At 46.8% G+C, this 71646-nt stretch overlaps 3 protein-coding genes across 5 annotated transcripts; 2 read left to right on the top strand and 1 right to left on the bottom strand.

Annotated features, from left to right (window-relative positions):
• The first annotated feature begins 4696 nt into the window (after window positions 1-4696).
• On the top strand, window positions 4697-49281 carry AASDHPPT (aminoadipate-semialdehyde dehydrogenase-phosphopantetheinyl transferase). 3 transcript variants are annotated; one of them, XM_077298525.1, is made up of 7 exons: window positions 4697-5099; window positions 6522-6747; window positions 11904-12025; window positions 12372-12533; window positions 39039-39116; window positions 46545-46720; window positions 46833-46987. In XM_077298525.1, exons 1-6 carry the CDS (start codon window positions 4938-4940, stop codon window positions 46698-46700), a joined length of 906 nt encoding a protein of 301 aa, XP_077154640.1. In that variant the 5' UTR covers window positions 4697-4937; the 3' UTR covers window positions 46701-46720; window positions 46833-46987. The 3 variants fall into 3 exon arrangements, with proteins under 3 accessions (XP_077154640.1, XP_077154641.1, XP_077154642.1); XM_077298526.1 differs by having other exon boundaries at window positions 46545-49281; XM_077298527.1 differs by lacking the exon at window positions 39039-39116 and having other exon boundaries at window positions 46545-46985.
• Window positions 14148-17112, top strand: LOC143818586 (uncharacterized). Its single transcript, XM_077299848.1, has 2 exons — window positions 14148-15423; window positions 15962-17112. Exons 1-2 carry the CDS (start codon window positions 15221-15223, stop codon window positions 16944-16946), a joined length of 1188 nt encoding a protein of 395 aa, XP_077155963.1. The 5' UTR covers window positions 14148-15220; the 3' UTR covers window positions 16947-17112.
• Window positions 49282-49834: 553 nt separating the features above from the next.
• On the bottom strand, window positions 49835-52583 carry LOC143817786 (uncharacterized). The gene is made up of 2 exons (XM_077299261.1): window positions 50732-52583; window positions 49835-50434 (listed from the first exon to the last, which is right to left on the bottom strand). Exon 1 carries the CDS (start codon window positions 52581-52583, stop codon window positions 50988-50990), a length of 1596 nt encoding a protein of 531 aa, XP_077155376.1. The 3' UTR covers window positions 49835-50434; window positions 50732-50987.
• Window positions 52584-71646: the final 19063 nt, after the last annotated feature.

Below are 71646 nucleotides of genomic sequence, written 5' to 3' on the forward strand. Positions count from 1 at the left end.
ACACTGTGTCCTGTGTATAGAGCCCCTCAGTCCTCTCACTGTGTCCTGTGTATAGAGCCCCTCAGTCCTCTCACACTGCGCCCTGTGTATAGAGCCCCTCAGTCCTCTCACACTGCGTCCTGTGTATAGAGCCCCTCAGTCCTCGCACACTGTGTCCTGTGTATAGAGCCCCTCAGTCCTCGCACACTGTGTCCTGTGTATAGACCCCTCAGTCCTCTCACACTGCGTCCTGTGTATAGAGCCCCTCAGTCCTCTCACACTGCGTCCTGTGTATAGAGCCCCTCAGTCCTCTCACACTGCGTCCTGTGTATAGAGCCCCTCAGTCCTCTCACACTGTGTCCTGTGTATAGTGCCCCTCAGTCCTCTCACACTGTGTCCTGTGTATAGTGCCCCTCAGTCCTCTCACACTGTGCCCTGTGTATAGAGCCCCTCAGTCCTCTCACACTGCGTCCTGTGTATAGAGCCCCTCAGTCCTCTCACACTGTGCCCTGTGTATAGAGCCCCTCAGTCCTCTCACACTGTGCCCTGTGTATAGACCCCTCAGTCCTCTCACACTGTGCCCTGTGTATAGACCCCTCAGTCCTCTCACACTGCGTCCTGTGTATAGAGCCCCTCAGTTCTCTCACACTGTGCCCTGTGTATAGAGCCCCTCAGTCCTCTCACACTGTGTCCTGTGTATAGAGCCCCTCAGTCCTCTCACACTGTGTCCTGTGTATAGAGCCCCTCAGTCCTCACACTGTGTCCTGTGTATAGAGCCCCTCAGTCCTCTCACAGTGTCCTGTGTATAGAGCCCCTCAGTCCTCTCACACTGTGCCCTGTGTATAGAGCCCCTCAGTCCTCTCACACTGAGCCCTGTGTATAGAGCCCCTCAGTCCTCTCACACTGTGCCCTGTGTATAGAGCCCCTCAGTCCTCTCACACTGTGTCCTGTGTATAGAGCCCCTCAGTCCTCTCACACTGTGTCCTGTGTATAGAGCCCCTCAGTCCTCTCACTGTGTCCTGTGTATAGAGCCCCTCAGTCCTCTCACACTGTGTCCTGTGTATAGAGCCCCTCAGTCCTCTCACACTGCGTCCTGTGTATAGAGCCCCTCAGTCCTCTCACACTGTGCCCTGTGTATAGAGCCCCTCAGTCCTCTCACACTGTGTCCTGTGTATAGAGCCCCTCAGTCCTCTCACACTGCGTCCTGTGTATAGTGCCCCTCAGTCCTCTCACACTGAGCCCTGTGTATAAAGCCCCTCAGTCCTCTCACACTGCGTCCTGTGTATAGAGCCCCTCAGTCCTCTCACACTGTGCCCTGTGTATAGAGCCCCTCAGTCCTCTCACACTGAGCCCTGTGTATAGAGCCCCTCAGTCCTCTCACACTGTGCCCTGTGTATAGAGCCCCTCAGTCCTCTCACACTGAGCCCTGTGTATAGAGCCCCTCAGTCCTCTCACACTGTGTCCTGTGTATAGAGCCCCTCAGTCCTCTCACACTGTGTCCTGTGTATAGAGCCCCTCAGTCCTCTCACTGTGTCCTGTGTATAGAGCCCCTCAGTCCTCTCACACTGTGTCCTGTGTATAGAGCCCCTCAGTCCTCTCACACTGCGTCCTGTGTATAGAGCCCCTCAGTCCTCTCACACTGTGCCCTGTGTATAGAGCCCCTCAGTCCTCTCACACTGTGTCCTGTGTATAGAGCCCCTCAGTCCTCTCACACTGCGTCCTGTGTATAGAGCCCCTCAGTCCTCTCACACTGTGCCCTGTGTATAGAGCCCCTCAGTCCTCTCACACTGTGTCCTGTGTATAGAGCCCCTCAGTCCTCTCACACTGCGTCCTGTGTATAGAGCCCCTCAGTCCTCTCACACTGTGCCCTGTGTATAGAGCCCCTCAGTCCTCTCACACTGAGCCCTGTGTATAGAGCCCCTCAGTCCTCTCACACTGTGCCCTGTGTATAGAGCCCCTCAGTCCTCTCACACTGAGCCCTGTGTATAGAGCCCCTCAGTCCTCTCACACTGTGTCCTGTGTATAGAGCCCCTCAGTCCTCTCACACTGTGTCCTGTGTATAGAGCCCCTCAGTCCTCTCACTGTGTCCTGTGTATAGAGCCCCTCAGTCCTCTCACACTGTGTCCTGTGTATAGAGCCCCTCAGTCCTCTCACACTGCGTCCTGTGTATAGAGCCCCTCAGTCCTCTCACACTGTGCCCTGTGTATAGAGCCCCTCAGTCCTCTCACTGTGTCCTGTGTATAGAGCCCCTCAGTCCTCTCACACTGTGCCCTGTGTATAGAGCCCCTCAGTCCTCTCACTGTGTCCTGTGTATAGAGCCCCTCAGTCCTCTCACACTGCGTCCTGTGTATAGAGCCCCTCAGTCCTCTCACACTGCGTCCTGTGTATAGTGCCCCTCAGTCCTCTCACACTGCGTCCTGTGTATAGAGCCCCTCACACTGTGCCCTGTGTATAGAGCCCCTCAGTCCTCTCACACTGAGCCCTGTGTATAAAGCCCCTCAGTCCTCTCACACTGCGTCCTGTGTATAGAGCCCCTCAGTCCTCTCACACTGCGTCCTGTGTATAGTGCCCCTCAGTCCTCTCACACTGCGTCCTGTGTATAGAGCCCCTCACACTGTGCCCTGTGTGTAGAGCCCCTCAGTCCTCTCACACTGAGCCCTGTGTATAAAGCCCCTCAGTCCTCTCACACTGTGTCCTGTGTATAGAGCCCCTCAGTCCTCTCACTGTGTCCTGTGTATAGAGCCCCTCAGTCCTCTCACACTGTGTCCTGTGTATAGAGCCCCTCAGTCCTCTCACACTGTGTCCTGTGTATAGAGCCCCTCAGTCCTCTCACTGTGTCCTGTGTATAGAGCCCCTCAGTCCTCTCACACTGTGTCCTGTGTATAGAGCCCCTCAGTCCTCTCACACTGCGTCCTGTGTATAGAGCCCCTCAGTCCTCTCACACTGTGCCCTGTGTATAGAGCCCCTCAGTCCTCTCACACTGAGCCCTGTGTATAGAGCCCCTCAGTCCTCTCACACTGTGCCCTGTGTATAGAGCCCCTCAGTCCTCTCACACTGAGCCCTGTGTATAGAGCCCCTCAGTCCTCTCACACTGTGTCCTGTGTATAGAGCCCCTCAGTCCTCTCACACTGTGTCCTGTGTATAGAGCCCCTCAGTCCTCTCACTGTGTCCTGTGTATAGAGCCCCTCAGTCCTCTCACACTGTGCCCTGTGTATAGAGCCCCTCAGTCCTCTCACACTGCGTCCTGTGTATAGAGCCCCTCAGTCCTCTCACACTGTGCCCTGTGTATAGAGCCCCTCAGTCCTCTCACACTGCGTCCTGTGTATAGAGCCCCTCAGTCCTCTCACACTGTGCCCTGTGTATAGAGCCCCTCAGTCCTCTCACACTGTGTCCTGTGTATAGAGCCCCTCAGTCCTCTCACACTGCGTCCTGTGTATAGAGCCCCTCAGTCCTCTCACACTGTGCCCTGTGTATAGAGCCCCTCAGTCCTCTCACACTGTGTCCTGTGTATAGAGCCCCTCAGTCCTCTCACACTGCGTCCTGTGTATAGAGCCCCTCAGTCCTCTCACACTGAGCCCTGTGTATAGAGCCCCTCAGTCCTCTCACACTGTGCCCTGTGTATAGAGCCCCTCAGTCCTCTCACACTGAGCCCTGTGTATAGAGCCCCTCAGTCCTCTCACACTGTGTCCTGTGTATAGAGCCCCTCAGTCCTCTCACACTGTGTCCTGTGTATAGAGCCCCTCAGTCCTCTCACTGTGTCCTGTGTATAGAGCCCCTCAGTCCTCTCACACTGTGTCCTGTGTATAGAGCCCCTCAGTCCTCTCACACTGCGTCCTGTGTATAGAGCCCCTCAGTCCTCTCACACTGTGTCCTGTGTATAGAGCCCCTCAGTCCTCTCACTGTGCCCTGTGTATAAAGCCCCTCAGTCCTCTCACACTGTGCCCTGTGTATAGAGCCCCTCAGTCCTCTCACACTGAGCCCTGTGTATAAAGCCCCTCAGTCCTCTCACACTGTGTCCTGTGTATAGAGCCCCTCAGTCCTCTCACACTGTGCCCTGTGTATAGAGCCCCTCAGTCCTCTCACACTGAGCCCTGTGTATAAAGCCCCTCAGTCCTCTCACACTGTGTCCTGTGTATAGAGCCCCTCAGTCCTCTCACACTGCGTCCTGTGTATAGAGCCCCTCAGTCCTCTCACACTGTGCCCTGTGTATAGAGCCCCTCAGTCCTCTCACACTGAGCCCTGTGTATAAAGCCCCTCAGTCCTCTCACACTGCGTCCTGTGTATAGAGCCCCTCAGTCCTCTCACACTGCGTCCTGTGTATAGAGCCCCTCAGTCCTCTCACACTGTGTCCTGTGTATAGAGCCCCTCAGTCCTCTCACTGTGTCCTGTGTATAGAGCCCCTCAGTCCTCTCACACTGTGTCCTGTGTATAGAGCCCCTCAGTCCTCTCACACTGCGTCCTGTGTATAGAGCCCCTCAGTCCTCTCACACTGTGCCCTGTGTATAGAGCCCCTCAGTCCTCTCACTGTGCCCTGTGTATAGAGCCCCTCAGTCCTCTCACTGTGCCCTGTGTATAAAGCCCCTCAGTCCTCTCACACTGCGTCCTGTGTATAGAGCCCCTCAGTCCTCTCACACTGCGTCCTGTGTATAAAGCCCCCTCGCCCCAATGTGTCATCTCCCCTCAGCCTCATCTCCTTCTCCTCTCCTGTAGTTGCAACACTGAGCACAGCATTACTTCCTGATCTGCATTCTGCACTGGAGGAGGTCCCGCCCCTTGCTGTGACACGCCCCTTTCTCTCACTGTCACATGGCATGACGTCAGCAGAGGTCCTTTCCCCTCTTGGATTGGAGCAGTCTCCACAGTGCGGAGAGTGGGGCAGAAGTTTCTTTCGCTTTCGCTTTCTCTGAGCTCCTGTGACCGGACAGGACGGGGTGTGCGGCGCTCTGGGCCCCGGATATATGCGGGGGCCCCTCATCATGGAGGCGGTGAGGTGGGCCTTCCCCTGTGGTCGCTGGGCCCCGGGCCGGGATGACTGGTCACTGTGCGCCCGCTGTGTGCAGCCTGAGGAGAAGCAGCGCATCGCTCAGTTCATGTTCAGCCGTGATGCCAAAGCCGCCATGGTATAACGCGCAGTATGTACGCGGAGAACGGCCGCTATTAACCCCTTCCTGCAGAGGACAGGACTTATCATTCTCGTTTTTTCCTCCCTTTCTACCGCTGTTCCTGGTGACCCCATTCCGGGCTGAGCTCCAGAGGGCGACTGATGGGGCAAACAGTGGTGTAACTGGAGTCCGCTGGCCTCGGTGCACTATACGGTCTCTGGGATGGATTGGGGCCCCCAGTGCACTATATGGACCTGTCCCCCCCCATCTGTCCGGTCTTCGTCCCCCCAATATCTGTTCCCTGGGAAGGATTGGGACCCCCAGTGCACTATATGGACCTGCCCCCCCATCTGTCCGGTCTTCGTCCCCCCAATATCTGTTCCCTGGGAAGGATTGGGACCACCAGTGCACTATATGGACCTGCCCCCCCATCTGTCCGGTCTCCGTTTCCCCAATATCTGCCCCCTGGGAAGGATTGGGACCCCCAGTGCACTATATGGACCTGCCCCCCCATCTGTCCGGTCTCCGTCCCCCCAATATCTGCCCCCTGGGAAGGATTGGGACCCCCAGTGCACTATATGGACCTGCCCCCCATCTGTCCGGTCTCCGTCCCCCCAATATCTGCCCCCTGGGAAGGATTGGGACCCCCAGTGCACTATATGGACCTGTATCCCATCTGTCCGGTCTCCGTCCCCCCAATATCTGCCCCTGGGAAGGATTGGGGCCCCCAGTGCACTATATATATAGACCTGTACCCCATCTGTTCGGTCTCCGTCCCCCCAATATCTGCCCCCTGGGAAGGATTGGGGCCCCCAGTGCACTATATGGACCTGTACCCCATCTGTCCAGTCTCCGTCCCCCCAATATCTGCCCCTGGGAAGGATTGGGACCCCCAGTGCACATTAGCCGTCCGGTGCTGGGCGCTCGGCTGACTGATGGGAACCTGTCCCCTATAGATCCGGACCATAGTGAGAGACGTGACTAGCCTGGCGCCCCCAGACACCGCTCCAGGCCGTGTACGGCTATCTCTGCACACACATGGGAGACAGCTGTCAGTCACCTAGTGAGGCGCTGGGAGGAGCCGGCCAAAGGCAATGTAGGGCTTGTAAATCTACTGATCTGCAGCTGCTCTCTGATTCCTGCGGATTGGCGGTATGACTCCGGTGACGGGTTCCCTTAGCATAAGCATGTGGCCTCCTTTTAGCGTCTGTGGTCAGTAAAGTCACATTGTGGCTTGTCGGGACCTCGGTGGTTGTGTCCCCTATAATGAAGCCTGTGCTGCCCCCCTATGTGCGTCTCCTGCCGATAGATGGCCGCAGAGCCCTACTGTAAAGGGAGCAGCTGGATCAGCCGCTGCTTTCTGCTATTCCGTATCTTCAGGGCTGAGCTGCGCCTCTGTCTATATTCGTTACAGAACCCGTTCTCCTTTTTATCCTTCAGGCCGGACGACTTCTGATCAGAAAGTTGATTGCGGAGAAGCTTCAGATCCCCTGGGATAAGATAGTGCTGGACAGGAGTGCTAAAGGGAAGCCATTCCTGGTGAGCGGGATTCCTCCGCACCTCCCAAACTTCAGCTTCAATGTCTCCCATCAGGGCGATTTTGCCGTTCTGGCCGCGGAGTCCGAGCTCCAGGTGGGAGTCGACATAATGAAAACGGATCGACCAGGTACGGATCTTGCTATTTCATAACGCAGCGCTGGTGAAGGCTTTGGTTTCCTTGGGCTAGATGATAACGTACAGACTGGGAGCAGGTGTAGGGAGCGGGCTCGAGGGGTTAACCTGTTAAATGGCCCTGTCGAGCTGATAGCGCTATTAACAGTGTTTCGCCAAGGGGTCGCGTCAGTCTAAGCACCTGTGATATGATCGCGGGTTACTGGTGGGTTCCTATGACAGCAGGGGGTCTGCTGAAGACCTCCATGCTTGTCATTACGGAGCTCCCTTGAAACCCTATCTGTGGCCGTGATTTCCACTCTATACACCGATGCTGGGATATTGCTGTATAAATTACAAGCGATCAGACAATCGCAGCTTTAAGACCCCTAAGGGGACTAATAAGAGCCGTGAAAAGTGAAAAAAAATGTTATAAAAATATAAAGGGTCAAAAATTGCCCCTCTTTTTCCCATTAAACATAAATATAATGAAAACACACATCTGGTATCTCCACATTCTGAGAAGTTTGATTGATCAAAATATAAAAATAATTACCCTCATCGTCAAACACTGTAAACGAAAAAAAATTCAAGAACTCCAAAATTAAGGTCTTTTTTGTTGTTCTTTGTTTTGTTGCTGTAAGACCACAAAAATTGCTGTAACAAGCGATCAAAACGTCCCAAATGGTATCAATAAAAACCGTCACACCCTGCAAAAAATAATCCGTCACACCGCTCCATCAACTGAAAAATGAAAATGTTACGAGTCTGAGAAAACGGCGATACAACCACATAAAGTTTTTTTGTTGTTGTTGCAAGTTTCATATTTTTTTTTTTTTTACAACTGAAATACTAAAAAACCTGTTTGGTGTCGCCATAATCGTACTGATCAGGAGAATCCTATTGTAAGGTAATTTACTCCCCGCTTGAGGAGGTATAATTAATGGGGTCATTCAGAAGTACAACTCGTCCCTCAAAAAACAAGACCTCGTTTGTCTATGTGGGCAGAAAACTAAAACAGTCAAAACGAAAGCGTAGAAATGGAAGCAAGATTTCTTGGGGCTTCCTGTAATGCCGCGGGGGGAAAAGAAAACCCCAATCTCTCTCATCTCTCTTCAGGGTGCTTGTCTCTAAGGGCTCATTTCCACTGGCGAGGAAAACGGACGAGTGCAATCCGATAAAAAATCGGATTGCACTCGGACCAATGTTATTCAATAGGTGTCTTTTCATTTGCGATTTTTTTTTCTCAGCCGAAATCGGACTGAGAAAAAAATCGCAGCCTGCTGCGATTCTCGGACGAGACTCGCCAATGCAAGTCAATGGGTGCGAGAAAAAAATCGCACAGCACTCGCACCATGCGAGTTCTGTCCGATTTTTACGCACCGGTGTCCTTTGAAAAGCCGGTAATTCAGCGCGGTGTACAGTAAAATCACACTGACAGGTTAGAATAGAGAAGATATATACACATAGAATAGGTATATATGCATATATATATGTCAGTGAGACACATATATATATATATATATATATATATATATATATATATATATATATATATATATATATATATATATATATATATATATATATATATATATATATATATATATATATATATATTTTTAATGCAGCGCTAGATAGCATAAAAGCCGTTAATTCAATTGCCGGCTTTTGCTCTCTCCTTCACAAACCCGACAGGATATGAGACATGGTTTACATACAGTAAACCATCTCATATCCCCCTTTTTTTTTTGCATATTCCACACTACTAATGTTAGTAGTGTGTATGTGCAAAATTTGGCCGCTGTAGCTGCTAAAATAAAGGGTTAAATGGCGGAAAAAATTGGCGTGGGCTCCTGAGGGCAGATATTAATAGTCTAGAGAGGGTCCATGGTTATTGCCCCCCCCTGGCTACAAACATCTGCCCCCAGCCACCCCAGAAAAGGCACATCTGGAAGATGCGCCTATTCTGGCACTTGGCCACTCTCTTCCCACTCCCGTGTAGCGGTGGGATATGGGGTAATGAAGGGTTAATGCCACCTTGCTATTGTAAGGTGACATTAAGCCAGATTAATAATGGAGAGGCGTCAATTATGACACCTATCCATTATTAATCCAATTGTATGAAAGGGTTAAAGAAACACACACATTATTAAAAATTATTTTAATGAAATAAACACACAGGTTGTTTTAGTATTTTATTGTTCTCTCAATCCATCCGGAACACCCTCGCTTGGCAAAATAATAAACCCACAATATACATACCCTCTCTGATGAACTGTCAGGTCCCACGAGGTAATCCATCTGAAGGGGTTAATTAATTTACAGGCAGGAGCTGCGCTAAAGCACTCGCTCGTGCTTGTAATCCCCGGGTGCTGAAAGGAAAGCTGAGTGATCTTTACTTACATTGAGTTGCGGTGAGGCGCCCTCTGGTGGATGTTCTCATGAACTGGAGCCTTGGAAAAGTTCCCACGCTCGAGTTCAAAAGAGTTCATCCTGCAGGGGGCGCCTCACCGCAACTCAATGTAAATACAGATCACTCAGATTTCCTTCATTCCCCGGGGCTTACAACCACGAGCGAGTGCTTTAGCACAGCTCCTGCCTGTAAAATAATTAACCCCTTCAGATGGATTACTTCGTGGGACGTGACGGTTCATCTGAGGGTATGTATATTGTGGGTTTATTATTTTGCCAAGCGAGGGTGTTCCGGATGGATTGAGAGAACAATAAAATACTAAAACAACCTGTGTGTTTATTTCATTAAAATAATTTTTAATAATGTGTGTGGTTTTTTTAACCCTTTCAGACAATTGGATTAATAATGGATAGGTGTCATAATTGACGCCTCTCCATTATTAATCTGGCTTAATGTCACCTTACAATAGCAAGGTGGCATTAACCCTTCATTACCCCATATCCCACCGCTACAGGGAGTGGGAAGAGAGTGGCCAAGTGCCAGAATAGGCGCATCTTCCAGATGTGCCTTTTCTGGGGTGGCTGGGGGCAGATATTTGTAGCCGGGGGGCAATAACCATGGACCCTCTCTAGGCTATTAATATCTGCCCTCAGTCACTGGCTTTACCGCTCTGGCGGAGAAAATTGCGCGGGAGCCCACGCCAATTTTTTCCGCGATTTAATCCTTTATTTTACACGCTACAGCGCCCACATTTTGCACATACATTTTGCACATACACACTACTAACATTAGTGTGGAATATGCAAAAAAAGGGGATATGAGATGGTTTACTGTATGTAATCATGTCTCATATCCTGTCGGGTATGGGAAGGAGAAATGAAAAGCCGGCAATTGAATTAGCGGCTTTAATGCTATCTTGCGCTGCATTAAATATAAATATACATATATAGGTGTCTCACTGACATATATATATGTATATATACCTATTCTATGTGTATATATCTACTCTATTCTAACCTGTCAGTGTGATTTTACTGTACACAGCACTGATTTGCCGGCTTTTCAAAGGACACCGGTGCGTAAAAATCGGACAGTAATACGGATGTCATACGGATGATGCGATTAAAAATCGCATTGCACTCGCATGACAATCGCATACGTTACATCCGTTTTTTCGGTCCAGATTACGGACCGATTTGTCTCTCGCCGGTGGAAATGAGCCCTAATACCGAGGCTCATAACGTTTTTCCTATAGTTCATGCCCAGGACCACATTGCATGTATCTACAGGGGCAGGCGGCTCTTAAAGGCGTTGTCTCCAAGCAATCCTGAGAACAGAGGGCCCAAAGTCTCCTGTGTGAATTGTGCGGTACTGAGCATGTGTGAGTGCTGCTCCTATAGACAGTGACTGGAGCCACAGCTGCACACGCTTGATTCATTCATAGAAGAGACTTTCACACCCCTGGTTATATGATCGTTGGGGTCCTATCAGTTCAGTGTTGTGGTCTTACAGAGATATTACTGTGTATAGTGGACGCCCCTTTATTTGGGGAAACTGGAAATTTGATGCTCTGAAAATCAGTTCTGCATCTTTATAGAGAGACTGTATGGACAAAAGTATTGGGACACTCATCTTAATCATTGAATTCAAGTTCTTCATTAGGCCCCACAGTGTATAATATCTGTCCTCCGTCCACCTTTACTAATGTCACAGAGCGGCCGGCGGTGCAGAGCTCCCTGATACCAGCGGGGTCCTGTAATAGGAGCCACCGGGGTAACAAGTCCGTACATGACCTTTCTTCCCTCCTAAATCTTCCCCCATCACCTGTGAGTGATATTATTAAGAAGTGGAAGGAACCGCAGCAACTCGGACACGAAGTGGAGACCCTATAATGTTACAGAGCGGGGGGCGAGGATTGCGCCGCCTGATGGGAGGGAGGATCAAACTCTGGATGTGTTATTGCCTTTTATATGTTTAAAGCCTCATTCAGACAACAGTTTTTCACATGGAAGTTCTACTTGTGTTTTTCACTGATGATAGGTACGAGTTCTATGTGGGGCTGGTCACTTGTCCATATGGTTTCTCTGGAAAGTGTGGTCCGCAGAAAAGAACGGAGACCTGTCTGATTTTCAGTCTCTGATCAGTCTTTCAAATGCAAGTCTAATGGGTCCATGGAAAAATTGGACAGCACTCAGATGACATGCGTTTGCTTTCCTGTCACCAGGTTTTTTTCTGCCACGTCTGAGAGCAGCATGATGTAGGGGCAGAGACTCTGATTCCAGCAGTGTGTCAATTGTGCTATTTGTTGCAGTTTTGATTAAAAACTTGTTGGTACTGTATATGTAACAGTTCTTTAAATGCTGAGCTCTGTATTGCCCCGCTTACACCACTTAATGGCAGCTTTTTGCATGTACACACACAGCTGCCAATCAGGGGCGGGGTTATACAATGCTCATGAATATGGAGGACTACATGGCAGCAGGTTTACTAGTTCTCTAGTGATAATCTCCTGGTGATAAAACCATCGATTTTTATCAAAACTACAGCAAGCAACCGTCTTCAGACATAAAATTATGTCTTTGGCATTACTTTGCGGTCCTACTATTACCACCATCATCTTGAAACTATTGATTTGCTGTAAAATAGAAAAACCATTGCCGTGAGCCCCACTATTATACTTGTGTATACTCGCTCTTGCTTTAACCCTCTGACACTATCCGCGCCTATTCTACCATTTGCCTTTTGCCATTTTTCAGGCAGCGGCTCCACAGAAGAGTTCTTTCGTATCATGCACCGCCAGTTCACAGAAAGAGAGTGGCGCTCTATAAAGCGTGCGGGCAGTGATGGGGCGCAGCTCGACATGTTCTACAGGCACTGGGTAAATCATGGCTGCAGAATGGGAGCTGACTGCAAATCGTAGAGGGGGGTTTTATGTGTTTTACATGTGATTGATGGGACTGAAGTTACAGGTCACTTACATGGACTTTCCCTCTAAATTCCTATTACTGTATTGTCCAGTCACACAAGTCTAAGCCCCTTAGATGCCTCGGTAAATTACAACTATGGAATCTACGCAGTTATAGGGAGACTCAAGGGATCACAGCTTTAGATCTCCTATCCATAGTGACATAAAAAAAAATTAAGAAACCTTAAAATAAATACATAGGTTTCTGTAGTTTCTGCAGAATTCAGTGTTGGGTTATTGTGGGCGTTTGTGATTTCAGGCATTGAAGGAAAGCTTTATAAAAGCCATAGGGGTCGGCCTCGGCTTCAACCTGCAAAGGATAGAATTTGAGGTATCGCCCGTACACATGGAACTTGGAAAGGTTTATACACAGACCAAGATGTGGCTAGATGATGAAGAAGATGAAGATTGGTCCTTCGAGGTAAGAGTACACCTCCTCGTTATGGTACTATTAATGGATGCCCAATTTGCTGTATTAATACATCCGATTTCTGGTGCTGATTTGTCTGGGCGGGCTTGTGGGTGAAGGTGATGGAGTGGCAGTGAAATATTTATCTGATTGTGACACATCTACAAATAAAGAGTATTTGCACCTTTGTATCCATTTGCTTGGAAAAAATAATGTTAAAGGGAATTTGTCATTTGATTCCTGGTATCCAGACCATGGACAGCAACAATCAGGCATCGGGTTCATTTTCTCTCATGTATGTATCACTTAGAAACACGACAGCATTTCAGTAAAAAAATCATTCATTGAGAAGCCGGCCAGGGTAATATGTCTCGGATGACTAGTGCAAGACCAGTGCCGGGCGGCTTCATCCATAAACTGACAATCTCTCGTCCTATGCATGTGTGTGTAGGTAGAGATCTGTCAGTCAAGGGGAGCAGGGTGGGGAGAAGCTGCTGAGGGCTGGTCATACACATCCTATGTTATTTATCTTCATGAGAGGTCAGTGCTTGTAATTATTCACAAGCAGCCATTTACAAATTCTTATTGAGAATTAAACGTTATTTCCTCCCCCAAAAAGTAATCACCATTTCACAGGCTACATAATTGAGACAAGATAGAGGTAGGAGAAACCAAGCTACAGGAATAACCATCAACTGAGCTCTGAACTGGCAGCTCCTGAAACCACAGGAGAAGCCATCAACTGAGCTCTGAACTGGCAGCTCCTGAAGCCAAAGGAGAAGCCGTCAACTGAGCTCTGAAATGGCAGCTCCTGAAGCCACAGGAAAAGCCATCATCTGAACTGGCAGCTCCTGAAACCACAGGAGAAGTCATCAACTGAGCTCTGAATTGACAGCTCCTGAAACCACAGGAGAAACCATCAACTGAGTTCTGAACTGGCATCTCCTGAAGCCAAAGGAGAAGCCATCAACTGAGCTCTGAAATGGCAGCTCCTAAAACCACAGAATAAGCCATCAACTGAGCTCTGAACTGGCATCTCCTGAAGCCAAAGGAGAAGCCATCAACTGAGCTCTTAACTGGCAGCTCCTGAAACCACAGGAGAAACCATCAACTGAGCTCTGAACTGGCAGCTCCTGAAGCCAAAGGAGAAGCCATCAACTGAGATCTGAAATGGCAGCTCCTGAAACCACAGGAAAAGCTCTGAACTGACAGCTCGAGAAGCCATCAACTGAGCTCTGAACTGGCAGCTCCTGAAGCCAAAGGAGAAGCCATCAACTGAGCTCTGAAATGGCAGCTCCTAAAACCACAGAATAAGCCATCAACTGAGCTCTGAACTGGCATCTCCTGAAGCCAAAGGAGAAGCCATCAACTGAGCTCTTAACTGGCAGCTCCTGAAACCACAGGAGAAACCATCAACTGAGCTCTGAACTGGCAGCTCCTGAAGCCAAAGGAGAAGCCGTCAACTGAGATCTGAAATGGCAGCTCCTAAAACCACAGGAAAAGCTCTGAACTGACAGCTCGAGAAGCCATCAACTGAGCTCTGAACTGGCAGCTCCTGAAGCCAAAGGAGAAGCCATCAACTGAGCTCTGAAATGGCAGCTCCTAAAACCACAGAATAAGGCCGGCCTCACACTAGCGAGTTTTACGGACGTATGAGCGCATAAACTACGTCCGTAAAATACGCATTAAACATGGCCCAATGATTCCCTATGTCCCAGCTCCTATCTGCCGTATTTTACGGATCCGTAATATACGGTCTTGTACGGCCGTAGAAAATCGCAGCATGCTGCGTTTGTCACCGTGTTGCGCAAAAAAATCGCCAATGAAAGTCTATGGGTGCGCGAAAAATACGGATTACACACGGACCAGCAGTGTGACTTGCGAGAAATACGCCAGACATCTCCAGACAACGCCAGGTGCAAGGAATTGAGCCAAGCCCTCAATCATGAATCCCAGACATGCTAATTAGCTGAAAAAGCCACACAGACATCCCGGAAGTCTGGTGCTCGCCTCCACAGAGTTGCATGCATCATGGCCAGTCTAATTAATGTGGACATGCTCCTCATCCTGGTCCAAGAAAGGCCAGAAATATGGGACCAGCGGGATCCAAACTACTCCAACCGGGCCAGGAAAGAGGCAGCTTGGAGGGCCATCTGTGGCCTCCTATTCCCTGATTATGCCCAACGGCCACGTGCGGAGCAGACAAGACTAAGTAAGTACACTCATGTATTCCCCAGATTTGACTTTACAAGATGCTTTCCCTACATGATGACTTGAAGAATCATTTTTAGATATGTGTCATTTATGGCCATTTTGTCAAATCCCAAAGCTGATTAACAAGGCCAAGTGTTTATGTACATAGGTAATCTTGATGTTGCGCGGATAAATATTTCTTGGTACTCATACCTCGTCCAGAGGGGTGTTGCCCCTTGTCTTTATTTGTCCTAAATTGTCACATTAGGCTAATTCTTGCAGAAGGCATTTTTATTTCACATACACAATCCGACCTAATGTATGTTTGCAAGAACAGGGTTCTCTCCCCTCCCAGTCTGTGACTGTAAAGTTTCCAACTGTGACCGATATATAGACCACTGCATGTAACCCCTTTCACATCTGCTGCACCATGTAAATAATGGTGCAAGAAACCCCCCCACAAAAAAAACAAAAAAAAAAAAAATCACTGACAACTGTAAGAAGCTATGTTCCTACTGATCTTGCTCAATATTTTTGAACATGTAATTGCAGTGGATGATGTAATGACACGATGGCGCAGCATCCGGGACCAATACCGGCGTGAAAGACAGCAGCGGGCAAGAAGTGGGTCATCAGCCCCACTCAAGAAGCGGAAATATATCTACTATGACCGTCTTTCATTTTTGGATGTCAGTATGAATCTGAGGCAGTAAGTAATAACCTCTCCACACATTTTGATTGATAATCAATCTTATCTTGTTATTTTTACGGTTCTTACATTGCCAATTACATGTAAGGATGTGTAAATATAGTGCAAAATATAATGTAAACAAGGCTAAATTCAAAAAGGATCCTGGATGAGAGAGGACCCTGCCCGCCAAACATCACTACCTACTACAAGGGATGGATGAGAAGGTAGTAGGCGAGATTACAAATGTTCATGCAGTGGTTTGTTAGTTGGTTTGTTACTGGATGTTCTGTGATTGTTTGAAGATGTGGGTCTTCCTGTTTTTGTTTGAGCTTGAAATGTTAGGCCACATTATGATGTGTTGTGATAGTGTTGTTAACCTTTGGTGTGATCCCACAGAAAAATCTGGTATATTCATGTGTGAATTTGAGATAAGAGTGGAGTAGATGTTGGTCTGATATGAGGTTGTGTGTATGTTTTTTTACACAATATAGCTCACAGATGTGTAATTAAACAATGGGCAAAAAATAATACCTTTTTTTTTGCCTTTTATTAACAGAACACAGTCTAACCTCACAGAGAGGGAGACCGGGTCGGAATCGGAGGCTCTGATCGATCCTGTAAGTGTTGATGAAGAGGTGGCAGGCCCATCTTTCCAAGCTTCAGCATCCATCCTTGAGGACCCATCAGCATCATCATCACAGCAGGCAGCAGCAAGTGAGGAAGATGCAGCAGCACCACCACCCTCAGCACCACATGATGCTGAAAGGCCGGAGGAACATGCCCAGAGCAGCAGCCCTCCACACCCACTGGTGTCATCCCCACAGGCAGCTGGGCCTTTACGGAGAGCCCGCCGAAGGAGAGAGCTGCAAGCAACAAGAAATGATGTTGACGCTGGGGTCCTCAATTATTTGGCCAGGGCAGCAACGGATGATGGAGAGGAGGCCTTTGCCCGCAGCCTTGCCCGTTACCTTAGACCCCTTCCACGTGAGGTGAGGCTACGTGTGAGAGGGTGTATGCAAATCCTGATTGATTTAAGCACAGCTCCAAATAACCCCTATGAGGTGTTTGAATATCTTGAGCGAAGGCAGCTTTCCCAAACCAACCTCTTGCGCCTTCAATTCCCTCAACAGGAGCAAGATCAATCAGGATTTGCAGCACCTCCTCCACGTATGCCTCCACCTCAACCCCTCCCACCACCAAATATACAAAGGCCATCAGTCTACCAAATGGCAGCCTACAACCCCCAATCCCAATATGGCAACTTTTCCAGACCCAGTGATGTAGGCTGGTCCCAACCTGGGTTTGGACAACATGGCCATTTTGGGCTTGGGTATGATGCAAGCCAATATGTCCGTCAGCATGAGGCACAGAGACAATTGGCTTATGGACACCACCCAACTGGCCAATATGGACAAGGCCAGTATTCTGTGCCACAAGCCAGTGCATCCTCACAGGATGAAGTCACATTGGCCCAACAAAGGCCCCCTGACCAGGACCCAGAGCAGGCACCATCTCCCCCGCCAACTTACAGGGATTTGTAATGTATTGTGTGAGCTGCCTACCATGGTTTTGTGTTATTTTTGGCACCATTTAACCTTTTCTGTTTTTTATGGTTTTAAACTTCACCCTAAAAAAGGAAAACTAACATATGAAAAAAATATGTTAACAGGGAAACCAAAAAAGGCTGGTTATTTAACTAAAATGTTTTTGAAAAAGCTAAATGATGTTTTGGTCAAAATCATTATTGCATCACACACATATTCTAGAAACATAAACATAGGGTCAATAAGGAAACACAACACACACAGTACTTTTTCTGGGGCATAAAAAATTATATTTGACAAAGACATCAAGAAAAGAAGAAAATTACAACTGAGAAACAGCATAATCTTGCCAGGGAGTAGAACCCTGAGGAGATACAAAATAATTTGTCAAAACATCCCTAACTTTGATTCCAGAAAGGGGACGGCGCGGAGGAGGGCCATGTGGTGTTGGCCTAATTACACTACGCAACATGTGTTCATCATTACCATCTGCAAAGCAATCATGTATGCGGGTAAAGTTGTGCAAAATGACTGATGCGATGCTTTGATAACTTCAGTGACGGTAGCCTCACTGAGCTGTATGGCAGTCTGGAGGACACGCCATTTTGCCACCAGAATACCAAATGCACACTCAACCAGTCTCCGCGCCCTAGAAAGGCGCAAATTAAATATCCTCCGACGGTGGTCCAGGTTGCGCCGGGGATAAGGCCTCATGAGGTGTCTGGTCAGTTGGAACGCCTCATCACCAACCAAAAAAAAAGGCATTGGTTCTGCAGTGGAGCCTGGGAGTGGTTGTGGTGGTGGGAGATGTAACTGGTTGTCACGTAGCCGCCGACCCATTATAGACGAATTGAATACCCTAGAGTCTCCAGTTCGGCCATAGGCCCCAATGTCTACAATTATAAACCTGTAGTTACTGTCAACTACAGCTAACAGTACTACAGAGAAAAACTGCTTATAGTTGTAGAATTGGGAGCCAGAGTTCGGCGGCTTACGTACCCGGATATGTTTCCCATCCACCGCTCCAATGCAGTTTGGGAAGTCACAATTCACCTGGAACCCATGGGCTATTTTGAGCCAATCAGCCTGTTTTGGCTCAGGCATCACAAGGTCCTTGAGTCTATCCCATATTTGCCGACATGTTAAACGCACAATGCCAGAAATGGTTGATTGGCCAATCAAAAACTCCAGGTGGAGTCCCGCAAATGACAATCCAGTGGCCAGGAATCTGAAAGAGAAACACATACCAAAAAATTACATATGGTTCAAGAGTGCACACAAAACATTTTTCATTAAAAAAAAAAAAAAAAACCGCTGGGACAAACCAAAATTCAAAAGGGAGCTTAACTAAAATATTTTATGATCTTTGTCACATCTGCTTGTGACCTAATGTACACATATTCTGGGTCAAAAATAAAGGAAACAAACCCATAAATACAACAAAAGGTATGTGAGGATGTAAAATACATACCGTAATGTAAGGAGAAGACGTTCCTCGGCGGAGATGGCTTTGCGCATCATTGTGTCCTGAAATGTTATTCCTGGGCGTAATATCTCCAACAATCTGTCAAATGTTTGGATTGTCATGCGGCAGTAGAGATAGAACTTTTCTGGATGTGCCCGCAGAGCTGTATATAGCCGATGAAAATGGCCTTTAGTGAGGCGTTGGGTCAACAGAGGATGCACCCACATTCTTCTGCTCCTCCTTCGCGGATCCACAATCACAGGGTATGGCTGGCCAAACCGACGCGACAAGACCCAGTTAAACAAAACCCGCTGTGTTGGGGTGAACTGCAGGTGGTCAGACATGGTCCAAATGTTAACCCAACACTCCAACAGATGGCAAACCACAAAATGACCATATGGGAGGGAGCCACCTGTTGTAGGGGCCTTAAATAGGGTTGATGATGGTAATTTAAATCAAGTTCAGCCTCAAAAACCGTTAATTGTCCATTTTGTCAAGTTGCGTGAAAAAAACGCAATACGGTGGACATACGGATTACATACGCAACATTACCTGCGCAAAATACGCCACCACACCTTGCCTACGGAGTTCGTACGGATCACCGTATTTCGAAGCTTGAGGCGTATTACGGCCGTAAAAAACGGACCGTAATTTTATACGCTGAGTGTGAGGCCGGCCTAAGCCATCAACTGAGCTCTGAACTGGCATCTCCTGAAGCCAAAGGAGAAGCCATCAACTGAGCTCTTAACTGGCAGCTCCTGAAACCACAGGAGAAACCATCAACTGAGCTCTGAACTGGCAGCTCCTGAAGCCAAAGGAGAAGCCGTCAACTGAGATCTGAAATGGCAGCTCCTGAAACCACAGGAAAAGCTCTGAACTGACAGCTCGAGAAGCCATCAACTGAGCTCTGAACTGGCAGCTCCTGAAGCCAAAGGAGAAGCCATCAACTGAGCTCTGAAATGGCAGCTCCTAAAACCACAGAATAAGCTATCAACTGAGCTCTGAACTGGCATCTCCTGAAGCCAAAGGAGAAGCCATCAACTGAGATCTGAAATGGCAGCTCCTGAAACCACAGGAAAAGCTCTGAACTGACAGCTCGAGAAGCCATCAACTGAGCTCTGAACTGGCAGCTCCTGAAGCCTAAGGAGAAGCCATCAACTGAGCTCTGAACTGGCAGCTCCTGAAGCCGGAGGATTCTCACTTATTCATCTCTTTGTAGAGTAGCTTTGGGACCCATATATATATGTGTGTGTAATTTTATAATAAATTTTATTTTTTTAAAATCTGAGCCTTCACATGTATATGGCCACAAAGACATACATTTGTTATTTTGAAATATTATTGTGAGCTTAAGAAGCCCTACTTCCATCAAACTTTTTCTCCTCTTAATATATTACAATCATTGTATTATATAGCACTGTGTACTTAGAATTGATCATTTTGACTTTCTACCCATTTAATTCTTCTCTTTTCTTTGCTCTATGTAGAAACAGGAAGTCTCTCTTCCCTGCATTTATCAATCCCCTCTTCAACTTCTGACCCAGCTGCTCCCGCCTCCCTATTGCCATTGACTTTTGCAGTGACTGATGATTTGTGCAGGGAAAATTGACCTCCTGGTTCTACATAGAGCTTAGAAGGATTCAGCTAGTCAGTTTTTAATTACGTGTGTGCGTGTGTGTGTGTATATATGTATAATATATATATTATTTCCATTTTCATGGGAACACAAAAAAAAATCATGTTTAGGGATAGCAATCAAAAAACCTTTAAACGTTATTGCAGAAGTTAACTTTCTGGAAATTTGCAAAGACATTCAATCTTTCATTCAATCTTAACCCCTTCATGACCCAGCCTATTTTGGCCTTAATGACCTTGCCATTTTTTGCAATTCTGACCAGTGTCCCTTTATGAGGTAATAACTCAGGAACGCTTCAACGGATCCTTGCGGTACTGAGACTGTTTTTTCGTGACATATTGGGCTTCATGTTAGTGGTAAATTTAGGTCGATAATTTCTGAGTTTATTTGTGAAAAAAACGGAAATTTGGTGAAAAATTTGAAAATTTTGCAATTTTCACATTTTGAATTTTTATTCTGTTAAACCAGAGAGTTATGTGACACAAAATAGTTAATAAATAACATTTCCCACATGTCTACTTTACATCAGCACAATTTTGGAAACAAATTTTTATTTTGCTAGGAAGTTATAAGGGTTAAAATTTGACCAGTGATTTCTCATTTTTACAACAAAATTTACAAAACCATTTTTTTTAGGGACCACCTCACATTTGAAGTCAGTTTGAGGGTTCTATATGGCTGAAAATACCCAAAAGTGACACCATTCTAAAAACTGCACCCCTCAAGGTGCTCAAAACCACATTCAAGAAGTTTATTAACCCTTCAGATGTTTCACAGCAGCAGAAGCAACATGGAGGGGAAAAATTAACATTTAACTTTTTAGTCACAAAAATGATCTTTTCGCAACAATTTTTTTATTTTCCCAAGGGTAAAAGGAGAAACTGGACCACGGATGTTGTTGTCCAATTTGTCCTGAGTACGCTGATACCTCATATGTGGGGGTAAACCACTGTTTGGGCGCACGGCAGGGCTCGGAAGGGAAGGAGCGCCATTTGACTTTTTGAATGAAAAATTGGCTCCAATCTTTAGCGGACACCATGTCGCGTTTGGAGAGCCCCCGTGTGCCTAAACATTGGAGCTCCCCCACAAGTGACCCCATTTTGGAAACTAGACCCCCCAAGGAACTTATCTAGATGCATAGTGAGCACTTTAAACCCTCAGGTGCTTCACAAATTGATCCGTAAAAATGAAAAAGTACTTTTTTTTCACACAAAATTTCTTTTAGCCTCAATTTTTTCATTTTCACATGGGCAACAGGATAAAATGGATCCTAAAATTTGTTGGGCAATTTCTCCTGAGTACGCCGATACCTCATATGTGGGGGTAAACTACTGTTTGGGTGCACGGCAAGGCTCGGAAGGGAAGGCGCGCCATTTGACTTTTTGAATGGAAAATTAGCTCCAATCGTTAGTGGACACCATGTCGCGTTTGGAGAGCCCCTGTGTGCCTAAACATTGGAGCTCCCCTACAAGTGACCCCATTTTGGAAACTAGACCCCCCAAGAAACTAATCTAGATGCATAGTGAGCACTTAAAACCCCCAGGTGCTTCACAGACGTTTATAACGCAGAGCCATGAAAATAAAAAAATTATTTTTCCTCAAAAATGATTTTTAGCCCGGAGTATTTTATTTTCCCAAGGATAATAGGAGAAATTGGACCCCAAATGTTGTTGTCCAGTTTGTCCTGAGTACGATGATACCCCATATGTGGGGGTAAACCACTGTTTAGGCGCACGGCAGGGCTCGGAAGGGAAGGCACGCCATTTGGCTTTTTGAATGGAAAATTAGCTTCAATCATTAGCGGACACTATGTCGCGTTTGGAGAGCCCCTGTGTGCCTAAACATTGGAGCTCCTGCACAAGTGACCCCATTTTGGAAACTAGACCTCCCAAGGAACTAATCTAGATGTGTGGTGAGCACTTTGAACCCCCAAGTGCTTCACAGAAGTTTATAACGCAGAGCCATGAAAATAAAAAATTATTTTTCTTTCCTCAAAAATGATTTTTTAACCCACAATTTTTTATTTTCCCAAGGGTAACAGGAGAAATTGGACCCCAAAAGTTGTTGTCCAGTTTCTCCTGAGTACGCTGATACCCCATATGTGGGGGTAAACCACTGTTTGGGCACATGCCGGGGCTCGGAAGGGAAGTAGTGACGATTTGGAATGCAGACTTTGATGGAATGGTCTGCGGGAATCATGTTACGTTTGCAGAGCCCCTGATGTGCCTAAACAGTAGAAACCCCCCACAAGTGACCCCATTTTGGAAACTAGACCCCTCAAGGAACTTATCTAGATGTGTGGTGAGCACGTTCAACCCCCAAGTGCTTCACAGAAGTTTACAACGCAGAGCCGTGAAAATTAAAAAATCATTTTTCTTTCCTCAAAAAAGATGTTTTAGCAAGCAATTGTTTATTTTCACAAGGGTAACAGGAGAAATTGGACCCCAATATTTGTTTCCCATTTTGCTGTGAGTACGCTGATACCTCATATGTGGGGGTAAACCACTGTTTGGGCGCACGTCAGGGCTTGGAAGGGAAGTAGTGACATTTGAAATGCAGACTTTGATGGAATGGTCTGCGGGCGTCACGTTGCATTTGCAGAGCCCCTGATGTGCCTAAACAGTAGAAACACCCCACAAGTGACCCCATTTTGGAAACTAGACCCCAAAAGGATCTTATCTAGATGTGTGGTGAGCACTTTCAACCCCCAAGTGCTTCACATAAGTTTATAACGTAGAGCCATGAAAATAAAAAATAATTGTTCTTTCCTCAAAAATTATGTTTTAGCAAGTAATTTTTTATTTTTGCAAGGGTAACAGGAGAAATTGGACCCCAATAGTTGTTGCCCAGTTTGTCCTGAGTACGCTGGTATCCCATATGTGGGGGTAAACCACTGTTTGGGCGCACGTCGGGGCTTGGAAGGGAGGGCGCACGATTTGACTTTTTGAACGCAAGATTGGCTGGAATCAATGGTGGCGCCATGTTGCGTTTGGAGACCCCTGATGTGCCTAAACAGTGGAAACCCCTCAATTCTAACTTCAACACTAACCCCAACACACCCCTAACCCTAATCCCAACTGTAGCCATAACCCTAATCACAACCCTAACCCCAACACACCCCTAACCCCAACACACCCGTAACCCTAAATCCAACCCTAACCCTAATCCCAACCCTACCCACAACTGTAACCCCAACACAACCCTAACCCTATCCTTAACCCTAACCACAAGCCTAATCTTAACCCTATTTCCAACCCTAGCCCTAATTCCAACCCTAAGGGTACCGTCTCAAATAACGATTTACCACGTTCACGACCAGCGATACGACCTGGCCGTGATCGTTGGAAAGTCGTTGTGTGGTCGCTGGGGAGCTGTCACACAGACCGCTCTCCAGCGACCAACGATGCCAAGGTCCCGGGTAACCAGGGTAAACATCTGGTTACTAAGCGCAGGGCCGCGCTTAGTAACCCGATGTTTACCGTGGTTACCAGCGTAAAAGTAAAAAAAAAAAACGTACATACTCACATTTCGGTGTCCTTCAGGTCCCTTGCCGTCTGCTTCCCGCTCTGACTGAGTGCCGCCGTACAGTGAGAGCAGAGCGCAGCGGTGACGTCACTGCTGTGCTGTGCTCTCACTTTCCGGCCGGCAGACAGTCAGAGCGGGAAGCAGACGGCAAGGGACCTGAAGGACACCGAAATGTGAGTATGTACGGTTTTATTGTTTTTACTTTTACGCTGGTAACCACGGTAAACATCGGGTTACTAAGCGCGGCCCTGCGCTTAGTAACCCGATGTTTACCCTGGTTACAAGCGAACGCATCGCTGGATCGCTGTCACAACGATCCAGCGATGACAGCGGGAGATCCAGCGACGAAAGAAAGTTCCAAACGATCTGCTACGACGTACGATTCTCAGCAGGGTCCCTGATCGCTGCTGCGTGTCAGACACAGCGATATCATATGGATATCGCTGGAACGTCACGGATCGTACCGTCGTAGCGATCAAAGTGCCACTGTGAGACGGTACCCTAACTCTAATTCCAACCCTAACCCTAAGGCTATGTGCCCACGTTGCGGATTCGTGTGAGATTTTTCCGCACGATTTTTGAAAAATCCGCAGGTAAAAGGCACTGCGTTTTACCTGCAGATTTACAGCAGATTTCCAGTGTTTTTTTGTGCGGATTTCACCTGCGGATTCCTATTGAGGAACAGGTGTAAAACGCTGCGGAATCCGCACAAAGAATTGACATGCTGCAGAAAATACAACGCAGCGTTTCTGCACGGAATTTTCCGCACCATGGGCACAGTGGATTTGGTTTTCCATAGGTGTACATGGTACTGTAAACCTGATGGAAAACTGCAACGAATTCGCAGCGGCCAATCCGCTGCGGATCCGCAGCCAAATCCGCTGCGGATCCGCGGCCAATCCGCTGCGGATCCGCAGCCAAATCCGCACATGCCATAACCCTAACCCTACCCGTAACCCTAACCCTACCCGTAACCCTAACCCTAGTGGAAAACGAAAAAAATAAAAATATTTTCTTTATTTTATTATTCTCCCTACCTATGGGGGTGATAAAGGGGGGGGGGGGGGATTTATTATTTTTTTTATTTTGATCGCTGTGATAGAACCTACCACAGCGATCAAAATGTACTTGTAAGGAATCTGCCGGCTGGCAGATTCGGTGGGCGCACTGAGCATGTGCCCGCCATATTGGAAGATGGCGGCGCCCAGCGAGGAGACGTACGGACACCGGGAGGATCGGTAAGTATGAAGGGGTGGGGGGGGGGGGGTGGATTGGAGCACAGGGGGGGTGATCGGACCACAGGGGGGGTGAATTCAAACAAGGAGGGAGCGGACAGGAGGACGGGGGAGCCGGCAGGCGGACGGAGGGGACCGGACCCCATAACGGAGGACTGGGGGGGGCGATCGGTGGGTGTGGGGGGGGTCACTTAAGTATTTCCAGCCATGGCCGATGATATTGCAGCATCGGCCATGGCTGGATTGTAATATTTCACAATTTTTTTAGGTGAAATATTACAAATCGCTCTGATTGGCAGTTTCACTTTCAACAGCCAATCAGAGCGATCGTAGCCACGGGGGGGTGAAGCCACCCCCCCTGGGCTGAAGCACCACTCCCCCTGTCTCTGCAGATCGGGTAAAATGGGAGTTAACCCCTTCACCCGATCTGCAGGGACGCGATCATTCCATGACGCATATGCTGCGTCATAGGTCGGATTGGCACAGACTTTCATGACGCAGCGTATGCGTCAAAGGTCGGGAAGGGGTTAAACAAATATCAAAATAAATACATCTTGGATGGGGAGAGTAACAGTTTATAAGATGATTCTCCCAAGGTTACTCTACATTTTCAGACCGATTTCCCCTTATCATTTCTGCTTTTTGGATCCGAAAATTCCACAAACAGCTTTCTGAATTCTTATGGCAAAAGAAACCTTCAAGGATTGCAAAAACCCTTCTTTCCAGGACGTCATCCTGACAGCACTATGGAGGACGTCCTCCTCCCCCTTGCTGGGACAGGAAACACACGAGAGTACAAAAGGTCCGGTCCCACCCCCATTCCTCAGTGTTTTTCCTGTCCCTGCAAGGGACACATGAGAGAAGCTACGCAGCTTACCGGAGCTCAGGGGGATCGTGCGGCTTGCCAGATCCTTCCCCCTGTCAAGACGCTCAGGGCAGAAACCCTCCAGAGGGGGGTCCCTCTGCTCCAAAGACCAGCAGCCGCTCCTCCCGGTGGGGGGGCTCTCGGCTGCGGACGCGGTTCCCGAGGTCAGCAGCATCCAGCAGCGTGAACGCCGGGCTCTGACTCTTCCGGCGGAAGTTCCGGGGACCGCGTCACTTCCGGTTTGCGGCATCCGTTACCGTCACTTCTGGTAACGCTGGATGTACAGGGAAGGCGTGCGTTTCAGCGTGGGTCTCTGGTATCGTGGCGCTTTGGCAGTCGCTGCAGCGGTGACACTTTGGAGATCATGGAGAGCATGCCACCTGAGGATGGGGTAAGTGCGCAGAGCGCAAACTCCCCTAGCACCCCGGGAAAAAAGCCACCCTGTTACCTTCCCTATCTTATATCGTTTAAGGATAAGGGAACCCCAGCCGTCCCCCCTGGTCAAGCTAAGAGATCTGGAAAGGCCTCTGGGAAGTCCAGCAGATGTCCACTATGTAATGCAAAACTCCCGGACACCCATGGCAAAACCTTATGTGCAGATTGCACATCCAAGGTTATGAGAGAGGAGCAGCCCACCTTATTATCTGAGATGAGGTCCTTAATCAGAGAAGAGGTCCAGGCTTCCCTAGCTACCATGGTGGAAAAGCCCAGCCCTATGCCCAGTCGCAAAAGGGCCAGGCGGGAGTTGGATTATACTTCCGATGACAGGTCTGACTCTGAAGACCTCGTCTCTGAGGAAGAGGGCGAGCTTCCTTCCGGAAGCCAGGACCGTCAGAGAAAGTACCTTTTCCAGGTGGAGGACACAAATGAGCTGGTGCAAGCGGTGCGATGCACCATGCAAGTAGAAGAAACATCTAAGCCGCAATCCAGGCAGGACCTGATGTTTGGGGGACTTATGTCACGTCGGCAGACAGTCTTCCCGGTTAGCGAGCATATCAAGGCCATGGTGCTCGAAGAGTGGAAGGAGGCGGAACGTCGGCTGACACTGTCTAAAGACTTTAAGGCGCGCCTACCCTTTGAGCCTGATGACGTTAAGCTATGGGACGAGATACCCAAGGTGGATGTTCCGGTGGCGAAGGTTGCCAAAAAGACAGCTATCCCATTCGAGGACTCATCGACCTTGCGCGATCCAATGGATCGTAAGGCGGACATATTGCTAAAAAGAGCCTGGGAGTCGTCCGCGGCTCTGATTAAAACCAATATTGCAGCTACCTCGGTAGCGCGGTCTATGCACCTTTGGATGAGTCAATTAGAGGAGCATCTCTCTAATAAGACCCCAAGGGCAGAGATCCTAAACTCTCTTCCCATAATGAAATCTGCTACTGCTTTTCTATCCGACATGACGGCTGAATGCGTCAGATTTTTAGCCAGAAACGGATCATTGTCTAATGCGGCTAGAAGAGCGGTCTGGCTGAGGTCTTGGTCGGGTGATAATGCGTCCAAGACAAAATTGTGTTCAATCCCCTTCTCAGGCGCAAGGGTGTTTGGTCCCTCCCTCGATACTATCTTAGAGTCGGCTTCAGACAAGAAAAAAGGGTTCCCAGAGGACAAGCCTAAGAAGCTTCAGTCCTTTCGGAGAGGGTTTCCCTTTAGAAGACAGTCCGACTACAGGTCCGACTTCAGAGGGGGAAGGTCCAATAGAGGATTTATTAGGGGTTCCCGTGGCCACGGTAGTAAGAACAGGAGCTTCTTCTTCAGCCCCTCCTCTAAATCTAAATCCCAATGACGCCACTCTTATAGGGGGAAGGCTTCGCCATTTCGCGGTAAACTGGAGCAGAGTCACTCAAAATCAATGGGTCCTTCGCACTGTGTCAGAAGGCTACAGTATAGAGTTCTACTCCCCTCCACCAGACAGGTACATCGTACCTACGGTGGTTATGCAAGACTCTCCCATGCTAAAAGACTTAATGGACATGCTTTCCTCAAAAGTCATAATACCAGTACCACCGCTAGAGGTAGGCCAGGGTCACTACTCCTCCCTGTTCTCCATAACAAAACCGTCCGGCGACTCACGTACAATTGTAAATTTGAAGCCTCTGAATGCCTGGGTCAGGTACAAGAGGTTTCGCATGGAGTCCATCCGTTCTGCAATTCTTCTCATAGATCAGAACGCGGTAATGTGCACTCGATTTGAAGAGTGCCTAATATCAGGTCCCTGTCCATCATCTATCTCAGAGGCTTCTGAGGTTCGCGGTAGTTCTGCCGTCCGGGACCTGTCACTACCAGTTCCAGTGCCTGCCGTTTGGACTTGCCTCAGCACCTCGCGTGTTTACAAAGCTGGTGTCAGAGATAGTGGCTTTCTTAAGAAACCAGGGGATTATAATAGTCCCTTATCTCGACGACTTTCTTCTGATAGCAAGAACACCAGAGATCCTATCGGATCACAGGAACCGGACCATCGCGTTAATGGAACACTTGGGATGGATCGTCAACTGGCAGAAATCAGACCTGATTCCGGAACACAAAAAGGTCTTCCTGGGCGTCTGTCTGGATTCGGCAAACAGAATATCCCTACTGCCCGAATCCAAGCTGGAGACAATACAGATTCAGATCAGACTCCTACTAGAACGCAGAGTTTCAATAAGGATGGCCATGAGAGTACTAGGTCTAATGACGGCATGCATACCATGCGTAAGATGGGCACAATTCCATTCAAGACCACTACAGAGCTTAATCCTCTACAAGTGGGACCGTCGTCAATCTTCTCTGCACAGTATTTTATATCTACCAGATCCAGTACGAAGATCTCTCCTTTGGTGGACAGACCCAAAGAATCTAAGAATCGGGGTACTATGGACTACCGATCCCTACGTAGTGGTTACTACAGACGCCAGCGCCTGGGGCTGGGGAGCTCACTTAGAAGGAAGGATCTTCCAGGGACGATGGCCTCCAGAAGTAGCCGGCAACTCATCCAACTTCAGAGAGCTGTATGCTGTCTGGGAAGCCCTGAGAAGAAATCGTCGCACTCTGGAGAATCGTCATGTCAGGATATTGTCCGACAATGTGACAACTGTTTCCTTCCTAAAGCACCAAGGAGGCCCAAGGCACCATCTTCTCCAGGAGCTGGCGGGGAGAATATTCCGCTGGGCAGAAAGGTCGGTCCTTTCCATCTCTGCAGTCCATCTAGAAGGCTTCCAGAATGTCGTAGCAGACTACTTGAGCAGAAGAAGAGTGCTTGCAACAGAGTGGGAGCTCAACCAGGACATCTTCCAGGAGCTGTGCCGGCGTTGGGGCACTCCCAGTATAGACCTCTTCGCAAACAGGAGAAACTCGAAGGTCTCAAGGTTCTTCTCGCTGAACCCTCAGGATCTGCCGGAAGGGATAGATGGTCTAAGTCAAAGTTGGACGGAGCCCCTCTCATATGCATTCCCTCCTCTAGCATTAATCCCGGCTGTTCTCAGGAAGATCAAGGAAGAACAGGCTCGAGTAATCTTGGTAGTTCCATACTGGCCAAGAAGGAGTTGGTTCTCCCTTCTGGTAGACCTGGCGATAGAGAGTCCAGTGGAGCTCCCTCACAGACCAGATGTAATCCACCAGGGCCCAGTGTTCCATCCGGACCCAGAGAAGCTACATCTCTCAGCCTGGATCCTGAAAGGAACATCCTGAAAGCAAGAGGCCTGTCTGACCAAGTCATAACCACTATCAAGGCTAGCAGGAAGCCGGTCACGTCAACAATCTACTTGAAGATCTGGAGGCGTTTCTGTCTGGAGGGTGGCAGGTCTGAGGTTGCGGCAGGCACTCCCGACTTACCCAGAATTCTGGACTTTCTGCAGGCTGGGTTCGATAAAGGGCTCAGGCCGAGCACCTTGAAGGTGCAGATCTCGGCACTTAGCTCCTTCCTAGACTATCCTCTGGCAACTCACCCTTGGATAGTTAGATTTATCAGAGCCACCCAAAGATTGCGCCCCACCATTAGACAGTTATCTCCTCCCTGGGATCTTAACCTTGTCCTGAGATTCCTCTGCAAAAATAATTACGCATCGGCAGATAACATGTCCATTTCGGCCCTGACACGTAAAACGGCATTCCTAGTGGCGATCACCACGGCTAAGAGGGTGGGGGAAATCCAAGCCCTGTGTACAAGGGACCCGTACCTCCAGATTAGAGACGATAGCGTGATCCTTAAACTAGATCCCTCGTTCATTCCAAAAGTGGGAACTCTAAAAAATAGAAACCAGGAGATAGTGTTACCATCCTTTTGCTGTAACCCTTCTAATTCTAGAGCGGAAGCTCTGCATTCCCTTGATGTCAGACAGGCGGTCATCGACTACCTGTCAGCCACCAACTCATGGCGTATTGACCCAAATCTGTTTATTTTGTTTGGTGGTAAAAGTAAGGGAAAAAAGGCCTCTAAGGCCTCCATTGCTCGATGGATCACATCTGTGATCTCCGAGGCCTATCAGTCGGAGGGCATCCCTCCTCCAAAGGGTCTTCATGCGCACTCTACTAGAGGGATGGCTACTACTTGGGCTGAGAGGGCAGGCGCCTCTCTAGAGCAGATTTGCAAGGCCGCTACTTGGGCTAGTGCGAATACCTTTTGCAAACATTATAAACTTGATGTTCTGTCCGGTCAGCATACTGCATTCGGGAGAAAAGTTCTCCAAGCGGTAATCCCACCCTGAGGAGGTGCTTTGGTACTCTCCATAGTGCTGTCAGGATGACGTCCTGGAAAATAGGTATTAAGCTTACCGTTAATGATGTTTCCAGGAGTCCATCCTGACAGCACGGGTAATTCCCTCCCTGTTAATATAACTATGCTTTTGTAATATGAACCTAACATATGATGTAATATGTTCCTGATATATGGTGTTATGTTCTTTACCATTAAATATTATTTTTTTGCATCTCCCTTGAGGCGGTTCTTGTTACAACACTGAGGAATGGGGGTGGGACCGGACCTTTTGTACTCTCGTGTGTTTCCTGTCCCAGCAAGGGGGAGGAGGACGTCCTCCATAGTGCTGTCAGGATGGACTCCTGGAAACATCATTAACGGTAAGCTTAATACCTATTTTTCAGGAGCAAGGACAGAGGAGGCATGGCTGTACCCAATATTCAATCATCCTACGATTCAAATATCCTACAACGCAGAAAATGGCTTTTGAAAAACAACAAACAAAAGAGGGAGGAGGGACTGAGCCACAGTAGAAACCATCAATTGAGCTCTGAACTGGCGCAGCTTCTGGAGCCGCAGGCGAAGCCATCAACTGAGCTCTGAACTGGCGCAGCTTCTGGAGCCGCAGGCGAAGCCATCAACTGAGCTCTGAACTGGCGCAGCTTCTGGAGCCGCAGGCGAAGCCATCAACTGAGCTCTGAACTGGCGCAGCTTCTGGAGCCGCAGGCGAAGCCATCAACTGAGCTCTGAACTGGCGCAGCTTCTGGAGCCGCAGGCGAAGCCATCAACTGAGCTCTGAACTGGCGCAGCTTCTGGAGCCGCAGGCGAAGCCATCAACTGAGCTCTGAACTGGCGCAGCTTCTGGACCCGCAGGCTAAGCCATCAACTGAGCTCTGAACTGGCGCAGCTTCTGGAACCGCAGGTGAAACCATCAACTGAGCTCTGAACCCTGAAGCTGGAGATTTCTCACTTATTCATATCTGGAGACTAGCTGCACCACCTAACTAAAATGTATAAAGATTTGGGACCTCTAATTTTTGTCTGCAGCCTTTCAAAAATATATTTTGTATAAATATATTTTTTCTTTAATAAATCTGGGCCTTTGTGTATATGGTCATATATTGTAAACCACAAAGACATGAATTTGTTATTGTGCGGTATTATGAGCAGAAGCCCTCTTCCCATCAAAATTGTTTCAATCCTATTATATCACTGTGTACTTACAATTGCTCATTTTGCCGTTCTACCCAGCTGATTCTTCTCTTTTCTCTGCTCTATGTAGAAACAGGAAGTCTCTTGACCCTACATTTATCATTCCTCTCTTCAGCTTCTGACCCAGCTGCTCCCTCCTCTCCCTGCCATTGACTTTTGCAGTGACTTGTGACTCATGCAGGGAAAATTGATCTCCTGTTTCTACATAGAGCTTAGAAGGATTCAGCTAGTCAGTTTTTAATCACGTGATGTCATAGACCTAATAGAAAAGAGAAGAATTAGCTTGGTAGAAAGACAAAAGATAGATTTTTGGCATTTACAGTAAAATCTTTCTTGGAGCCTCCATTGTTGAACACGGATAACCATGAGTGTATGGTGCTGTCACTAGAAGGTTGTCACTAGGCATAAAAAGGATTAGCTCTTCCTCAGCAGTATACACCTACCAACAGACACAAAGCTTGTCAGTTAGTAAAAAGCAGTAGGAGAAGCAACCATAGAAACAAAAAAACATAAAGGCCCAACATATGCACAAAACGGGTAGAGTGCTGTGTCCCCCAATGACGACTGCAATAAAGAGATTTTACAGTGAGTACTACAAATCTGTCGTCTTTATCGCGTCATTGGGGGACACAGGTAACCATGGGATGTCCTAAAGCAGTCCCAAGGGAGGGAATAAAATAACTCTGAGAACTCGGATCAGACTGCGGATGATCGCTGTCTGCAAAACCTTTTTTCCCAGGCTGGCATCCGCCGAAGCATAGTTACGTATTCGGTAAAGGCTCACAAACACAAACGTGTTAGGGGAAAACCAGGTAGCTGCTTTACAATTTTGAGATGCAGAGGCCTGGTGATAAATGTCCCAGGAGCCTCCACCACCCGGGTGAAATGAGCCCTTACCCCCGGAGGGGGTGCTCTGTCCTTAACCAGATATGCTTCCAAAATAGCTGAACGAATCCAGCAATCAATGGTTGATTTTGAGCCAGGAAGACACCCCCCCTCCCCCCCCACGACAACCCTCAGGAATGACAAACAAAGAGTCAGGGTGCCGAAAAGGAGCTGTTCTAGAGGGGTAGAGTCGAAGAGCTCTGACCAGATCCAGCTTGTGGATAGTCCTTTCCAGGGGATGAACTGAAAAGGGGCAAAAGAAGGGAAGAACGATATCCTCATTGATGTGAAAAGAGGAAACTACATTTGGAAGAAACTCCTAAGGGCAACCTTGTCCAGAGAGCCGCCAGTTCCAAAACTCGTCTGGTGGACGAAAAAAAATGAAAGAAAGGAAGTTGTAATGTTCTAGATGGGTTCGAACGGAGAGTGCTGAAGGGCACATTGGAGCAAGTTAACGTTCCACAGATCTACCGGAGATTGATAAGGTGGAGCCAGATGAGCAACACCTTTGATTAAGGTTTTGACCTGGGGCCGAGACGCCAAATACCCCTGAAACAAAATCGAGAGGGCGGAGACATGGCCCTTAAGAGTGCTGAGGGAAAGCTTGCAATTAAGACCAGACTGGAGAAAGGATGGAAGTGAGAAGGACTTGGGAGCCGACTGAATGTCCTCACCAGTGAAAATAGGCCCTCCAGATTCTATTATAAATGCAAGAAGACATACAAGTACATCTCACAAAATTAGAATATCATCAAAAAGTTAATATATTTCAGTTTTTCAATACAAAAAGTGAAACTCCATATTATATAGTCATCACCAACAGAGTGATGTATTTCAACTGTTTATTTCTGTTAATGTTAATGATTATGGCTTACAGCCAATAAAAACCCAAAAGTCATCTCAGTAAATTAGAATATTTTATAACACCAGCTTGAGAAAATTATTTTAAAATCCAATATGTTGGTCTACTAAATTGTATATTCAGTAAATGCACTCAATACTTGGTCGGGGCTCCTTTGGCATCAATTACTGCATCCATGTGGTGTAGCATGTAGGCGATCAGCCTGTGACACTTCTGAGGTATTATGGAAGACCAGGTTGCTTTGATAGCAGCCTTCAGCTTGTCTGCCTTTCTGACATTTCCTGGCGCCTGCGCACTGCAGTACTTTGCTCTGCCCTCAACAGGGCAAACAAAGTACGTCGGAGCCGCAGCGTGAAGACAAGAAGAAGAGGATGTCATCGTAAGAAGATGAGAGGCCCCGGACCACGACGCCCATCGAACCTGGACCGCAGCGGGACCGCCCCTGGGTGAGTATAATCTAAGCTCACTTTTTGTATTGAAGAACTGAAACAAATTAACTTTTTGATGATAATCTCATTTTGTGAGATGCACCTGTAGACTTTCTCACACTGGTCTGTATGACCTGAGGTGGAAAAAAAAACAAAAAACCTTCCTTCAGAACTACGGCCTCAACAGCCATGCCCTTGAATTCAGCGAATGATTCTAGTGGAAGAGGGGACAATGCGAAAGGAGATCCAGATGGTCTGGAAGTTTCCAGGGAGTGTCTGCTGGCATGCTTACTAGCCCGTCTGGGGCCACCAGAATTACAGGTACTCCTTCTGACTTGATCTTCTTGACAACTCTTTAAATCAAGGGAAGAGAGAGAAAGAGATATGGAAGGTGAAAGAGAGACCAAGACAGGACCAGGGCACTGTGACAAATCCCAGAGGGTCACAGGACCTGGCTACGAAGTGAGGCGCTATGTCATTCATCCGAGACGCCTTCAGATCAATGTTGGGAGTGCCTCATTTCAGACAGATCTGGTCAAATACTTCGGGTTTGAGTGACCACTCGCCTGAGGCAAGACCCTGGCAACTTGGAAAGTCGGCAGCCCATTTTTCTACCCCCAGAATGTGAACCGCTGAGATTTCTGTTGCATGATTTTCGGCCCACACTAGTGTCCTGGAGACGTCCACCAGAACAGATCTGCTATGCATTCAACTTGGTGGTTTATGTACGCCACGGCCGTGGCTTTGTCTGACTGGATGCGAACCAGATGGCCTTTAATGAGATCCTTGCCCTGATCTCCAGGAGATTGGTAGGGTAAATTCCCAAGGTCTCCAGCGGCCCTGGGCTGTGTGATGCAGAAAGACCACTCCCCAACCGAGGAAACTTTCATTGGTTGTGACGACCTTCCAATGGAGAATAAGAAAGGATCTCGCAAGGCAAGTGAAGAGCCCACCATGGTAATGACTGACACACACGAGGGGGTGGGGTAATGGGATAATCCAAGGACTACACCTTCTTGTTCCATGCTGACAAGAGGGCTGAAGTGGATGGGTATGGAATTGGGAAAAGGGCTCTGCCTCCATTGCCTTGATCATCTTCCCCAGCACACTCATGCAGAGTCAAAGGGGGTGAGAGGATGGGCGTTTCAGAGAACAGATTCCCAGATGGAGAGCTGATCTCTTCTCTTCTTTGAGAAAGACGGCATGGGTGATGTCGAACAACATTACTAGGAAAATAATTTGTTGCGCCGGGGTCAGCGAACACTTAGTCTTGTTGACTATCCAGCCAAGCCGGGCAAGTGTCCAGGGTAATCTGAAGACTCTGGCAACAGTCTCAGAAGAAAGGCCCCTTGATTTAAAGGTCATCGAAGTAAGGGATAATTAGAATCCCTCTGGATCGCAGAATGGCCATGACTGATGCCATCACCTTCGTGGACATCCTGGGAGCAGAGGCTAGACCGAATGGGAGAGCTCTGAACTGCAAATCTGTGAAATTGATGCAATGCACAAATCGGAATGTGGAGATGCGTGTCCTGAATGTCCAGAGAAACTCCTCGTGTTCCGTGGAGGCAAATGCCAAGCGAAGGGACTCCATTTGGAAATGGCGGAGACGCACGCGTCGGTTCATACGCTTGAGGTCCAGGATCGGACGGAGGGACAATGAAAAGATTGGTATAGAAACCAGAAAAATGTTCTTGGGAAGGAACGGGAACAATGACTCCTGCATGTAGGAGAGAGGAAATGGCTTGAAACTTACCTGGGACCTGAGCTGGTAGTGTTGGCGGATGAGACATAAAGAACCAGTTCCCAGGGAGGGATGAGAATTCTATCTTTTAGCCAGAAGTCACTATCTCTCTGACCCAAGCATCGTCGACTACTGACGCCATGCGTCCTGAAAGAAAAAAAAACGGCCACCCACCCTGGGAGGCGGCCCAGATGGATATGACCAGTCATGCTGAAGAAAACCAATTTGATCGGGACCCAGAGGACTTTGAGGGACAACTCTTGGGACACCAGTTAGGGTCTGGCTTAAAAGATGGCTTGCGTCTCTCCCACTGGGAGGGCGGAAGGACTTGCTGGGAGGAGGTCTATGTAGGAGTGAAATTGCCAAAAACACGGAATTGAAACGGGTGCTTGGGTTGTGGGAGGGAGGTTCTCTTACCCCCTGTAGCGTCAAATTATCTGATAGTTTGGTGCCGAAGAGGCTCGCCCTTGAAAGGGAAGTTTAGTAAGAGACTTCTTGTAGTCTGAATCCTCCAGGCCTTGAGCCAGAGAATTCTCTAAACCGCAATGATATTGCTAGTAACACAGGTAGAGCAGCTAGGAGCAGATGTGGTCCGCAACGTCTGCCAGTTCGTCGGGAGGGATGGACGATAGTATGCCCTGCCCTGACGGAGGAGTTTGCCAGGCGGAAACCAATTTGGCCACCCACGTGGAAGCAAATGCAGGATGAGGCTCCTGGCGCATCCCTCTGAAGGCAGATTTGGCTAAAGCTTTGACCTGTCGGTCAGTAGAATCCTTAATGGAGGAGCCATCTGGAAGTGACAGACAGTCTTGGTGGACAGTCGTGAAACTGGCGGTTTGACAGCCAGTAACTCAAACCACTTAGTAACGAGATTAGTGATAAGCGGCTATAAGATATCCATCTGTTTTCTACGTGAGAACCATGTCTCCGGGTGTTCCCATTGTTTCAACCATATCCTGGATTTTGGTGGTCTGGTCCTTGTCATTCTCTGAATCTGACCGCAGGGCCACCTCCGAAGAGAAGGCGTGGGACATCGAGTGCATCTTGGAGGATGTGGACAGGGATGGAGAGCTGGATGAGGAGCTCATGTATGTCCGCTTCTTAGACCTAACTCTGGATCTGCCCTTGAGAGTGGTGACAGGGGGCCCTGCGAATCGTCTTGAGGAGCGGTCGTGGCACTAGTGGCAGCGGGTGACCTTTGGTGAGGTCAGACAGAGCTACGGCCCACTTCGGGGGAGGGTGTGTAGACTTGTCCCAGGCAGCGGAGGGTTCCTGTGATGCCAGCATGGTAGGAGTGTAGGACTGACAGTAGGCCGAAACTTTACAAATGGCACAGACGTAGTGGATGATAGTGGGGGGAGGGACGGGAGCGAGACCCCCCCCCCTTTCCAGGTGTGGGCATATGTCAAGGCCTTGGGAATACTGCTGAGTAAGGTGCCTAGCAAGAAAAAAAGAAACCTGGACAGAGCCTACCGTCCTAGAAGAGTGGTGGTACCCTGGACAGCGCCGTGCAGAGGAGCTCTGTAGTGAGAGACTGATCTGCAGGGGAGCAGCTGCAGATGGAACACTAACTGTAGAGCAGAATGCTACGGAAGGAAGTACCATTACTGATGGCTGGCGTTCTGCCGACTGACAGAACAGAGCGTGGAGGAGGAAATGGCGGGCAGACCACGCTGAGATCACAGCGAGGTGCCGGCGCTGCCGATAGGAGGAAGTGGAGAAGGTGCATGCTGGAGCCTCGCTGATTGGCTGAGGGCATGAACTGATGGCCGAAAATGATACCCGCCCATTGATTGGAGTGTTTGAAAAACAAGCGCGAAGAGGTTGCCGTGCGATGACGGGAGGGCCTGGCAAAGGAAAAAAAGGTGCGCTAGTACAAGCGCGGCTGGAGCTGGAATATTTGAAAATGGCGCCCTACTCAGAGCATCGGCAGGATCTCTGATGCATCTCCTCCACCTGTGGAGGAAGAGGGACAGTACCTTTCTATAGCTGAGTTCCGAATTCTTTGCAGTTTTGAGGATGGCATCAGGGGTCCCACTTGAGAAAGGGGGCTTCTTGGTATTGATAAAGCATCTTCCTTCCCACACCGTCACACTGCAGAAGACAGTTTCAGAGGGAATGTCACCTGCGTGGGTCCCCCAGTATTTTTGATAACCAGCCAGGCAAAGCTCACAGCTGGGGGCTGCAACCCTCAGCTGTCCGCTTCAACAAGGCTGGTTATCAAGAATATGGGGCTCCTTAAGCCATATTTTTTAATTGTTTAAATAATTTAAAAAACACGGCGTGACAATGAGCCTAGCTAAAGCATGCAGCTGGGGACTGGTATTCTCAGGCTGGTAAGGGGCTATGGATATTGCTTCCCCCCAGCCTAAAAATAGCAGCCCGCAGCTGCCCAGAAAAAGCACATCTATTAGATGCGCCAATTCTGGCGCTTTGCCCGGTTCTTCCCACTTGCCCTGTAGCGGTGGAAAGTGGGGTTAATATTCGTGAGGTTGATGTCGCCTTTGTATTGTCCGGTTACATCAAGCCCACGGCTTAGTTATGGAGAGGCGTCTGTAAGACCTCTGTATCTCAAGGTTTCACACCATTGTACTCCCACTCCTAGGCCCATTGTGTGGATGGGAATAATAGAACCTCAACACAGGGGTCTCACATCAGCCTCAGGTGATGGAATATGCTTTGTTCTGTGAGCTAAAGAATAATGTTTAAGGGTTGAGGGAGAAATTGACACAGGGTTGAATCAAGTAGTGGTTGGAGTGATTTCGATGTGAGAAGATCCGAGCTGGGATGGATGGATGGACTATGGAGTTTTGGAGATCTCAGATGGGAAACTTGTGAACTGAGGACATTATATGTTGGCCATCTACATGGATTTGTTGTACAACCATGGATTTATGAATCAAAATAGTTGCATCGTTAACATGCCTAGGTGATTATCACAACCTCAGATCTTCACACCCTCTATTCTTGATAACCAGCCTTGTTGAAGCTGACAGCTGAGGGTTGCAGCCCCCAGCTTTGAGTTTTACCTAGCTGGTTATCAAAAATACTGGGGTACCCACGCAGGTTTTTTTTTTTTATTGTTATTATTATTTACAGCGCAGGAGTGTCTGATAAATACTTCCATCCACCAATCCTGCACTCACTGTTATTAGCAGCTGCAGGTGTCAGATGAGGGGAGCAATAGTCCCATCAGCTGACACCAGTGACCGGAGAAAAACTTTATACCTCCCATCACAGCTGAGCGCTTATGCTGCCCTTTGACAGTGTGGGAACTGCGGCTCTCTGACCGTCGGGGATGATTTCACCACCGATCAGAAGCGGTGTTTGCTGCGCTGCCAAGCACATGACAGCAGGCCAAACACCCGAACAGTAACACTGACTTCCTGGTGAAGTACTTTCCCGAACAGTAGGTGTTCGGTACGGACACCAAACTTTACTGTTCAGGTTCGCCCATCTCTTTTCACAAGTCTAGACCTCTAAATGACAATTTGTACCTGTCCATTTATATGACGTCCGAGATCATTGTATTTAGGATTAGTTTTGTTCATGTTTTGCAGGAAACCGTCCTGGATGAAAAACATCACGTGGCTGTAGCTTTAGTGGGCAAAGACTCAAATAAGCTCCCCAAATCACAGGTGCAGTAAGAACTTTCCTCTTATATTACAGTATAATTTATTGGATTGTTCTGAGACATCACAAAATATCAGTAGGTGATTCCAAAATTGTAGGCAAATTAAGCTGTTTGTAGAATGAAAAGAATTCTCCATTGTCCCAAATGACCATAATATATTTAATATATCCAATAAAGGGGTGGAGGGTTTTTTTTCCTTTTAAATCAGTGATTCTGGGTCCGATCATTACCATCTTTATTTTCTGGAGTATTTTAGTCTGACCTCTCCCTATTACTATGTATTTTTTTCTATATATTTACTAATAATCTTTATTCCATTGTTAAACTTTTCTTTGCTCCTACTTTCCCCTTTCCCTTTATTGGATACATTACATACAGTTGCATCTCACAAAATTAGAATATCACCCAAAAGTTAATTTATTTCAGTTCTTCAAAATAAAAAGTGGAATTCATATTATATAGAGTCATTACATAGTGATCTATTTCACGTGTTTATTTCTGGTAATGATGATTATGGCTTTCAGCCAATGAAAACCCAAAAGTCATTATCTCAGTAAATTAGAATACTTTATAACACCAGCTTGAGAAAAATATTTAAAAATCCGAAATGTTGGCCTACTGAAATGTATGTTCAGGAAATTCACTCAATACTTGGTCGGGGCTCCTTTTGCATCAATTACTGCATCAATGCTTCGTGGCATGGAGGCGATCAGCCTGGGGAACTGCTGAGGTGTTATGGAAGCCCAGGTTGCTTTGATAGCAGCCTTCAGCTCGTCTGCATTGTTGGGTCTGGTGTCTCGTCTTCTTGACAATACTCCATAGATTCTCTATGGGGTTAAGGTCAGGCGAGTTTGCTGCCAATCAAGCCCAGTGATACTGTTGTTTGTAAACCAGGTATTGGTACTTTTGGCAGTGTGGACAGGGGCCAAGTCCTGCTGGAGAATTAAATTTCCATCTATAAAAAGCTTATCGGCAGAGGGAAGCATGAAATGCTCTAACATTTTCTGGTAGACGGCTGTGCTGACTTTGGTCTTGATAAAACACAGTGGACTTACACCAGCAGATGACATGGCTCCCCAAACCATCACTGATTGTGGATACTTCACACTGCTGTTATAGGGGGCTCCAGACTGCTGTTATAGGGGGCTCCAGACCCCTGTTATAGGGGGCTCCAGACTGCACATCCAGACTGCTGTTATAGGGGGCTCCAGACTGCTGTTATAGGGGGCTCCAGACCCCTGTTATAGGGGGCTCCAGACTGCACATCCAGACTGCTGTTATAGGGGGCTCCAGACTGCTGTTATAGGGGGCTCCAGACCCCTGTTATAGGGGGCTCCAGACTGCACATCCAGACTGCTGTTATAGGGGGCTCCAGACTGCTGTTATAGGGGGCTCCAGACCCCTGTTATAGGGGGCTCCAGACTGCACATCCAGACTGCTGTTATAGGGGGCTCCAGACTGCTGTTATAGGGGGCTCCAGACCCCTGTTATAGGGGGCTCCAGACTGCACATCCAGGCTGCTGTTATAGGGGGCTCCAGACTGCTGTTATAGGGGGCTCCAGACCCTTGTTATAGGGGGCTCCAGACTGCACATCCAGACTGCTGTTATAGGGGGCTCCAGACTGCACATCCAGACTTCTGTTATAGGGGGCTCCAGACTGCTGTTATAGGGGGCTCCAGACTGCACATCCAGACTGCTGTTATAGGGGGCTCCAGACTGCTGTTATAGGGGGCTCCAGACTGCTGTTATAGGGGGCTCCAGACTGCACATCCAGACTGCTGTTATAGGGGGCTCCAGACTGCTGTTATAGGGGGCTCCAGACTGCATATCCAGACTGCTGTTATAGGGGGCTCCAGACTGCACATCCAGACTGCTGTTATAGGGGGCTCCAGACTGCACATCCAGACTGCTGTTATAGGGGGCTCCAGACTGCTGTTATAGGGGGCTCCAGACTGCACATCCAGACTGCTGTTATAGGGGGCTCCAGACTGCTGTTATAGGGGGCTCCAGACTGCATATCCAGACTGCTGTTATAGGGGGCTCCAGACTGCACATCCAGACTGCTGTTATAGGGGGCTCCAGACTGCACATCCAGACTGCTGTTATAGGGGGCTCCAGACTGCACATCCAGATTGCTGTTATAGGGGGCTCCAGACTGCACATCCAGACTGCTGTTATAGGGGGCTCCAGACTGCACATCCAGACTGCTGTTATAGGGGGCTCCAGACTGCACATCCAGACTGCTGTTATAGGGGGCTCCAGACTGCACATCCAGATTGCTGTTATAGGGGGCTCCAGACTACACATCCAGACTGCTGTTATAGGGGGCTCCAGACTGCTGTTATAGGGGGCTCCAGACTGCACATCCAGACTGCTGTTATAGGGGGCTCCAGAGCACACATCCAGACATTGTACACAGCAGCATGTTCGTCTGACACATGATGATGGGCTGCTGAGAATAATGATTTTTAAGAAGGCTTAAAAATTCACTCCCCAAAGAAGCATTTTTCATACCTTTTTGCTGATTGACATATTGGCAGCCTGTTTACAGGCCGATAATCTGGAAACGAGTGATTCTTCTTGATAATCTGCCAGTTTACATTCACACTTATAAGAACCTTAAGAATTTTATTCAACTACTTCGAAGTTCCTACTCTGAGGTATTTCTTGTTAAGTGACCTTCTTTAACGCTTCATTGGGGGACACGGTTAACCATGGGTGTATGCGGCTGTCTCTAGGAGGCTGACACTAGGCAAAAAAGGAAATTAGCTCCTCCTCAGCAGTCTACACCCTCTGACCGGCACTAAGCTCGTCATTTTAAGCTTAGTGTCTGTAGGAGGCAGACCTGGATCTAATTCCTGTTCTGTCTTTTCCTTTTTAGGTCACCCTGTTGTGATTTATTATTAATCTTTTCCCCTTTTTCATTGAGGTTCTCTTCTACAAGGTAACAGGGTGTAATTTCTCACCTTCTTTTCCCCAAACACGAGCGACCAAGAGAACAGTGTGGTGTCAACCCACGTAGTCCTCTCTCGGATCTGCTCATCAGGACTTTATCCCGTCACCTGAGGGTGTTTCAGGGCGATTCCAGGTGGTCGGTCCTACCCTGTTTCCTGCCTTCTCCTTGGAGCGGGCTGTGAGGAAGACAGTGGTCACTTGCTAGTGGCCCTCCACCTTTTTAGGGGTCGTCGTTGTCTTCTACACCATCCAGGACCAGATGAAGCGGAAACAAGCATGTTATCTCCTAGTGACCCCCCCCTCCTCCTCACCAGGGACTCCTGATGCCATTTTCATATACGTGAAGAAGGCATCGGGACTCACATTTCTGGAGTTGTCCTTCTTTCTCCTCACAGTCCCTCTGCATGGCAGTGGGGGTGTATCGGTGGAGCCTATGGCACTCCAAGGCGCCACGATAGAAGCTCCATGGCTTCTTAACTTTGTCACCATTCATTATGGGATTCATGGCAGCTCTGGTTCTGTAGTAATTTACATGTTTTTTCCATTTTGGTCCAACTAGAGTTAATGTCAGTCTCTCGCTGGCAGCTTTTTTTAGGATGATCAGCTGATGTTGGTTGGTAACCTCTCCCACCTTCCTTTAAATGGTCACATGACTCATCAGCTTATCTTCAGTAATAGAGTTCTATGCAGATCAGCAACCGTTTTGTAGCTCTCCTGTGACCTTGGTGTTGCTGCAACTGTGAGACTGCAGATTCCTGGTGCCGTATTCTCTACTGCTTGGAATCAGTGAGTGGCTTCCTGCGTTTTTTTTTCCCCTTATGAGAGAGTTAGTCTCTCCTTCCCTGGTGATTGGTCCACGCCCCCTTCCGCGTCCTTGCTTTCTTTTCTGGCCTCTCACAGGGCTCTGATACTGGAAAATTCCCCGCCCTCAGCGGGCCACCCAATCAGCTGGCGAGACCCTGCATGCTCCCTATTTTTTGCCTATAGGATCTACTGGCTCCTTTCTGTAGGATCCTGCAGTGGGCATTGCCCGGGACCACCCCCTGCTTCTCTTGCACTCCGGCTCTGTCTCTGCAGCTCCCAGCCTCAGCTCTGGGGTCACAGCAACTCTACTCTCTGCCTGCAGCTCCAGCAGATCAGCGCTGACAAGGCCTTCCTCTTCAGGACCGGGTAGGCTCTGTCCAGGCTGCATCTTTTTCTTTTCTTTTTTTCAGAGGCTTTGCCTTCCGCAGCATTAGCCTCAGGCCCTTACATATGACCAGACCTAGGGCGCCGCACTCCTGTCCCTTCCCGACTGTCATTCACTACACCTGTGCCCTCTGCAAAATGAAGTGGCCCTCAGGCCAGTCATAGGCCTTCTACCAGACCTGCACCCTTTCCACCATGCTAGCATCTCTGGAGACGAGCACAACCCCTCCCCCAGAGCAGACTGTTGGTATCTTTCAATCAATTTCTGACCTAGCCAGGCTGTCAGTCTCTGGTGCAGGCCCTAGAATGCTTACTTAACTTGTCTACAGGAACCAGTGCTCCATACATTTATCAGGACGATTCGCAGGCACCTCAACACCACCCTCAGAAGAGCAGATCAAGGACTAAATCAAAAAGCGGGTTTACTGCAGCTCCTCATCCAGCTCTCCATCAGTCTACTTCCTCCAAGATGCCCTCGGTATCCCATGCCTCCTCCCCTGAGGTATCCTGGGGGTCCAAACCAGAGTCCCAGTCAGACTTTGAGCTTGACACGGATCAGACCTCCAAGCTTCAAGATGTGTTCGACAGCCTCATATTGGCTGTTAACAAGGCTTTTAATATTAAGGAGGATGAGGTTCCCCCCCATGATCACTCCGTCTCATTCAAAAGGGGTAAAACTCCCTCCTCGGACACTTTCCAATCACAAGAAGTTTGATGGAATCTTTACTAAACATTGGAAACATCCGACAAAGCTCTTTTCTGGTAGAAAACAATTGGATATCCTATATCCCTTTAGTTCAGACCTCATTAACTAACAAACAAAGTCATCGGCCGTAGATCCGCCAGTCTCCTGTCTGTCCACCAAAACGGTTCTGTCTCTGCCTGATGGTGCCTTTTTCAAGGACTCCTCTGACAGGCAGATCGACTCACTAGCCAAGTCAGCCTTTGAGGCTGCAGGCGCTACCCTCTTCCCCACCTTCGCTTTCACCTGGGTAGCCAAGTCTGTTTCCCCCTGGGCAAAACTCTCCGACAAGATATTTTATCGACAGTCTTCCTTCACCACACAGTCAAGGGTTGCTGGAATTTTCTGGAGGCCTCCCGATCAATCTACTGGAAATCAGAGCAATCTGCATCTCCCTTCTCCACTGGCAGGATCTTCTTGCAGGATATCCAGTGTGCGTTCAATCAGTCAACACTACAGCCATGGCATACATAAATCACTAGGGCGGAATGCTCATCAAGTCCGTTATGATGGAGATAGAGGTTTCTGTTTTTGGCAGAGCGCCGTGTCCCAGCAATATCTGCAGTGCACAACCCAAGGGTGAACAATTGGGCCGCCAACTTCCTAAGTTGTCAGGGTCTCTCCTCAGGAAAGTGGTCCCTTAACCACATTCTTTGACCAAAACTGTCAGAGATGGGGCACCCCCCAACATCGACCTAATGGCGTCACGGATGAATCACAAGGTGCCTCACTTTGTAGCCAGGTCTTGCGACCTACTGGCGATCAGCTACAACTCCCTGGTCATTCCATGGTCTCAATTTCAGCTTCCTTACCTCTTTCCTCCTCTACTGTTTTATCCTGAGACTCCTCAAGAAAATCAAAGCGGAGGGAGTTAAAATAATCCTGGTGGCCTCAGACAGGCCCAGAAGGGCTTGTTGTGCAGAGTTAGTCAATTTGCTTGCAGACGCTCCCTGGAAACTTCCAGACCGTCCAGACCTACTCTCACAAGGTCCCCTCTTCCACTGGAGTTCTCAGTCTGAATTTAATGGTATAGCCATTAAAGCCTTTATTCTGAGGGAAGTAGGTTTCTCATCCCAGATTGTACAGACCATGATAAGCGCACAAAGGCCACATCCTCACGTTATCACTGGTATTAGAAGGCCTTTTTTTCATTGATGTGAAGACAACCACTCAGCTCCTATGTCTTTTTTACCCGTCTACCCATCCTCGTTTTTCTCCAGTCAGGCCTTGACTCCGGGCTTTCAGTACCCTTAAGGGTCAGGTCTTCGTGCTTTCAATTCTTTGTTAACAAAATTTGGCTTCTCGTCCCCAGGTCAAGACCTTCCTCCAGGGAGTTGCTCGCCTGGCACCTCTGTATCGTCCTCTGGTAGACCCTGTGGTGTCTTAATCTAGCAACCTCCTTTCGAACCCATTCAGGACATTCCGTTTTCCTTTCTCTCCTGGAAGGTTGCCTTTTTGGTAGCCATCACATCCATTAGAAGAGTCTCTTAACTGGCAGATATCTCTTGCCTGTCTCCGTTCCTTGTTCTCCATCAGAACAAGGTGGTTCTCAGACCCGTCCCTTCCTTCCTAAGGTGGTTTCCTCCTACAATAATGGAGACATTATTCTGTCTTCTTTCTGCCCAGCTCCAGTTCATCCCCTTGAAAAGTTTCTTCACAAGCTGGACCTGGTCAGAGCCCTATGTTTCTACCTTTCAAGAACCACTTCTTTCTAATGCTCTGACGCCTTGTTCATCATCCCTGAGGGTTGTCGTAAGGGTCTTCCTGCTTCCAAATCTACAATCGCCTGCTGGATTTGCCTGGCTATACTAGAGGCATATCGTGTTAAAGACAGACAACCCCCTCCGTGTGTAAGGGCTATCTCCACCCTGGCAGTGGGCGCCTACTGTGCCGTTAGCCACAAGGCCTCTGCATCTCATGTTTGCAAGGCTGTGACTTGGTCCTCTCTGCATACTTTCGCGAGGTTCTATAGAATTCATACTCTCCTTTTGGCTGATGCAGGTCTGGGGAGAAAGGTCCAGCAGGCAGCAGTCGCCCACCGTCGGACCTAATTTATCCAAGTTATTCTGTTCCATCCCTCAGCTTTAGGATGTCCCATGGTTACCTGTGTCCTCCCAATGAAGCAATAAAAAAAGAAGGATTTTTGGTACTCACCGTAAAATCTTTCTTGAAGCCTTCATTAGGGAACACAGCACTCTCTCTGGGTTGTGCTTATGTTGGGCACAATGTATTATTGTTGCTTCTACTACTGCTTTTTTACTAATTGACTAGCTTTGTGCCAGTTGATTTGTGTATACTGCTGAGGAGGAGCTGCTTTTTTTTTGCCTAGTGTCCACCTCCTAGCGACAGCAGCATACACCCATGGTTACCTGTGTCCCCCAATAACGGCTCCAAGAAAGATCTTATGTTGAGTATCAAAAATCCTTCTTTTTTTCTTATATCTTCCTTTTTTTTACTTTTTAATTTTTATAATTAGAATACATATGGCTGCCTGTGTGAAGATGTCGTCCTGTACATTTAATTGAATGCATCTGTTTATTCTGCAGGAGGGAACATTATTCACAGTTCTCACTTATGAAGATCTCATGGCATCTTCACTTCCAATTACACCCGAGGATCCGGATTACTGGGATAACTTTCAATCCAAACAAGAATTTCCCCGGCGTCAGAACTCTACAGCAAAGGCCAAAACTGAAACCTGAGGACAACTTTTATTTCCTCTGTGTGTATTGATACAACAACAAAAAAAGTCAAATTGAACATAATTTGACACAAAACCACCATAATGGGCCGGCCAAAATTGTTTGCACCCTGAATTTATTATTTTGTTGCAGACCCTTTGGACTAAAGGCTGCCTGTCTGCGGTGTCCTGACGTCTGCCTGTCTGCGGTGTCCTGACGTCTGCCTGTCTGCGGTGTCCTGACGTCTGCCTGTCTGCGGTGTCCTGACGTCTGCCTGTCTGCGGTGTCCTGACGTCTGCCTGTCTGCGGTGTCCTGACGTCTGCCTGTCTGCGGTGTCCTGACGTCTGCCTGTCTGCGGTGTCCTGACGTCTGCCTGTCTGCGGTGTCCTGACGTCTGCCTGTCTGCGGTGTCCTGACGTCTGCCTGTCTGCGGTGTCCTGACGTCTGCCTGTCTGCGGTGTCCTGACGTCTGCCTGTCTGCGGTGTCCTGACGTCTGCCTGTCTGCGGTGTCCTGACGTCTGCCTGTCTGCGGTGTCCTGACGTCTGCCTGTCTGCGGTGTCCTGACGTCTGCCTGTCTGCGGTGTCCTGACGTCTGCCTGTCTGCGGTGTCCTGACGTCTGCCTGTCTGCGGTGTCCTGACGTCTGCCTGTCTGCGGTGTCCTGACGTCTGCCTGTCTGCGGTGTCCTGACGTCTGCCTGTCTGCGGTGTCCTGACGTCTGCCTGTCTGCGGTGTCCTGACGTCTGCCTGTCTGCGGTGTCCTGACGTCTGCCTGTCTGCGGTGTCCTGACGTCTGCCTGTCTGCGGTGTCCTGACGTCTGCCTGTCTGCGGTGTCCTGACGTCCGCCTGTCTGCGGTGTCCTGACGTCCGCCTGTCTGCGGTGTCCTGACGTCCGCCTGTCTGCGGTGTCCTGACGTCCGCCTGTCTGCGGTGTCCTGACGTCCGCCTGTCTGCGGTGTCCTGACGTCCGCCTGTCTGCGGTGTCCTGACGTCCGCCTGTCTGCGGTGTCCTGACGTCCGCCTGTCTGCGGTGTCCTGACTTGTTTGTAGTTTCCAGTATTCCACTTGTCTACCTGTGGTTTCCAGCACCTCTATTCACCAACCTGCTGCACCAATGGCCGTGGTCCATGTGCCCACCTGGACCTTGGCCTTACAGGATCCATCTCACCCAGTGTGCCCTGTGAACTTCTCATAACGGTGCTTATTTTGCGGATAAGTGTCTTCCGAAGTGCTGCTAAATTTTGTGCGCCTTGTTTGAAGCTTTGAGTTCATTTCTGGAATGGGTAGGATGTGATGGTGCCAGGATATCATTGATAATTCATTAACATAAGATAATGGGAATTGGTGTCACCATCTTCGGGTAAATAGGGGGTTTTATTGGGTGAAGATGCTATGGTGGTTGGAGATGCTGTTGAATTTTGGTTGCTCCATTCCTAAAAAGGAGCACATGGCTGAAGGGTCATTGTAGATGCATTGAGAAGGGTCTATTATATGTCCAGCGGCAGAAACGGCACATATAGGCGCACTATTAAAACACAGGGCTGGTACTTGTTTCCTGGTATCAGTTTTCAGCAGTGCTTGAGAAATTTGTGGTCAGAGCCAGATTATCCCCTCATTCATTTAGAATTGGGGCCACAATGGAAGCTGAGCTACAAGTCCTGCATTCTGAAGTGATGTCGAAAATAGGCAGGTGGGAGTCTAGGTGATACACGCTATACGAGCGTATACCTCCTGGCTGCCCACTGTGTTTTATAGTGCTTGACTATGCAGCTGCCATTTCAGGCCCTAAAGTGCTAAGCATGAATAAACTACAGCAATGCATTCATTCACCCTGGCCCAAAAAAAGGGATAATTTTTAGGCTGTTCATCCATTTTAGGTAGTCTAAAAAGTCTGATACTGCAATGTTGTGAAATACACTGCTGGTTACCTCCTGTTTGCCATCCATTGTTTCCTAGCCAGATAGGGGTTTCACCATGCAGGGTAAGGTAAGCTCTGAAGTGGATAAGCCTTTTTGTGCCATTACCCGTCGCTGTGTGGCATTTCTGAAGTTTGAAGTAAGAGCAGACACCTATTATAACGTTTGTTTAGAGCAGAATCCACGCAAGGAAACTTGATTCCAGAACATAGGGCTGTTCAGTTTCTTGAGCGAGTATAACACAAAACTTACTGGCCCTAATTATATAGAACGAACAATCTGTTTATTATATTTAAAGACCAGAATATGTCTGACCCTCTTTTCCTCACTCACTATTCTTCCCCCCTAGCTAGGTTAGGGCAAGGTTTACGGTTAGGTTGGACGCACAGCGGTCAGCACATTTTCTTGGTTGTACACGACTTCTGTACATGCAAGACATATGCATATTGAGAAGACATCACAACTCACAGGCCAGCCATCCAGATATGGAGAGAAAGCCATAAACCACTGGAAAAAAATGGTACAGGTAGTGTGTGGAGGCGCAGTGGGGAAGAAGACTACAGAGTGAGGAAGAGCGTCTCATATATGTTCTTTCGGGGCATCAAGGTGAAGTACCTTTGATTTGGCTCTAATCAAATTTCTTGGAGAAGTTTGCCGAAGCTGGTAAATTTATATTTAATCTGCTCGTCTGTATTCATTATTAAGAGCTGCCTTTAAGTTTTTACACACACACTTTTTCTAACCCTAGTTAGGCCTAGATTTGGGCCAAGGTACAGGGTCAGATATAGGGCTAGTGATAGACCTCGGTTATCAGGTCTACAGATAGAGAATGTCTTACGCTAGGCTAGGGCTAGGTCAACTTGTCATTGGCAGACAGGCTTATAGAATCTGATCAAAATAACAAGTTAAGAACATATAGGTATCATCTTTGTGTCAGTATTGCAATACGAAATTCACATGTAAAACTGATTAGTTGTCATCAGGACCCTCAGCATTTGAACAGCCACTACACAATGTGTAGAGTTGTGCTGTTCCAGCTCAGGACACTGAATAAATTCTGCTACCAGGGACCTGCTAACATCTGATATCTAGGGATGTCTGTTGTCGGACCCCCAACTGATCTAAAATTGATCTCCTGATTTAATAGGTCATCAATATCCTCGTTCCTGGACCTACTATTTTAAGCTTTTACATACATAGGCAGATTAATCAAGACAGTGCTGTGTCATTCTCCACAGATGTCTATCACCAAAATATGTGTATCTGGTAGACATGAGTGGATCAGGCAATATTAGAATAAGCCTGTTAGTGCGGATTTTCCCAGGAAATTAGATTCAAGAAGTTATTCTCAGCAAATTTAATATGCTCTGGGTTCTCTCCAGACTTCAGAGCATAATAAACGTAATATGTAAAAAAGTAAAAATAATTATACTCACCTCTCCTCTCCGTCCCCTCCCTCCTCACCGCCACTCATCCGGTCCTCATTGCATCTTCAGATTGCCGCCACTCGTATTGAATTTCTTGGGCCTCTCATGTTGGGCCTGGACTGATGTTTCCCGGGAAGGTTATGTGCCAGCTTGTGCCAAGGGTCACGATGTCACATGGTGCGCCATGACTTTCCGTGCATGAGCTGAACAGTCTCTGGGAATTCAAAGCGAGCGTCAGTGACCTGAAGATGCGACGAGAACCGGACAGGTGACAGCGAGGAGCGGACGAGTCAGAGTATATAATAAGGATTATTTTTTAAATGGCCCCTTCTGTTTCTGTGAAATAACACAATTTACTGAATCCAGATGGAAGTAATTACAGAAAATACACATTTTGGTGAATGTGGATCTTAGGCTACGTTCACATTTGCAGCATGCGCCGCAGCGTCGGCGACGCAACGCACAACGCAAATGTGAACGCATGCACAACGCTGCGTTTTGCGCCGCATGTGTCCTTTTTTTCATTGATTTTGGACGCAGCAAAAATGCAACTTGCTGCGTCCTCTGCGCCCGGACGCGTGCGCCGCAGTGACGCATGCGGCGCAAAACGCAAGTGCGACGCATGTCCATGCGCCCCCATGTTAAATATAGGGGCGCATGACGCATGCGCCGACGCTGCGGCGCAGACCGCAAATGTGAACGTAGCCTTATTAAAATTCTAGTATAATTCCATTAGAATTTATGCTCTCATCTCTAGTGTATGGGTACAATTTAGAAATGTGGAAAACTTATAGCTAGTTACAATCACCATAAAAACAAAATAAGAGGGTTTTTTTTTAATAATCTTTATTTTAAGTTTTTATATAGGTTTGGGGAATCTGTAGTTTTCTCCAGTCTGCTAACAGTCTCCGTATATCATGTCAGATTTTTTAGGTGTATTTAGACTTCTACTAACAGATGATTCACACTGAAGTCTCGTAAAATATTACTTCCACTCTTTTCACTTTTTCATAGATGAGGTTACTCCGTGTTCCAACTTTCACTACTTTAACAGTTCTGATGCTTTTCCACTTGGTGCCCAGGATGTCAATGGCACGGTTACTTGCCTCCTGCACCTTTGGACTATGTGTCTGAGAATTGAGTTTCCTCAACCCTATAAATACATCAGATAATGCTAGAGGATAGAGTTCTTCATAGGGTAAAGCGTCTCTTATCATAGTGAGGTGTTTCATGACAGCGTCTAACTCGTTTGCCATACACAGCACAGTATATTTAATGCTGTGGAGCATCATCCTCATCAGAAGGGCAGGTTCTTTTTGCCCAAGGTGTTGATATATTTTGCAGGAATTTTCGCCATCAGCACATAACAGCTCTTGTACTTTCTTACATCCGATGTAAGGTAGACAGTGCAACAAGGCTGCAATACTGGATGCCTTCTCCTGCTGGTCTTTGCTGTGTAACTTTATCAGTAACTCAGGTAGGAATGTCCTGACGTGGTGGCTGAAGCCTCTCTTGTCCCTGTTGCAGCTCTTGGCGAGATCTGCAAATAGTGAAGTGGAGTATGTCCGGATCTTCGGGTTTAGATGGTTTAGGTATTTAGTACAACGATAGACAATTCTCTCAAATTTGCTGCCAAATTTTGATCTTTTCAACAGGGTGACAAACTTTGACAAGGCCTTTAGGCGTTCGATGACCTCTTTTAGCTTCCAATGACCATTTAGTTTACTGTAAAGGCAGTCATAGATGAGGTCTTTCAGTTGATGCACCTGTCGTGGTGCACCTTTACAGGTATTTCCCATAGCTTCTACAGCAAGACAGACCTCAAGCCGGTCCGAGCTGTCCATCTTTGGAGCCAATAATAAGATGACATCTTTTGCCATTTTCTCCAGGAGCTCAGGATGGAGTAACAGCTCCGAGAAGAACAACATACTGATGAGTGTGCTCTTTCTGACAGCAGATCTCAGTGCTATAAGCAGGTAATGGATGATCTTTCTCCTTTCCTCATCAAATAAGACACATGTAACGTAATGATACATCTCAGCCTGGATTGTGTCTGTGTCACGGAGGACATTAGCGTCATCCTGATGGTTTATGAACCCATAGCTAGGGTGTAGAAGATAAAAATAAAAATCAAAGCTGTTAGGTGGTCCAGCTTGGTGTTGTGTAAGGGCAATCAAGTCATCCACGGTCAGTATATTCTGCTCTGCACTTCTCTCTTTCCAAACTCTGATGGTTTTATTGGAAATCAGATCCAATGTTTTCACTGCACTGCTCTGTGGATGATCTTCATCGATTTCCAAGCGCTCCATGACGTCTTTGGAGCTAAACACGGCAATATTGGCCAGGAGCGTCATAGCTGCACCAGTTATTCCCTGATGTTTCTCACTTTCTGCTTTCAGCATGTGTTGACAGGTCTTATCAATGAGCTCATTAGTCAGAAAGATGTCAGCGTCCGCTCTGGCAGATGTTATGGTTGACAGGAACAGGAGGGCATTCACCAAATCCTGTCCATCCAGATGATGCAGATGATTTATTAGCATGCTGGTCATAGTCTTCATTTCTCCAGAATCATATGATGTGACAATGCCTGGAATAGTGTCCTTCAGGAGCGGGACAGCGAGCAGGTCCAGCGAGGCCAACAGGTCTTTATACTGACGGCTGGATGCCATGCTGGAATGCATCATCATATAATCAGAAGAGGAAATCTGAGAAAAATGGAATATGATGTTAGAGGAAACGTCATGAAATTATCAATGGAATTAATACTCATAATTATTTCTACAATATAAATACAGATAATACAATGATATTTCACAATACAGATGTTTTCTTTTTTTTGGCTCAAATTTCAGTAATTTATTACAGTGATGTGTAATGGCAGAAGGAACAATAAAATGTCCCAGGGCTCAGATACAGAGAATCTGCGGAGAGCAGAGTAGGATGCAGCCACCGCCATATTGGAAACCTATAGATGCTTCGGGTTTTCTTTACACACAGTGGCTTGCAAAATTATTCACCCCTTTTGGCCTTTTAAGTATTTTGTTACATTACAACCTCTGTTTAAATATTTTTGTGATCCAATTAGTGTGTGATGCATCAGCACTAAATAGTTAAAGGGAACCTGTCACCTCCCCCCCCCCAGTCGTTTCAAACTAAAAGCCACCTTGTGCAGCAGTAATGCTGCATTCTGACAAGGTGGCTCTTTTAGGTCTGGGTGCTGTAACTACAGAAATAATCAGTTTTATAATTTGTCAGAAATACCTGGTCTTCAGACCTGGAGGCCGGCGTTTCCCCCCTGCTTCAGACAGCACACAGCTGTCACTCACATCTTCTTGGCGCCGGGCGCCGCCTCCTCCTCACCGCTGTTTTCAAAAGTAGCCGGCGCCTGCGCTCTTTTCCCCTGCCTGGAGCAGGCGCAGTGAGCGCTGGCCGTCTTTCCTCATATGCAGTCTAGCTGACTGCGCCTGCGCGGCCGCCCTGCTTGTGAATCCCAGCCCCGCAGTGACTTCTGATTTATTCACATTGCGGGGCTGGGATTCACAGGCAGGGCGGCCGCGCAGGCGCAGTCACCGAGACTGCATATGAGGAAAGACGGCCACAAGGTTAAGTTAATGAAGTGAGAAAAATATAGGCAAAAATTACATTTATGAAAACTGGAGAACAATGCAAAACACCATACAAGCCGTATATTGGCAGGAAATAGCGGCATTCCGCACATCATATTCACACATTACAACTCATGCTTAAATGTCACATAAAAGTATTCTTACCCTCTCACTACTTTACTCTTCTGGTTGATCCAAGAAATGTGTTGGGAATAGTAGTGCTACAGAATTCAGCTGGGATCTTAGTGATAGACAGGGATCTTCTTGTCCAGATTTCAGCTCTGTAGTCGTTTATCAACCCTAAAACGAGCAGTAGATCGGTCAGATTTTATTCTTTTATTTTTTGGCAGGAAATGTTTGTTATAACCTCAGAATATTACAGTAATAGCTGGTGAATTCCCGATGGAAATGAGATTACTAATCCAAAAACAAAGTTTACCCTTGAGCTTTCAACGCTCCACAAGTAAAACTGTGAGAACCTTCCAGCAGTAGAGCGATATTCCACCTGTAATATAAGGAGCAGAGTAGATTTTACCATTTTATTTCCCAGTTCTGGGTGTACAGTGATGGTATACCCGATCACCACTAACCTAGTAACTCACTCAGGTTTTATTTCAGACCAGCCAACAAGTAGCCGATTGATAGTGGTTAAATGTGGCAGGTTATCAGGTGCAATCCTGGCCTAACTCCGTGGTCGGTGCCGACAGCCGTGGTCCGGCCTCCTCCACTTATCTAATTAGTGTAAGAAGAAGGACCAGGAGCCTCCGCCATTATACTCACTCTACAGATGTCCGGCTCTGCGGGGTCCTGTACACGCTGACGTTCTCTTCTCAGCTTATGTAGGTGGTGACTGACGTCCCCTCTGTGGTCCTGGACCAGACAGAGTCAGGAGGGAGATCTGAAGGGGAGGAGAAAACATTGGAGCCATATTACATGGTGACATAATCCATAGTGCAGCTCGCCCTGCCCCATACAAGTAGAGAGCTGGCTGCCATTATTATTACTAGTATTTATCTCTATAGGGAACCTGTCACCTGATTCCTGCTGCTCGAGCCACGGCACAATGGATTGCAGCAAGGTACATTATGTAGTATGAAGAGCGAGCCGGGACCCATCGCCGGAGACAGGACTAGTCCAGCACTGCACCGGCCGTCTGTGATTGACAGGTCTCTCCGTCGCCTGTACATAAGGAGACACCTGATAATCACCTGATAATCTACCTTTTCTCAAGGAAACTGATCCTCAAGAAATTATTTGAAAAGGGAGGCCATGAATTGACTGATGTGGACATAGAAAGGGAGGCATTGATGGCATTGGAGGATCTCCTGGAGGAACAAACATCTGGCATGGTGAGTACTTTCCCACAAGATTGTCGTCCCAGGTCAACCACATTTCCCCCCTTGTCTCTATGTCCAGCAGTAGAGATATTTGCTAGGATGGTCAGTCAAGACTTTCAAAAAATATCTACAAAACGTACACGTGATAACTTAAATCAAAGATTGGCTCTAGAACAACTTAGGAGCTATAAGGACATAGTTATAAAACCAGCAGACAAGGGGGGAAATGTGGTTTTATGGCCTAGTGCTCTCTATGAGAGGGAAGCAAATAAACACCTTAGGGATAAAGAAACATACAAAAAACTTGATTCTAATCCAATTGACAAATTTTCTTGTGAATTGGAGAGCATCTTGGTTAGTGCGTACAACAGGGGCATTATTCCAAAACGTGCTGGATGGTTTACTTATCAAATCCCCTAGGATACCAACACTGTACTTCATTCCCAAGATCCATAAAAATCCCATTGACCCGCCAGGGCGTCCGATAGTCTCTGGCATGGGAGGCTTGAGCGACCCTGTATGTAAGTTTGTGGACTACTATCTTAAACCATTAGTTGAGTCGCTCCCCTCTTATGCCAGGGACACGTCGGATGTCCTGCGTCGGATCAATGGGATACAGCTGGAGGACAACATGTGCCTTGTGACTGCGGACATACAATCATTATATACCTGTATTGGTCACAGCGATGGGTTAGAGGCGGTCCGCCTCTTCCTGGGTGCGAGCAACTGGGATGGTACCATTTGTGATCTGGTCATGGAATTGTTGACATTCATACTGACAAAAAAATTTTTTGTTTTCAAGGATGTTTTTTACTTACAACAGTGTGGCACTGCCATGGGCGATGCCTGTGCGCCCTCCTTCGCCAATCTCTTCCTGGGGTACTAGGAGAGAGAGATTTTTGGTGGGGGGGGGCCCGCGGGTCGCGGACCATGTGCAGTGCTGGTTACGCTATATCGATGACCTGTTCATCATATGACAGGGACCTGATGACGCATTGCATGAGTTTATGCAACAACTGAATGATAATACATATAACATCAAATTGACATATCAGATGAGTAAGACCCAGGTGGACTTTCTGGACATCAAAATTGAGGTAGATGGTGAGCGTTACTTACAGACAGATGTTTTCAGAAAGTCCACATCGGTCAACTCTCTTTTGCATGCGGATTCGGGTCACCCATATAATACCATCAAAGCCATCCCAGTGGGCCAGCATCTCAGGATGAAGCGGATCTGCTCCTCAGCCACTAAATTTGAAGCACAGGCGTTGGATCTTAGGTCCAGATTTCAAACTAGGGGATATAGTAACAGGAACATTAAGAATGGTTATCTAAGGGCCAAATATACATCACGTGAGGAATTATTGTGCCCTAGGAATAGCCACAACAAAAGGAAGGCTGAACAACAAGATTTAGTAAGGTTCATTTCTACGTATAATAGTGAATGGACCACGATGAGGAATTGCCTCCAAAAACATTGGGGTGTCCTCAGAAGTGATCCATCACTTTTCAAATGCCTCAAAGAGTATCCTTCAATGACTGCCAGACGGAGCAAAAATCTGAAGGATTTATTAGTATCCAGTCACTATGTCCCCAAGCTGTGTGAGTATAATTTTGGATCTGGTGGCCCATTGAAGGGCTGTTTCCCATGTGGTAATTGCATTTCATGCCCTAATATCAGCCGTATTGCCTCTTTTGATTCAACTAAAGGTGGGAGGACCTTTACTATTAACTACCACATAACCTGCAATACTACACAGGTTGTGTATTATGCTGTGTGTAGTTGCCCAAAAGTGTACATCGGGCTGACTTCCCGCCGCCTTGGTACACTCATACGTGAACATGTGCGTGATATAATGGTTGCAATAAAGGAGACTGATATGGCGAAACTTAAGGCCATACCGCGCTATTTCAGACAGTCTCATGGCTGTGATCCCAAGTCCTTTATGGCATGTGGGATTGATCATGTACAATGTGGTGTGAGAGGCGGGGATATTAAGCGTATCCTGGCACAACGAGAATGTCGTTGGATTTCGACTTTGGGAACCATGGCACCTAAAGGCCTCAATGAGGCTTCTCCTCATTCCTCTAACCTTTGCCTGATGGATAGATTTGTTGTTGTCCCTGCCATTGACCGTCAGTTTTAATTTTGTGTCTCCATTCTTTTATTAATTTTTAGTGCGTTTATACTTATGTCTGCATTCATATGACATTTGACGTTGATGTGTGTTTGGGAGAAAATAGAAGATGGAAGGATCCTGTTTACCTGATAGTGATGGATGAAGATCAGTGTCCTTTTGTGGAGGCTCTGGTGAGGGTTCGGTGACCCCTCCTCAAGGGGGGGGTACTGTTGTGAGTTCTGTTCTCGAACTCCCTCCTGTGGTCATGAATGGTACTTCGGCGAGTTCCGTCTGTGAACTCCCTCTGGTGGCTGTGAGTGGAGCTACTAGCCATTGAGGTGCCTTCCTCACCTGCTCCTCATTTGTTGCTAGACTGGCTTCTCTATTTAACTCCACTCAGATCGTTAGTGTATGCCAGCTGTCGATGTCTTAGCCTTGGTTCAGATCTCTCTGGGACCTTTCTGAGGACCTGTCTATTCCAGCCCAAGCTAAGTTCCTGCTTGTTTATTTTTTGCTCATTGTTTTCTTGCTAATTTTCTAGTCCAGCTTGCAACCATGATATTTCCTTGCTAGTTTGAAGCTCTGGGGGTGCAGAGTGGCACCACCGCACCGTGAGTCGGTGCGGGGGTCTTTTTGCACACTCTGTGTGGTTATTTGTAGTTTTTTGTGTTGACCGCAAAGATCTCTTTCCTATCCTCAATCTGTTTAGTTAGACTGGCCTCCTTTGCTGAAACCTATTTCATTCCTGTGTTTGTATATTCCTCTTAACTCACAGTTAATACTTGTGGGGGGCTGCCTTTACCTTTGGGGAATTTCTCTGAGGCAAGGTGAGGCTTTGTTTTCTATCTTTAGGGGTAGTTAGCTCTTAGGCTGTGAAGAGGCGTCTAGGCAGAGTCAGGCACGCTCCACGGCTATTTCTAGTGTGTGTGATAGGAGTAGGGTTTGCGGTCAGCAGAGTTCCCACTTCCCAGAGCTAGTCCCTATTCCGTGTATAACTATCAGGTCATTCCGGGTGCACCTAACCACCAGGTCCATAACAGGGTGTTGTAACCGTGATGGACTGTGTAATCTATATAACACTGTATTTGATAGTAATGAGTCTTGTGGTTACTATATAATCCCATCGCCCCATCATGTTCTCAATGTCTTTATGTCTGTTGGGTGCGACATTGGTATATTTTAGATTAGATTGTAGCTTTTATAGTGGAATAAAGTTATTGTAATTGTCAGTACAAAGGTTAATTCACTTTGTCTATTTTGCACTTTTTGCACCAGTCACCTTACGTTGAGTTCACTGGCACATTTACATTCATATTTCGAGTGCCTGTATACACAAAGTGTATGTTGTGTATACTCAGTATCTTTTTAGCATTCACACCTTATTTCATTATATTAGTATTATTAGCACTGGCACAGCATTGGTACATGTTACCCGCTGCCTTTTGTCCACTCTCTCGTCGGCGGTCCGGTGTCATGTGATGTGGGCATGGCGCCGACCCGCTCATGTGACCCGGACCTGCCTGCCGAGATTGAGGTCTGAGGCGCAATATGGACATTTACCTGCGGTTCACTGCAGCGCACTTTTTTTCACCTATACACGTGATCGGAAATAAACCCTATTTAAACCGGATGGAGATCCGGATTTAGCCACGCCCCCTGAGGAAGCGGCAACACAGGAATGCGAAACGCGCGTTGGGGTACGGTACCAGGATACAGATCGGACACTCCGTTAGATATGGGTAATTAATTCGTTCACCCTTTTTACTTAGTTTACATGCCATGGTCGGCACAGATATTGTACATGGTGGTACTGTTGGTTTAGTTTGCATAGCCACATAATACTGCTATTTATTCCATGTCCCATATACTGGGCTCACTAATATTTAGGGGTACGTACTGGATACCCTTTGCTATGATTGAAGGTATTAGTGTCCTTTTCTGTATACCTGGAACATTGGTTGCACCTATGGATTAGTCACTTTACACAATCCTGTGAATTACTACTTATTGTACATTATGTGTATGTTTTAGTGGTTATTGTTAATTTTCAATAAATAATATTTTTTTAATTATTTGGGCTAATTTTGACTCGTGTTTCTCCGATCTAAATAACTTATGATTGAGTCGCCGAATGTTAAGTATTAATCTGACGTCTGTTTCTATATAAGGTACATTATGTAGTATGAAGAGCGAGCTGGGAGCCATCGCCGGAGACAGGACTAGTCCAGCACTGCACCGGCCGTCTGTGATTGACAGGTCTCTGCCTCGCCTGTACATAAGGAGACACCTGATAATCACCTGCTGAGGTGCTGGGAAGAGCCGGCCAGGTGCCGTGCTGGACTAGTCATGTCTCCGGCTATGGTCACTGGCTAGCTGGAGCGTTTCTGAGAATAATATACCTTGCTGCAATTGTGCGGCCATCTGTGATTCATGCTGGCTCTGACTTGGGCAGCATGAATCTGGTGACAGGTTCCCTTTATAACCTGGTGTTTTTATCTACATCTGCGGAGAACAGAGGAAGATGACGCCATATTGGAAACCTATGGATGCTGTGGGTTTTCTTTACTTACAGTGACTTGCGAAAGTATTCACCCCTTTTGGCCTTTTAAGTATTTTCTTACATTTCAATCTGTGTGTAAATATGTTTGTGACCTGATTAGTGTGTGATGCATCAGCACTAAATAGTCTAAGTTACTGAAGTGAGAAAAATATAGTCAAAAATTCCATTTATGGGATCAAATAATTAAAATTGTCCTGTTCATATGTTTTCCCCCCTTTTACTATGAAGCCCTCAGCCTTTTTATGCCATTACAGGTCACTCTGTGTTATTTCTGAAGTCTGAGCTCAGAGCAGACGCCTCTTGTAATGTTGGTTTTTGGCAGGATCCCTTCAAGGATACTAATGCCGGTACAGAGGGCCGTTCACCTCCTCATGGGAGGACTCCACAGAACTTACTGGCCCTAATTATACGGAAAGAACAATCTGCACTTTGTAATTAGAGATCAGACCCGTCAGTAGTTACTGATCTGCAGTTCATCACTTTTTGGTGAATCTACAGAAACTTCATCAAAATGATGAGCTCATTGCTTTGTATTAGCCGAATAATCCGGCCAATTCAGCCTCTTATTAATTGTCACCATAGCTGCTCCTGTTGGGAATATCACAGATTGCTGCTGACCCTTTATCTCCTTCCGAACATTAGACATATCGGTACGTCCAATATGCAGTGTATGAAAGGGGCTCTCACCCCATCGGCGCTCACACGACACGATCGCGGGGGGTCAATGAAATCATGGGGCCCAATAGAAAAAGTCTGAATAGGCAATCCCCCCCCCCCCCCAAAAAAAAAAAAACATCCCACAACAATCGCCCGGTGCTGTTACATCCAGGCATGATTGTATTAGTTATAGACCAAACATTGTATAAGTAACAGATTGTCCGGAAATAGAAGACAATGTACATTTTATAGGGAGGTTTGGATTTTTCTTCTCATTTGCGTAAAATAAAACACTTGCATCCAAGATATGTTCCTTGTAACAGTCAGATAAGTAGTACGGCAGGATGGGAGGATAAAGCCGGAGGACAACCTGAGACAGCAAAACATATAGAAAACATTCACTTTACATGGGAACTGAACCTTCAGCAAATTGTATAAATCAATAGTATACGTGAATATAAGACACTGTGTGATATATCTTATCAGAGAAATGAGCTTCATTTTATTCTCATCAGTCAGCTCTTCCCCTCCCCCATCTCCTGATCCCATTAACTCTGAATCAACGGCACAAATCTGTCTTCCTCAGCACAGTGATTTCACAAGTTTGGAGGGAGAGGAGGAGCAAAGCCAGGAGGAAGCACAGAAACATTGTCCTGCAGGATTCTAGCAGGTATATTAGCTTATTCCAGAGCTGGATTCACAGCTGCAATGCTCAGTACTGCTATGTAATTTCCTCCATGCCTCTGTGCTACCTGAGGAAAGAGCTAAAATACTTTTTATATGGGAGACACTGATTCAAAGACAATTTCAAATTAGAGATAGTGACTGTAGGGTGAAAACTGGAGAACAATGCAAAACACCATACAAGCCATATAATGGCCGGAAATAGCGTCATTCTTCACATCATATTCACACATTACAACCTATGATTAAATGTCACATAAAAGTATTGTTACCCTCTCACTACTTTACTCTTCTGGTTGATCCAAGAAATGTGTTGGGAATAGTAGTGCTACAGAATTCAGCTGGGATCTTAGTGATAGACAGGGATCTTCTTGTCCAGATTTCAGCTCTGTAGTCGTTTATCAACCCTAAAACGAGCAGTAGATCGGTCAGATTTTATTCTTTTATTTTTTGGCAGGAAATGTTTGTTATAACATCAGAATACTTACAGTAATATCTGGTGAACTCCCGATGGAAATTAGATTTCTAATCCAAAAACAAAGTTTACACTTGAGCTTTCAACGCTCCACAAGTAAAACTGTGAGAACCTTCCAGCAGTAGAGCGATATTCCACCTGTAATATAAGGAGCAGATTAGATTTTACCATTTTATTCCCCGGTTCTGTGTGTACAGTGATGGTATACCCGATCACCACTAACCTAGTAACTCACACAGGTTTTATTTCAGACCAGCCAACAAGTAGCCGATTGATAGTGGTTAAATGCGGCAGGTTGTCAGGTGCAATCCTGGCCTAACTCAGTGGTCGGCGCCGACAGCCGTGGTCCGGCCTCCTCCTTATCTAATTAGTGTAAGAAGACAGTTTTTTTTATCTTCTCATTCTATCTAGAAAGTGTTCTGGGAATTGTGTCATCTGATTCCAGGCCGACCATGACCAGGACCACATGTCCTCATACAGTCTATTAGATGGATGATAGAATTTCTCAAAGGGGCATTTCCATGATAAAAGTGATGATAGCATATCATATTGCTGATGGCCTGGGTAGGACTCAGACCTCTGGGACCAGGGCCAGTTCAGCTGCAGGTTTATTCGGCCTCTTACATGATTGATTCCTATTAGGTCCCTTTTCACTTTTGAATTTTCCTTCTTGGATTATTTTTAATTTTTTTCTTCTTGTTTTCTAAGAGCCCAAACTTTTTATTTGGTTGATAGAATTATCAATGATTATCCATAAGGTGCCAGTTGCATAAAATGACAATAATACACTGCTCAAAAAAAGAGGAACACTTAAACAACACAATGTAACTCCCAAGACAATCACATTTCTGTCCAGTTATGAAGCAACACCGATTGTGAATACATTTCTCCTGCTGTTGTGCAACAGACAATAGGTAGAAATGGAAGGCAATTAGCAATACAATCCCTATAAAGGAGTGGTTCTGCAGGGGGTGACCACAGACCATTTCTCTGTTTTCATCATTTTTGGCTATTGCTTATTTTTGCATTTAGTCATTATTCTCACCCCTAGAGATACAGTAGCATGAGGCAGTGTTTACAACCCACAGAAGTTGCTCAGTTAGTGCAGCTTATCAAGGATGGCACATCAATGCGAGCAGTGGCAAAGAAGTGTAGCTGTGTCTGTCAGCACAGTGTCCAGAGCATGGGTGATGGTGTGATATGCTATGTGGGTATCATTTTTGTGTATATTTCAATTTTACTTATTTTCATGGTGTTTTCTTGTAGGAGTTATTTGCTAATTGATGAATGGCTGTTGCTGCCATCTGATATCAGCCCAACAGCACTGCATTGTTTGCTAATGTGCTAATGACATGTTGACCTAGCTTGTTGAAACAATGAGCCCTTGAGACCTTCCCGCTCCTGACCTGTGAATGAGGAGGGAGACTTAAAATATCAGGGAGGTGAGACACAGATGAGTCCTCTGTGGAACCATGATGTGAAGACAGTACGTGAGAAAGAAGAGTATATGGACTATGTTATCCTCTGTCTGCTGGATTGTTGGACTTTTATCCTGTTACTGAACTGCATTCGTGTTCTGGACTATTGTATCCTCAGTGTGGTGGATTATATATGGACCTTTCGTATTTTTGCCTAAATAAAGGTCTTGGAATTGTTTACTATACTCTAGCTCTGTTGATTATGTGGTACCGGAGAAGGACCCCGTGACAGCATGGATGAAATACTAGAACACAGGCCAGTATGTCAGGAGACGTGGAGGAGGCCGCAGGAGGACAACAACCCAGCAACAAGGAGGAACAGTGCCAGAGCCCTGCAAAATAACCTTAATTAGGTAACTAACATTCATGCGTCTGCTCAAACTGCCAGAAACTGACTCTATGAAAGTGGTATGCAGGCCCAACGTCCAAAAGGGATGTTGAGCTTACAGCAGGGCAACTGACATTTGCAAGAGGACATCAAGATTAGCAGATTCGACATTGGCATCCTGTGCTCTTCACAGATAAGAGCAGGTTCACACTGAGTACATATAACAGACGTGACAGAGGGTGGAGACGCCGTGGAGAACGTTCTGCTGCCTGGAACATTCACCAGCATGCCGGTTTGGCAGTGGGTCAGTAATGGTGTGGTGAGGCATTTCGTTGGAAGGCCGCACAGCCCTCCATGTGCTAGCCAGAGTTATCCTGACTGCCAATAGGTACCTCAGACCCATTGAGAGACCATATGAAGGTGCGGTTGGCCCTGGGTTTCTTCTGATGCATGAAAATGTTAGGCCTCGTGGCAGAAGTGGGCCGGCAGTTCCATCATGATGAAAGCATTAATTCTATGGACTGGCCTGCCCGTTCCCCAGACATGATCCAATTGAGCACATCTGGGGCATCATGTCTTGTTCCATCCACCAACGCCACGTTGCACCATAGACTTTCCAGGAATTGACTGATGTTTTAATCCAGGTCTGGGAGGACATCTTTTTAGGAAAACATGCCTCAACAGAAGCATACCCTGGCAATGCAGGGAGGTCATACAGGCATGTGGAGGCCATGCACACTACTGTACATCATTTCCTTGTCTTGAGGCATTTCCACTGAAGTTGGATCAGTCTGTAATTTCATTTTCCACTTACCGTATATACTCGAGTATAAACCGATATTTTCAGCCCATTTTTTTAGGCTGAAAGTGCCCCTCTCCGCTTATACTGGAGACATTGTCCCAGGAGGTCGGAGGGGGAGCGGTAGGAGTGGTGGGTGTCACATCACACTCACCTCCCTACTTCTCAGATGGTCTCCGTCTCTTCCTGTGTTCAGCGGTCACGTGGTACCGCTCATTAAAGTAATGATTATGGACGCGACTCCACTTCCATAAGCGTGGAGCGCATATTCATTACTTTACTGAGCGGCACCATGTGACCACTGAACACAGAAACAAGCTGCCGGCGTGTGCCAGAGACCGCATCAGGAGGGTGAGTTTAACAGGGGAGGGCGCGCCATGCGATATTAACCTCCCCGTTCCACCGCCGGGCTCGGTCTTCCGCTTCCTCTGGCTGTGACGTTCAGGTCAGAGGGCGTGATGACGTGTTTAGTGCGCGCCCTCTGCCTGAACAGTTACTGCAGAGACCCGGAAGATACAGCGGAGCGTGGTGGTATAACGGGGACAGGTGAATATCGCAAATGCTGGGGGCCTGAGCCAGTGGCGACTCCGGCACCTGGCACCCATAGGGCGCCAGTGTCCCCGCCTGCTCCGGACATCGGCACCTGGCTCCCAGCGATGAGAGGTTTGTCACTTTTTTTTTTTTGTTAATCGCAGCAGCATACGGGGCATATTATTCTATGGAGCATCTTATGGGGCCAACAACCTTTATGGAGCAGCATATGGGGCATATTATTCTATGGAGCGTCTTATGAGGCCATCAACTTTTATGGAGCATTATATGGGGCACATTTTTCTATGGAGCATCTTATGGAGCCATAATCAACCTTTTATGCAGCATTATATGGGGCATATTTTAATATGGAGCATCTTATGGGGCCTTTATTAACATTTGTGCAGCATTATATGGGGCATATTTTTTGTATGGAGCATCTTATGGGGCCCATCATGAACTGTATGGAGCATTATATGGGGCGTATTTTGTATGGAGCATTATATGGGGCTCCTGATTCAATATGGATATTCAAAAACATTTAACCTACTGATGTCTCAATTAATTTTACTGTTATTGGTATCTATTTTTATTTTGAAGTTTACCGGTAGCTGCTGCATTTCCCACCCTAGGCTTATACTCGAGTCATTAAGTTTTCCCAGTTTTTTGTGGCAAAATTAGGGGGTCGGCTTAAACTTGGGTCGGCTTATACTCGAGTATATACGGTAGATTTTGAGTATCATTCCAAATCCTGATGTCATGTGATATTAATTTAGATTTACATTGATCATTTTTGTTTTATTGTTTCTATGCCTTCCACTATGTAATGAATAAAGATTTGCAACTGGAATATTTCATTCAGTGATATCTAGGATGTGGCATTTTAGTGTTCCCTTTATTTTTTTTGAGCAGTGTATATATGAGATTTTCTGCAGGATAGGACAGACAACCACATACGGGTAAAAACAAAGTAAGAGTAAAAGGCGTGATGGCAAACTGAAAAGTAAAACTGTCTTTGCAAATAAGATCGGGAACTAATGTGTCCATAGTCACTATCCATCTACACTCCTGCTGCGTTATATCGACCCCTCTAATGCCACAGTAAATTTTATCAATTCATGTAACCATGAAGGATTTGTTATTTATACCCATGTTAGACCCTAAAATGTAATGGGATTGTCTGTATTTGTGAGATGTCTTTTGGTCGTAGCTGCTATAATATCTCCTACATGTTTCCGTGTGAGGACCTTTAGCTGTCTAGATGTCAGGACCATATATTTGGACAATCACATGTAGCATAGTAAATCAAATTAGACATATTACAAAAGATAAAGTGTTTGATTTAAAATTAGCTCAAAATATACACAGATTTAATAGAGGTGTTGCATAAGAAATTGCAGCAAGGACAATGGCAATTATGGAGAGCTAAGACTAGACCACTAGAGCTAAACAAATTCTGTAATGCATGGGCGGACATATCACCAGTGTAGTTGCACCAGGGCCCAGAGGTGGAGGAGGCCCGCCAACAGCTGGATGTACTTCCGAGGATGCACATTCAGCTGAAATGTATTGTGGGGCAGAGACCCACCGACTCCTTGCACTGCAGTACATGGCAGGAGACTATCAGAGGCCGGCAGCTGACATTCGCGCCTATGACTGGGGGCGTGTGGTAGTTACGTCATGCGTGATGGAGGAGACGACAAAGTCAGCTGCTGGCTCCTGCTCCGGATATAGAAGGGGATGCCGCATGTGGTGGAAGCGAAGGAAGGTAAGAATCAGGGATTTTTTATGTGTTGGGGAAGAACGGAACAGGACACATTATACCAGGAGGTCAGTAATAGGACACATTACTCCAGAAAGGGACACCTTGCCCCAGGAGACAACCAGGATGGAGACCATTACCCCAGGACACATTATCCCAGGAAGGGTCCCAAGATTGGACACATTATACCAGTATGAGGTCCATTAACCAAGGAAAGAGATAAGGAGAGGGCACATTGTCCCAGGATTGAGTTCAGGATGAGACACATTACTCCAGGATGGGGCACATTATTCCAGGAAGGAGACCAAGATGGGACACATTATCCCACAAAGGGGACCAGGATGGGGACATTATTACTTGAATGAAGGGATGAAAACATTAGATATTTCTTGAAAATTTAAGCGTGATCATCTTACTGTTAAGAGATTTGTGGCTGAATCTGAGCACAGTCGTGTTCGTGCTGATAAAGGCATAATGAGGAAGGTTTCTGCCAGGCAAGTTCATCGGATAAAGAGAGCAGCTGCTTCAAAGCCATTACAAACCAGCAAACTGATATTTGAAGCCGCTGATGCCTCTGGAGTCCCTCGAACGTCACGGTGTAGGATCCTTCAAAGGCTTGCTTTGGTTCATAAACCTACTATTCGGCCACCCCTAAACAGTGTTCACAAGCAGAAACGGTTGTAGTGGGCCCAGACATACATGAAGACTAATTTTCCAACAGTCTTGTTTACCAATGAGTGTCGAGCAACCCTGGATGGTCCAGATGGATGGAGTAGTGGATGATTGGTGGATGGCCACCATGTCCCAACAAGGCTGCAACGTCAGCAAGGATGTGGAGGAGTCATGTTTTGGGACGGAATCATGGGGAAACAGCTGGTAAGGCCCTTTAAGGTTCCTGAAGGTGTGAAAATGATCTCTGCAAAGTATATAGAGTTTTTGACTAACAACTTTCTTCCATGGTATAAAAAGCAGAAACGTGCCTTGAGGAGCAAAATCATCTTCATGCTGACAATGCACCATCTCATGCTGCAAAGAAAACCTGAGTCATTGGCTGCTATGGGCATAAAAGGAGATAAACTCATGGTGTGGCCACCATCTTCCCCTGACCTCAACCCTATAGAGAACCTTTGGAGTATCATCAAGCAAAAGATCTATGAGGGTGGGAGGCAGTTCACATCAAAACAGCAGCTCTGGGAGGCGATTCTGACTTCATGCAAAGAAATACAAGCAGAAACTCTCCAAAAACTCACAAGTTCAATGGGTGCAAGAATTGTGAAGGTGATATCAAAGAAGGGTCCTATGTTAACATGTAACTTGGCCTGTTAGGGTGTTTTGGAGTTAAAAAGCTTTTTTGTTCAGTGAATGTGACCTCTTAGGCTGGGTTCACACTGCGTTAGTGTGATCCATTAAACGGACTAAGTTACACCGCAGCATAACGCGGTGTAACGTAGTCCGTTAACGCCACCATTACTTCCTATGGCAGACGCATCGCTAGCGCACGCCCACAATGGGCGGGCGGTAGGCGATGTGCCGTCATTGAGTGGCAGGTTGCAGTGTTTCCGGGTCTGTCACTGCTAGCGCAGATGGAGCTAACAGATGCTCCATCTGCGCTAGCGCTGTGCCAAAGTCGGCACTTGCGTTAGCGCAGTCCGTTAGCGTATGCGCTGAACGGACTGCACTAACGCAATGTGAACCTAGCCTTAATGCTGCAAATTCCACAAATGAGAATTTTCTGTTCTTTAAAACATATCAAATGTTTAGAAATTCTACTGTGCCTAATAATTTGGAACAGTGCATTCTGAGTTTTTATTCATTTTGGAGATTATACTGTTATCATTGGGAGGTTTATTCAATAAAATCCGATGTATAATCTAACGGGTGATGACTTTTATTAGACTGACTGTCATTTGCACCGACCATTTAGGAAAATATGAGAAAAATATAATTTGCATAATAATTTGGAACATAGTGTATAGTGCTATCCCTTAGTATATCGAGTACCTTCTTGTTATTAATAACGCCATCTTGAATTAGATACATTCCTCATTAGACACTGTCCCTTATAATGTATTATCGTCTCTAGTTACAGTGGGGAAAATGAGTATTTGATAAACTGCCAATTTTGCAAGTTTTCCCACCTACAAAAAATAAAGAGGTCTGTGATTTTTATTGTAGGTATGTCAAGGTGAAAATATATATCTTTATACTCTTTTTGTACTGCTATACTCTTATACTGTGAAACAATAAGATTTTTCCCTTGCTTGCAAATGTAACTGTATTTAAAAAGGCTGCCAGTATTCACCTTTACCCTAGTTTTCGTTTCTGAGGGAAGAAGTATCGTTTCTTCTGAAATTGAAACTTCTGGAATGCGAAGAAAGGAGGATTCGCCAGGAGACATCAGGACAAATCAGAAAGGACTGAATACTAGACATATACTGCTTGAACCCCGCCTAATGCATTCCTTTTCCTAAACAATAGTACTGTGTATTCTAAAATAAAGCCAGTTGCTGTAACCATCGCTGACACAAGTTGACGTACGGGCATTAACTGAGTTTGAACCAGCTACCTGTCTGACTCATTCTTATTCGGTACCAGATGCTCGGCTCATACTTTAATTTGGAATGACTGGTGAATGAGGGTTATTGTCGTGACGACCCCGACAGGTACACTTCAACTGTGAGAGCCAGAATCTAAAAATGAAAACCCAAAAATTACATTGTAGGAGTTTCAACCCCCTTCCTGGCATGTGCTGTACATGTATGGTGCATGTCGGGTCTCCCCTTTGCTGTGAGCTCCGGTGCTAAGCCCACATCTTTTCCCACACGTCTGCTGATTTCATCAGCTGACCTGCCCCTAACAGCACGGGAGGAATCACGATCCACCTGCGGCTGTTAACCTGTTAATCTCTGACAGTGGCATTAAATATGATTCTGACTGAAGCGCGGCACTAATCCCGCCCATCGGCGCCCATTTCACATGACTGCGGGTCGCCGATGGGTTGGCATTACAATGAGACCCCTGTGGTTGTTATTGTCGGATAGCTAGGGGCGCCGCCCAGCGGTCGACGCTCATAACAACTGAGCTGAAACCGTAAAATCGCAGTTTCTAGTCTCCCATGTACTATTGAAAGAAGTGTAAAGTAAAAAAAAAGTTTTATATTTTTTAATTTTTTAAACATTTTTAAAGTTTAAAAATGGTGACCCCCATGCTCCATTCAAAATAAAACAATTAAAATAAATACGTTTTGTGTCGCCGCGTTCAGAAATGCCCGATCTATCAATATATGAAAAGAATTAATCAGCTTGGTAAATGGCATAATGAGAAAAAAAGTTAAAATGCAATAACGGGTGATCAAAAGATTGTATTTACACCAAAATGATCTCAATAAAAACGTCAGCGTGTCGGTTCACAAAAAATAAGCCCTCACCCAGCCCCAGATCCCAAGAAAATGGAGATGTTATGGGTTTTGGAAAATGGCGCAATTTTTTTTTTTTTTTAACAAACTTTGGACATTTTTTTCACTAGTTAAATAAAAAAGAACCAAGAAATGTTTTTGCAATTTCACTGCATTTTTTTCCCCAATTTCCAGTACACTATATGGTAAATCCAATGGTGTTGTTTGTTCAAAAGTACAACTCGTTCTGCAAAAACACAAGCCCTAACGTGGCCATATTGAAGAAAATATAAAAAAGTTATGGCTCTGGTAAAAAGGGGAGCAAAAAAACAAATTAAGAAATGGAAAATGGCTCAGGGGTGAAATAATTAATTTGCATTTTATTGCGTGAAATAAGTATATGATACAATAGAAAAACAGAACTTGATATTTGGTACAGAAACTTTTGTTTGCAATTACAGAGGTCAGACGTTTCCTGTAGTTCTTGACCCAAGTTTGCACACACTGCAGCAGGGATTTTGGCCCCCTCCTCCATACAGATCCTATCCAGGTGTTTCATATTTCAGGGCTGTCGCTGGGCAACACTGAGTTTCAGCTCCCTCCAAAGATTTTCTCTTGGGTTCAGGTCTGGAGAGAATGCTTCTTACGGAACCACTCCTTAGTTGCACAGTCTGTGTGTTTTGAGTCCTTGTCATGCTTGAAGACCCAGCCACGACCCATTTTCAATGCTCTTTAGGTGAAGGTTGTTGGCCAAAATCTCATGATCCATGACCCCATTTATCCTGGATCCGGCTGTAGGTCTTTAAGATTAGTTCAAGCACCTTCTTGATGTTTGCATGTGTTATGGAGCGACATCCTTCTCGTCTAGGATCCAACAGTTACCTCCTCCTTCTGCTGTTAATTACACCCCTGTGTGTTAGGTTTAAATATATTCCATTGCTGCAGCATGGTGCTGATGTTAGGTCTTACTTGTCTCTGTCTAGTTGGAAGTAACAATAGTCGGCTAGTTCTTTCTCAGGGGACTCTTGGGAGGATTGCTGGTGTGACATCTCGGTTGTCTTCTCAAGCTAAGTGTTCCCCTCGTTCGTCTACCATGTCTTTAGTTGTAGTGGGGACTGATTAGTGAACCCCATCCCCTCCCTAACCAAGGCCTATCGCTAGGGTCATGGAGGGATTAGGTTCCTGCGTGGCGATAGGTGCAGAACCTATATAGAGGGCATCTTAGAGCTGCCTAGGGGTCTCCACTCCCGAATTCCCTAGTGTTAGGGCTCCCCTCTCCTCGTTGTTGTGCACTTAGTTGTCCTTCACCCAGTGTGACACCCATCCATCCTCACTTCAATACAATGCGGCTATCCTGTCCCTTTTGCAGAAAAGCACCTACAAAGTATGATGTTTCCCCACGATTCTACACAACCAGGATGATGTTCTCAGTGTTGTACTCATCCTTCTTCTTCCACTAAACTCTGCAGGTGGAGTTGATATCTATTTTGATCTCAAATGACCACGTGACTTTCTCCCATGCCTCCCTGGGATCATCTAGAAGATGATCATTGGCAAACTTCAAACAGACCTGGACATGTGCTGGTGTGTGCAGGAGGTCCTTGGGTGCCCTGCAGGAGTTTAATTCATAGTTACATAGTTATTAAGGTTGAAGGAAGACTTTAAGTCCATCTAGTTCAACCCATAGCCTAACCTAACATGCCCTAACATGTTGATCCAGGGGAAGGCAAAAAAAACCCATGTGGTAAGAGTAAGCTCCATCATGGGGAAAAAAATTCCTTCCCGACCCCACATACGGCAATCAGACTAGTTCCCTGGATCAACGCCTTATCAAGGAATCTAATATATATACCCTGTAATATTATACTTTTCCAGAAAGGTATCCAGT

The sequence above is a fragment of the Ranitomeya variabilis genome, chromosome 3, assembly GCF_051348905.1.
Source record: "Ranitomeya variabilis isolate aRanVar5 chromosome 3, aRanVar5.hap1, whole genome shotgun sequence".
Classification (NCBI taxonomy): domain Eukaryota; kingdom Metazoa; phylum Chordata; class Amphibia; order Anura; family Dendrobatidae; genus Ranitomeya; species Ranitomeya variabilis.

What these genes read in the sequence shown, in the direction of transcription:
- LOC143817786 (XM_077299261.1), bottom strand. Translation starts at nt 52,583, where the DNA reads ATGAAGACTATGACCAGCATGCTAATAAATCATCTGCATCATCTGGAT.
- LOC143818586 (XM_077299848.1), top strand. Translation starts at nt 15,221, where the DNA reads ATGTTCCTACTGATCTTGCTCAATATTTTTGAACATGTAATTGCAGTG. An exon ending in GTCAGTATGAATCTGAGGCA is followed by an intron (nt 15,424 to 15,961) that starts GTAAGTAATAAC and finishes TTTTATTAACAG; the next exon opens with AACACAGTCTAACCTCACAG.
- AASDHPPT (XM_077298526.1), top strand. Translation starts at nt 4,938, where the DNA reads ATGCGGGGGCCCCTCATCATGGAGGCGGTGAGGTGGGCCTTCCCCTGT. An exon ending in AATGAAAACGGATCGACCAG is followed by an intron (nt 6,748 to 11,903) that starts GTACGGATCTTG and finishes GCCATTTTTCAG; the next exon opens with GCAGCGGCTCCACAGAAGAG. An exon ending in ATGAAGATTGGTCCTTCGAG is followed by an intron (nt 12,534 to 39,038) that starts GTAAGAGTACAC and finishes CATGTTTTGCAG; the next exon opens with GAAACCGTCCTGGATGAAAA.